This window comes from Ursus arctos, unplaced genomic scaffold (assembly GCF_023065955.2).
Source record: "Ursus arctos isolate Adak ecotype North America unplaced genomic scaffold, UrsArc2.0 scaffold_4, whole genome shotgun sequence".
NCBI classification, from domain to species: Eukaryota; Metazoa; Chordata; class Mammalia; order Carnivora; family Ursidae; genus Ursus; species Ursus arctos.
Window position 1 is genome coordinate 3,440,253 of NW_026623056.1, and position 72,089 is coordinate 3,512,341.

The 72,089-nt window shown below is 37.2% G+C and overlaps 1 long non-coding RNA gene across 1 annotated transcript; it reads right to left on the bottom strand.

The window, feature by feature from the left end:
* Positions 1-22,973: 22,973 nt before the first annotated feature.
* On the bottom strand, positions 22,974-57,742 carry LOC130542657 (uncharacterized). The gene is made up of 3 exons (XR_008957364.1): positions 57,503-57,742; positions 28,369-28,547; positions 22,974-28,264 (listed from the first exon to the last, which is right to left on the bottom strand). It is a non-coding gene; the product is annotated as an uncharacterized LOC130542657 (long non-coding RNA).
* Between the last annotated feature and the right edge of the window lie 14,347 nt (positions 57,743-72,089).

Consider the following 72,089-nt stretch of genomic DNA (forward strand, 5'->3'; position numbering starts at 1 on the left):
ATAACTACTTTGGGAAAATGTGTATACCAAAGTTGACCATATTTTATGGCCCTGTGATTTTACTCTTTAATATACTCAGGATAATGCAGAACATGCGTACCAGAAGACAGGTACAAAAATGTTCATAGCAGCATTATTCATCATAGTCAAAACTGGAAAAAATGTCTTTCAACAGTATGGCTAAATAACCTGTGGCATATCCATGAATGAATGGATGTAATGTTGAGTAAAAGAGGTTAGGAATAATAAATATATTAATAATATATTATATTAATATAATAGTATATTATATTAGTAGTACACATTGTTAATAATAATACATTTTAAATTATGTATTCTTTCACATATAATATACACATGTACATATTGCAAAAATGTGTGTATGTATATATTATATATAAGGAATACATAATTCATATATATATACAACACACACACTATATATGACTCAATTTAAATGAAGTTTAAAAATAGGACAAACTAGAATGCTTAACAATGCATATTTTGATGGTATCAAGAAAAGGAAGGAAATTATTATCAGAATTATAATATTCAGAAATTATTATCAGAATATTCAAAGTATTGGTAGTTTTGAGGGGAGGGGAGTAATTGAAAGAGGGTGCACAAAGGGGCCTCCCAGGCACTGACAATATTTTATTTCATGGTCATGATGACAGTTATACAAGTATTTGCTTTATGATAAACAATTGCACTCTCAAAAAAGAAAAAAGGAATTGAATTAGTGAACTGAAAAATCAATTATTAGTTTTTGTTATATTTACCTCATTAAAAGAGTCTGCCTAATGCAGTGTCATATGTTTCTTCTGATTTTATGCTTGGGTCAACTCTAGAAATTGGTAGAGCACTGTAACAGGAAATAAAAGAGGGACACAAAGTAGCATGATTATATCAGACCAAAAAGAGGAACCTGTGATCAGGGATAGCAGAAATTTTCATGTCACTTAACATTCTGATTGATAGACACTGTGATCGATCTTGGAACCATTCATGAACCAAAAAAACAAAAAAGAAAGTATTCTGTAATCAATTATTAATATCTATTGTCTTACTCCATCCAGCTTGCTATAACAAAATGCCACAGACTGAGTAACTTACAACAGTAACTTATAGCCCATGGTTCTTTACAGAGGCTGGGAAGACCAAGATCAAGACATCAGTCTGGTTGCCATCCGGCGAGAACCCTCTTTCTGGTTCATAGCTGGTGCCTTCACTTTGTGTCCTCATGTGCTGGAAGGGGCTGTGGAGCTTTGTGGGGCCTCTTTTGTATGATACTAATGCCACTCAGGAGGCCTCCATCCCATGACCTAATTACCTCCCAAAGGCCCTACCTTCTAATACCATCACTATGGACATTAGGATTTTAACATATAAATTTCTGGGGGACACAAATATTCTGACCACAGCATCTATAATTAGTAGAAATTTACCATACTTGTTCTACATGATACAATTCCGGGAAACAGGTTAGCTCCAAATCCTGCTGAAAGATGAGTTTGAGGACAGAATGGTTCAGATAAGGCTGGGCTTGCATAGAAGCCTCAAGGAGTGCCTGGGTGGCTCAGTCGTTTTAACGGTCCAACTCTTGGTTTTGGCTCAGGTCATGACCTCAGGGTCATGAGATCGAGCCCCGTGTGGCACTCAACGTGGAGTCTGATTGGGATTCTTTCTCTCCCTCTCTCCCTGCCCCTCCCTCCTACCATGCTCTCTCTAAAAATAAAATTAAAGTAAATTTAATTTAAATTTAAAAATAATAACAGTAGAAGCCTCAGATGTGCATATAAACTTAGCCTGCATTATACCTTCTGAATAAAAACAGTGTGTGTATTTTGAGTGTGAGTATGTGTGTGTGTGTGTGTGTGTGTGTGTGTGTGTGTGTGTGGAATGGAGTTGGGTGGAATGTGAGGTGAACATCATTTCTCAGTAACAGGAAATCATTAAGTGCTATCAGCAGAGAAGAGAGGTGTTGTAAAGTTGACTTGTAGACCAGAGATTTCTCTGAGCATAATCTTTTTATAATTGTATATGAAAAGTGCTATTGACTTAGGATAAATTTTGAAAAACACTTGGAAAAAATAGTGGAAATGGCACCAACTTGGAATCAGAGCCTCAGTTTCTAATTCCAGCCATGTCCCCAGTTAGGTGTGTGAACTTGGGCGAATCACTTTTCTTCTCTGGACCCCTGCTTCTTCAACTGTCGGGTGAGCAAGTAGGGCAGCATGGTTTCTCCATTCCCTTCCAGCTCTAAGAGTGGAATTCTATGACAGCAATCATCTGTTAGCAGAAACACCGTCAACATAAGTGTAAGGCTTTTGTCACATCAAATGTGTTAGCCTCCCGGAACCCCATTTCCTCACCTGTAAAATGAGGGTGATTATATCTACATCATTAAGATAAAATGGTCAATTGATTAGTCCACTGCCTGGACATTAATAAGCTTCCAAAAATGGTAAATTATAACTAGGGTTCAAATCACCTGCATGAAACTATCTCACCCACTTTAGACTCCAGGAATTCCCCCTTTCTTTTGATCTCAGCACAATTCCTGTCTGAGTCTATCATTTGGTCACCACCCCATCATATGACATCTCTTCTGTTTATGTATTAAATAGTACCGAACTATTATATTACATTACTAGTAATGGTATTAGTGACCATTTACCTATCACCAACTATGTGCCAGGCACCGTGCTAGGTAATTGTATATAATACTCAGAGCTGCAATGGGAGGTAGGTGTCTCCTTGCCTGAGGTTTAGGGCCAGGTTACATTTCATTAAATACCCTCACAATAGCAAGCACAGTACCGTGAACACAGTAGACACTCATTACATATATTTTTGATTGACTGAAATGCGGCAGCGGGTCCCCTGCATCTCCCTCTAATGTATGTAGTTATTTGATTTATAAGAAATTTCTGTCCCTGGCTCTGGTCAGCTATTGAATTTATGTTTGACAAGAAAACCATAGAGTTTGGCAACTCTGCAGTGATAGGTGATGTGTGATTCATTTGGGGGAAGAATAGACATTTTCTATTCAGACTTTGAATTCCTGGGTCTTATGGTTAGTTAATCATGTCTATAGGAATGCATGACTGAGCAGACAGATTCAAAGGTAGGGGACTTTAATCTAAATTACTCCATTGTGTGTTTCCAGATATCATCTTGTTACCCATTGGTAATATTTTCTATAGCCACTGCTCAAATGTATGAGAAGAATACAGTCTGGTGTTTATTCATCTTAAGAGAAATTCTGTAGTACAGGAAGCAGGGTCCAAGCTGGAAGCAGTGGGTACCTAAAACACAGAACATTATGACCCTTCAAAGCAGCCAGGATATTCCCCCCAATAAGTCACATCTGTCTGTGTTCCCAGGAAGCTGCTTGGGTTGGCACACAATGGGAAAGTCATGGGAACACGCCCCTCTCAAAAGAAGCTCCAAGGCAGGAGTTAAAAATGGTTCTGGAAGCTTCTCAGCCACAGAGGTAACAGGGTGAGAGCTGGCAGACATCACAGAGAGCCACCGTTCCAGCCGCCTCTCTCAACCCTTGCCCCCAGGAGACTGGCACAGCAGTTCCTCCTCAAGTAATTACTCTTGGCCTCCTTAAATTACCCCCAGGTTCCCAGTGGATGTTTTTCTTCACTTCCTCTTTGAAATCACTTGAGTCTAGTGGTTGAGCCAGGGGAGTAGTATGGTAGGTGCTAAACAATTCCAGTTTCACCCGTGGGAGACATGGCCCTGTAAATCCTCTCAAAGAGGGCCCACCAAGTCCTTCAGAAGGAAAAGGCAGTCAGTGACATGAATACAATTATTGTAGTGGAGCAAAATGTGGGACCCGTCGGGATTCTGTTAAATCCAGCAAAAGGGAATGCCACAGCTAACCCATATCCCTGGGGAGCACTAAACCTGAAGCAGACTTATTAATTAGGGCTTCTGAGGGGCACAGAAAATGTGGGGGGAGGAGGCTCTTTCCGTTACAGAGACAGAGCTCCTTTCTAGTCTATTCCTTTCCATGGGGGCAACTCCTGTATCTTTCTTTCTTTCTTTCTTTCTTTCTTTCTTTCTTTCTTTCTTTCTTTCTTTCTTTCTTTCTTTCTTTCTTTCTTCCTTTTTCTTCTTCTTCCTCTTCTTCTTCTTCTTCTTCTTCTTCTTCTTCTTCTTCTTTCTTTCTTTTTCTTTCTTTCTTTCTTCTTTCTTTCTTTTTCTTTCTTTCTTTCTTTCTTCTCTTTCTTTCCTTTTCTTTTCTTTTTTCTTTCACCAAACAGTGTGAGCTACATGCTCACAAAATCCCTGTTGTGCCAAGAGCATTTTCAATTCAACATGAGAGCAGAAAAAAGTTTTTAAAATGAATCAGTAGGTGGAGCTCTTTCTTTTTATTTATTTTTTGATCCCAGGTCCCATTTTTAGTGAGGGACACAGAGCTTTTGAATGAAAAAATAGGCATTTTAAAACTGAAAACACATATACGATGTGCTTTCCTAATTGAAAGGGTATATTGTGAAATCATTACTGTCACAGAACATTTGCGTTGCATGCGAATGCTAAAGCAAAGAAAATATATAAACCCAAATTGACTTTAGCAATTTGAAAGTGATAGTGGACATCTGTGTTCAATAACTTTTTGCTGGTAACTGGTGTTTAATATTTCATGTCAAATCAAGAAGAGTGAGAGAAGGTTCTTGAACACAGAGACGGCTGGCAGTTTTGCAGCACAGCCTGCCCTTTGTCATACTCACCATAAAGAAACTTGCTGCCATGAGGGTTGAAACTGCACCAGAGTGACTCCTTTCTCGGAACTTATATAAACTTACAGAATACACTGGTCTCTATTTTCCTTTAGAATGATGTCTATAAGAAAAAAAGGTTAAAGGCCTTCCAAAGCTCATTATTTATTTAAGGGAAAAAGGGGTGTGTGTGTGTGTGTGTGTGTGTGTGTGTGTGTGTGTGTGTGTTGAGGGTTGGGGGCTCTTAGAAGAAATTACAGAAGAATAAATCATCTAGAACAAATCTTACCTTTGTGTTTCCATCAATCCTGATTTTTTTCCTAATCGGTGTGCAGTGATGTTTAGGAAGTTGGTTGCCAATAGAAACATACCTTCTTAAGGCTCATGATGAAGTATGTCTAGATAGTATTTTAATGTTTATGTAGTTGGGCAGGATGGGGATGGGGAGTAGAGAGTAGGGAGCAAGAGCTTTTAACTTTATAATTTTATAATTTCTTTTTCTACATCATCCTAGAAATGTAATCTTGATTTTATTTTATTTTTTTTAAAGATTTTATTTATTTATTTGACAGAGAGATAGAGACAGCCAGCGAGAGAGGGAACACAAGCAGGGGGAGTGGGAGAGGAAGAAGCAGGCTCATAGCAGAGGAGCCCGATGTGGGGCTCGATCCCATAACGCCGGGATCAGGCCCTGAGCCGAAGGCAGACGCTTAACTGCTGTGCCACCCAGGTGCCCCACAATCTTGATTTTAAATGCATGTTTGCCTTACCAACAAATGTGATAAAAGGAAGGACAAAAGGGACAGCATCATTCTTCGAGTTGACCATGGGACTAGCACTTAGTCCTTAAAACGACCTGTTAGCCATGTAAAGTCTTGCTGATGTCAACATCTTCCATTTAATTCTCAGGAGGCTGGACACTGGGAGCTACCTTGAATGGTACATAATGAAAGTAAAATAAGAAGGCCCATAGAGTTCGAGATATAGACATCTGGGCATATTTTGTATTCATGTTGATATAAGAGGACTGTATATCTAAGCAAAGAAATATTTCCCTTCCCTTCTCTAATAATAATGTGGTCCTAGAAAGAATCTTATGTAAGCATATGCTCTTCTTTATTCTAAAGAAACAGACTCTAGTAGCAGAAAAGCAAGATGCAGAAAGAATCCAGAAAATTGGAATAACTTGCCTGTGTGCTTAAATTCATCTAACTTAGTTTCAAGAATGGAAGAAAATAGGATTGAACAAGTTATTTAATTTTCTAAAGAAAAATCTCCTTTACCCCCCCAAAACTGTTAGAACTAATTAATTAAGTTTACAGAATACAAAATCAATACACAAAAATTAGTTGTGATGTTATACATTAACAATGAACTATCAGAAACAAAAATTAAGAAAGCAATCTATTTACAATTATATCAAAAAGAATAAAATACCCAAGAATAAATTTCACTAAGGAGGTGTAAAGATCTATATACTGAAAACTATAAAACATTGAGGAAAGAAATTGAAAAAGACACAAATAAATGGAAAGATATTCCATGCTCATGGATTGGAACAATTAGTAATGTTATAATGTCCACACTATGCAAAGCAATCTACAAATTCAATGCAATCCCTATCAAAATTCCAATGACATTTTTCACAGAAATAGAACAAACAATCCTAAAATTGTGTGGAACTATAAAAGGCCTTTGAATACCCCAAGAAACCTTGAGGAAAAAAGGAGCAAACCTGGATGTGCCACCCTTCCTGATTTCAAACAACTTTCAAAGCTATAGTAATCAAAACAGTATGGTATTGGCTTAAAAAACTAACACATAAATCAATAGAATAGAATAGAATAGAATAGAATAGAATAGAATAGGGAGCCCAGAAACAAGCCTACACATATATGAGCAGTTAATTTATGACAAAGAAGCTAAGAATATACAATAGAGAAAGGACAGTCTCTCTAATAGACGATGCCAAGAAAACTGGAAAGTCACATGCAAAAGAATGAAACTTGACTCCCATCTTACCCCACAGACAAAAATCAACTCAAAATGGATTACGGATTTGAATGTAAGACCTGAAACCATAGAATTCCTAGAAGAAAACATAGGGGGGATCTTTTTTTGACATAGGTCTTGGCAATGATTTTTTAGATTTGACCCCAAAAGCAAAGGCAGCAAAAGCAAAAATAAAGAAGTCAAACTACATCAAACTAGAAAATCTTGCACAGTAAAGAAAACCATCAACAAAATGTAAAGGCAAGCTACAAAATGGGAGAAAACCTTTGCAAATCATATATCGATAAGGGGTTAATACCCAAAATATAAAAGGAACTCTTACAACCCTGTAGAAAACAAAAAAAGTCCAATTAGAAAATGGGCAGAGGAACTAAATAAACATTTTTCCAAAGAAGATATACGAATGGCCAAAAGGCAAATGAAAAGGCGCTCAATATCACTAACCATCAGCAAAACTCAGATCAAAACCACAAGATATGACCTCACACCTGTTAGAAAGGCTGTTGTCAAAAGCAGAAGAGATAATGAGGGTTGACAAGGATGTGGAGAAAAGGGAACCCTTGTGCATTGTTGATAGGAATGTAAATTGGTGCAGCCACTATGGAAAACAGCATAGAGGTTCCTCAAGTTATTAAAAATAACACTACCACATGATTTAGCAATTCCATTTCTGGGTATACAGCTGATGGAAATGAAATCACTATCTTGAAGAGATAGCTGCATTTTCATGTCATTACAGCATTGTTTATAATAGCTGAGACCTGAAAACATCCTAAGGGTCCATTGATGGATGTTGAATTAAATATATATATATATATGTATATATAGAGAGACTAGATATGTAGATATATACACACATATATTATGTGTATACATACAGACATACACATATATCACATGATATATATGATAGGATATTATTGAACCATAAAAAGGAATTTCTGGGGCACTTGGTGGCTCAGTCGGTTGAGCATCTGACTCTTGATTTCAGCTCAGGTCATGATCTCAGGGTCGTGAGATGGAGCCCCATGTGGGCGTGAAGACTGCTTAACATTCTCTCTCTCCCTCTCCCTCTGCCCCACCCCCTACTAGCGCATATGCTCTCTCTCTCTCTAAAAATAAAAAATGGAAATCCTTACATTTTTTACAACATGGATGGACTTTGAGGGCATTATACTAAATGAAATAAAGCACACAGAGAAAGACAAAGATTGTATGATATCACTTCTATGTATAATATTAAAAAAAAAAAACCCTCAGAGAAGCAAAAAACAGATTGGTGGTTGCTAGAGGTTGGGGGTGGCGGGTGGGGAAAAGGTGGTCCAAGTGTGAACTTCCAGCTATAAGATTAGTAACTCCTGGAGATGTACTGTACAGCATGGTGGCTATAGTTAACAATATTGTACTGTATATTTGAAAGTTGCTGAGAGAGTAGATTTAAAAGTACTCATCACAAAGAAATATAACTTTGTAGCTATGTGAGGTGATGGATATTAACTACACTTGTTTGGGTAATCACTCTGCAATGTATACCGTATATCATGTCGTTATGTCGTGCACCTAAAACTAATACAATATTGTATACAAATTATATCTCAATAAAAAAGAATGGGACAATTCTACATGTACTACTTTGGAAAAGTCTTGGAAAATCTCAGCAACGTAGAAGAAAGCAGAGTAGGCATGTGCTCAGTGATATGTTAGAGTCTAATGGCAAACCAGGCTAATTTTGTAACCAGAAATATATATCTGCATGCAAAAATGAGGTAACTGGACATAATAAATCACATGGAGAGGGTATAAAGAACTCCTTATTTTGTTTCAAAGTGGCATAAGCAATAATATGATATTTTGCATTTTGCTTTGTGTTTGGCAAAATCATAATCATCTTGTCATTTGATCGTCACAAATCTCCTGTGAGGATCAAGGAAATGCCAGCATCTTCCTTGTTGGGGACACGGGAAGGAAGGTGGCCGAACAACGAACTGTTGCCAGGATTACTGGGAACCTTTGTGAGTACATGTGTCCAAAAACCCAGACAGCCTGGATAGGGCTGGTGGCAAGGGCCTCCGGGCCACAGCCAAAGAGTCCGTCCCTGTTTCCCCGGACAGCAGGAAGCTGCAGTTGTCTGCCAGACTCGGGTATTCGATGTACACATGCACAGGACCAAGCTGACCTCCCTGTGGACGTGAAAATGATAGAAAAATGCAGATAACATGCATGGGAAAGGATAGCCTTCTCTTTCTACAGCTGCCAGGGTGATCTGCCTTGGGGCTTAGTCTGTTTCCCATATATGTCTTAAGTAAAATCCCAGCCATTGTGGCTAGTTAAAAGGGTGAAAGAAAAAAGATGTCATCACTGAAATGTTTCCCATGTAGGGTATGTTTATTAGTCATCAGTCTTATATATCACCATTCAATGGAAAGGTCCACATTTACAATAACCATGCACCCCTTCTTCTTCTACAAGCTGCAACGAAGCCTGGACAATTTAAATGCCTCTATAAGCATCCATTTGTGAGCCATTGTAGCTTCTTGCCAAGTTATTGTGGCATTGAAGTCAGGGGTATGAACAGAACTTTATAGTACAGCTAGAGAAAATGATCTTTCCAGCCACATATCAAAACGCCCCATTTGCCTCTTCACCATCAAAGAAGATCCGGTGCTCAGTCACAGAATACCATCGATTCAGAAAATCGAGTCTCATTTTATTAGGAGCCTGCTGTAGCCACGTAATTGCAAATCAGCATCATCGGCTGCATGTACAAGTGGGCTGCTTCTCAACTGTTGGTTCCTGTTGCCTGTTTCATTAATAATCACTTGCATTCTTTTCAATTTTAGGCATTAACTGTCTTTTAAATCAAAATGAAATGTGTACTTGGCAACTTCTGACTCAAGCATTTCGGTTCCCCATAAATCCTGGAAATGACACAGTGTGCACTTCACCTCTGGCGTACCTCTTCAAAACCCAGAGTTATGCAAGGAGGAGCACTTGAGAACCAGGGCGCCCTATCCCTCAGAGCCTTCCCAAGTTCTGGGAAGCAGTGGCATGTTGAAAATGACAGAAACAAAACTGCTTAATCACATGGAATTGAGAGACAGACAGAGAGGGAGAGAGAGACTCGTGTGTGTGTGTGTGTGTGTGTGTGTGTGTGTGTGTGCATTCTTCAAGTAATGCAAAAAAAGAACCAAGCTGAGTTTCACTTCCTAGCAGTCTTAAGCAATAATTTCCTGGAGTTCAATACTGTTTACACTTTAACGATAATCCATGATTTTTAATTCTGATTTTATTAGAATCCTGTTTCTCACCTTCTTTGTCCTAACCAACTTTTCCACCCAGTTATGCAATTACAAATTCTCTTCTCCAAAATGTTCTCTCATCCAATTAAAAAAAAAAAACAAGGTTCTTTAAAATTTTCACTCTTTTCTGACTCTCACTCTTCTTCCTAACACAAACACAAAATAATTGGGCACATTATGGGTCACCCACTGCAAAAGTTACAGTTCTTTTACATTTGACCTTTTTAATGATCCTGTCAGATAGGAAAGGTATTATTCCCCAATTTAGAGAGGAGAAAACTTAGGCACAAAGGTTAAGAATTGTCCATTGCTGGGGCACCTGGGTGGCTCAGGTGGTTAAGTGTCTGCCTTCGGCTCAGGTCATGATCTCAGGGTCCTGGGATCGAGCTCCACATTGGGTTCCCTGCTCAGCAGAGAGCCTGCTTCTCCCTCTCCCTCTACTGTTCCCCCTGTTCCCCCTGCTTGTACTCTCTCGTTCTCTCTGTCAAATAAATAAATAAAATCTTAACAACAACAACAAAAAAGAATTGTCCATTGCTGTAGATGTCCGTGGGCATTAGAGGTCAGGAGTCCTCATTCCTAATAAGATTATAATGCTAATCAAAGCTACTGTATATTGAATAGTGTACTGAGAACTACAGTCAGTGCTTCACATTTTGTATTTATTTGAATCCTCAGAAAATGCTATGAGGTAGATACTAGAACTCGAACCAGAAACATGGAGCAGGCTTCAAAAGATCACACAGCTAGTAAGATCAGAAGCCAGGGCACAAACCTAAGACTGCCTAATTCACAAACTCTTAGCATAATCTCCATGCTCTTGGGTGCTCCCATACTTCCGGTCTGCAGGCAAGTGCAAGGACTGTGCTAGTCATCAGAAGTAACATTGCTGACCTGCTCTTGATGAATATGTATTTTTTTTATTTCCCTGAATTCTTATAAATATGACTGTAGGAGAAATAAGAGCTGATAGTGCATATTACTCATCAAAACAAGGGTCTGGTGATGTCACCCACATCTGGAGAAGAGAAAAACAAGGCCCTAAGAACCGGTTTGGAGAATGAGATCGACTGGCATATGATTCCTTGGTGAGTGGAGATTTCTGTTCTGGATTCTGTTCCCCACTGAAAAGAACCCAGTGCAAGTACCTATCACCATAATGTAAGGAGAGAAGACTGTGTGATATGTTCTCAATACTACCTCTCATGTTGATGTCATCTGTCATCTTCCCCTCACATGTCAAAAGACTTGTGTGAGAGGGAAAACAGATCTCAAGCTGGGTAAAGACTAGTACTTTCTGTTACTATGATCTTGTCAAAACAACTGTACTGTAGTTGTAATTTCTTTTCTTTTCTTTTCTTTTCTTTTCTTTTCTTTTCTTTCTTTCTTTCTTTCTTTCTTTCTTTCTTTCTTTCTTTCTTTCTTTCTTTCTTTCTTTCTTTCTTTTCTTTTTTAGAGGGCGAGCCAGAGCGGGGCGGTGGGTGGGGGCAGAGGGAGAGAGAGTATCCTAAGCAGGCTCCACGTATTTAATGTATACAACTCGATAAGCTTAGGAATATAAACACAAACCAAACCTTCACCACCATCAAGGCTATGGACAGATCTATCCATCACGCCTGGTCTCCTCCAACCTCTATATTAGAAATATCACTTTGTGTGGTGTAGTAAAAAAACACTTAATGTAAGATTTGTCATCTTAGAAAATTTAAAGTATAGCTATGATCTGAATGTTCATGTTTGCGTCTTTGGGGTGTGATCAGGGCATGCGGGTGGGGCCCTCATGAATAGGATCACTGCTCTTAGGAAAGAGAGCCCACACTACTCCCTAGCCCCTTCTACATGTGAGGACACAGCAAGAAGGCCCCCATAATGAATTAGGAAGAGGGTCCTCCCCAGAATGCAGCCATGCTCACAACTTGTTTTGAACTTCCCAGCCTCCAGAACTGAGAGAAATATATTTCTATTGTTTATAAATTACTCAGTCTGTGGTATTTTGACACAGCAGCCTGAATAGACTAAGACAAACATACAATACAGTATCTACAGGCCCTGTGTTGTATAATAAACCTTCAGAATTTATTTGTCTTCTTTAACTAAAGCTCTGACCATCCCCTCTTCATTGCCCCTCCCCATAGTCCCTGGAAATCACCATTATATTGTTTGATTCAATGAGTTTGACTATTTAAAATTATATATGCAAATGAAATTATTCAGAATTTTTGTTTATTTGTCTGGCTTATTTCACTTAACAAAATGTCTTTCAGGTTCATCCATGTTGTCACAAATGGCAGGAATTGCTTCTTTTTTAAGGCTGAATAATATTCCACTGTCTATACCACAATTTCTTTATCCATTCATCCATCAATGGACACTTTGTTTCAATATCCTGACTACTGTGAATAATGCTGCAATGAACATGGGAGTACAGGTATCTCTACAAGATAATGATTTCGGTTCTTTTGCATAAATACCCAGATGTGGGATTGCTGGATCATATGTTAGTTCTATCTGTAATGTCTTGAAGAACCTCAAAGCTATTTCCATGATGGCTGTACCAATTTACATTCCCACCAACAGTGTACCAGGGTTCCCATTTCTCCACATTTCACCAGCACTTGTTACCTTTAGTTTTTGTTGTTGTTATTATTGTTTTTAATAGCCATTCTAGCAGGTGATATTTCATTGTGGATTTGATTTGCATTTGGCTGATAACTAGTGATGTGAGCTCTTTTCATATACCTGTTTACCATTTGTGTCTTTTTTAGAGAAATGTTAATTTGTTGGCACAAAATCTTACATAGTATTCTCTTATGATCCTTTGTTTCTGTGGTATCAATGGAATGTCTGCTCTTTCACTGATAATTTTATTTGTATATATCTCATCTTTTTTTATTTAGTTAGCTAAGGGTTTGTCGATTTGTTTATTTTATCAACTTGGTAATTTCTAGTGATCTGTCTTTGAGCTTACTTATTCTTTCTTCTGCTTGATTGAGTCTTCTGTTGAAACCCTTTCTTGATTTTTTTTAAATGCAATTATTGTATTTTTCAGCTCTAAAATTTGTTTCATTACTTTTATGATTTCTGTATCTTTGTTGAACTTCTCATTTTTTTTAATGTTATTTAGTTGTCTACCTGTGTTCTCTTGAGTTTCCTTAAGACAATTATATTGAATTATTTTCCAGGCAGTTCATAAATCTCCTTTTTTTTTAGAGTCTCCTTTTCTTTATTATTTGGTTCCTTGGATAATGCTATGTTTGTCTGATTATTGGTGATTTTTGTTACCTTGCATTGATGTCTGTGTATTTGAAGAAATAGTCACCTTTTCTAGTTGTTACAGACTGGGTTCAGTAAGGAAAGGTAGGCAAGTCTGCTTCCAGAGCCCGTGAACAAGTAGGCCTGCTACTTTAGTCTGTGGGTGGGAAAGCCTGGTTCCTGGGTCCAGGGGGACTAGCTTGTCATCAGTGTCCACTCAGGCAGGCTGGTGCTTAGGTCCACGAGTGTGGGTCTGGAGCTTCTGTCCAGGGACCAACCTGAAATCTGGGTCCACAAGGGTGGGGCTGGACCCCAGGTTCATGGGAGCCAACCTGGCACTGCAGTGGGCCTGGACCTTGAGTCTGCAGACAGGGGTAAGCCTGAAGCCTGGGTTCATGGGTCTAGTGTTTTTTTAAAATCTAAATTTTGAAGGGAATTTCAAAAAGAATAATTTTAAGACTAGAGAATCAAATGGCATAGCTGCTGAAATTTATAATGAGTAACCCCTTTATGATCTTAGGAGCATGCTTTGATATAAACATATCATCATTTAGTGTATTATTTATGCGTATACCTTTCTTATTAAACTGAGAGCTATTTCAAAACTCAGCTTCACTGAAGTCTAATTTACATACAACAAAAGACACCCATTTAAGGGTATGCATCTGTGTAATTATCCCTCAAAGTATATACACTTGTATAATCACCTCCATAATAAAGATTTGGAACATTTCTATTATCCCAAAATATTGTCTTGTGCTCTCTTAGTGAATCATGACACTACTTCCAGACCTAGGCAACCACTAACAAAATTTCTGCCATTATGAATTAAAATTTTATACAAAATGAATCATATAGTATGAACTCTTTGTTTCTGGTGTCATTTGCTTAGCAAAATGTTTTTCAGAGTAGCCGCATTGTCGCATATATCAGGAATGTATTCCTTATTGTTGCATGGTATTAATTTGTACAAATGTACTACAGTCATCATCTGTTGGACACTTGATTTCCAGTTATAGAATAATGTTGTTATGGCAGGTCTTTGTGTGGACATATATTTTTGTTTCTCTTAGGTAAATTACTAGGTATGCTTGTGCTAAGTGTATATTTAACTATTAGAAACTATATAAATGTTTTCTAATGAGTTGTACAATTTTACATCCTCATCAGCAACATATGAGGTCCTAGGTTCTCAATATCTGCACCCTCACCAATACCCGGCATTGTCTTCAGTTAACCATTTGAGTAGATGTGTAATAGTATGTCCTTGTGGATTTAGTTTTCATTTACATGAGAACTAATTAGCTTCAGCATTTTTTTTTCCATGAACGTATTGCCATTTATATATCTTTGGTAAAATGTCTTCTCAAGTCTTTTACCATTTAATTAAATGGTAATTTTTAATTTAATTGGATTTATTTTTGTATTATTATATTAAAATATAAGTCTCTCTCTGACATATGTATGGTGAAGATTTTCTGCAAGCTCATGGCTTGCTTATCCATTTTCTTAATAGTGACTTTTGAAGAGCAGTTTTTAATTTTGATGACATCAAATTTATCAACTTTTTATTGTTTATACTTTTTGTGTTCTATTTAAGAAAGTTTCGTCTTCTCCAAGGTCCCCCAAATTTTCTTCTAGAAATATTTATATTAGCTTTTATATTTAAATGTATTGTTATTTGGGGATAATTTTTACATGTGGCTTAGTTAAAGGTGAGGTTAATGCTTTTGTTTTTGTTTTTGTTTTCTATATAGATATCCAGTCTTCTGGAACTGTATGTTGAAAACACTGGCCTTTCTCCATTAAATTACTTTGGAATCTTTGTTCAAATTCAATTGGCCATATATGCATAGGTCTATTTCTAGAATCTCTGTTTTGTCCCATTGAACTTACTCTTTTTTACATCAATATACTCTGTCTTGGTGTTATAGTTTTATAATAACTAAGACTTGAAGTCAGATAGTGTAAGTTGTCTAACATTTCTTTTCTTTTACAACATTCTTTTGGCAATGCTATGCCCTTTGACTTTCCATATGGATTTTAGAACTAGCTGTCAATTTCTTTTTTTTAAAAAGCCCACTAGAATATTGATTTAGATTGTGTTGAATCTGTGTCAATTTGAATAATATTGAGTCTTCCAACCTAAACCATGGTGTAATTCCTCTATTTTTAAGATCTTTATTTTCTTTAAAAATGTTTTATATTTTCAAGAGTACAAAGTATTTTACCCACATTTTACTAATTTACCCCTAAGTACTTTGTATTTTTGATGGTATTGTAAACAGTATTTAATTTTAATTTCCATTTTGTTTTTGCATTTTTATAGAAATATAATTAAATTTTTATTATCCTAATATTCTGTATCTTTGCTAACCACTCTTATTAGCTCTAATAGCAATTTTGTGGATTCCTTTGAACTTCTAGGTTTATGAATATGCCAAAAAGTAAAAGTTTATAATTTTCTTTCTAATTTTTGTATCTTATCTTTTTTTTTCTTCCTTTAACTGGCTGGAACTTTTAGTACAATGTTGAATAGTGATAGTTTTCAATATTTGGTGGAAACATTTCAATCTTTCATCAGTAAGCATGATGATAAGTATAGATTTTTCTTAGATGCCCTTTATCAAATTAAGGAAGTTCCTATCAATTCTCAATTTTGGTGGTTTTAATAATGAATGGGTGTGGAATTTTGTCAAGTTTTTTTTTCCTGCATCTGTTTTTGTTTTGTTTGTTTTAGTAATTTCTACACCCAACATGGGGTTCAAACTCATGACCTTGAGACCAAAAGTTGCAAGCTTTTCTGACTAAGCCAGCCAGGTGCCCTTTTCTGCATCTGTTTTATTTTCTTTTCCAAGTTTTTATTTAAATTTCAGTTAGTCGACATGTAGTGTAATATTAGTTTCAAGAGTAGAATTTAGTGATTCATCACTTACATGGTATACCAAGGGCTCATCACCACTGCCCTCCTTAATACCCACCACCCATTTAGCCCATTCCCCCGCCCACCTCCCTCTGCATCTGTTTTGAAGATTGTATGGTGTTTCTCTCTTATTCTGTTGGTGCAATGGATTACATTTATTGCTTTTTAAATGGCAAACCCAATTTGTATTATAAGGATAAACCTTAACATGATGTATTAGCCATTTTAAAATTATTAAATTTGATTTGCTAAAATTTTGTCAAACATTTTGTGTTGATGTTTGTAAGGGTTACTGGTCTTCAGTTTTCTTTTCTGGAAAAGTCCTGTTTTGATCATAAATTTATTAGTGAAGCTATCTGGGTCCAGAGTTTACTTTTGGAAAGGTTTTTAATAACAAATTCAATTTCTTTAATAAATATAGAACTGTTAAGAGTGTCTATATTTTTCAGTCAGTTTTGGTAATAAATCTTAAAAGAATTTGTCCCTCTTTTTTGAAGTTGCCAAATTTATTACCATGCAGTTATTCAAAATATTTCTTTATTATCATTTTGGTATATATAATGATGTCATCTGTTGAATTCTTCATGTTACTAATTTGGGTATCCTTTTCTTTTTTTCTTTGATCATTCTAGCTAAAGATCTATCAAGTATTTAAAGTATTTATCAAGATTTTAAAAATCAAACTTTTGGTCCAGTTGCTATTATACATTTATCTGTTTTATATTTCATTGATATCTGCTATTATCTATATTTTTTCCTTTCTCCTGCTTAATTTGAATTTAATTTGCTCTTCTTTTACTTATATTTTCAAGGTAGATGCTCAGATAAGTGATTTTGAAACTATTTCCTCTCTTTTGAGACTATCACTTTTCCTCTAATGGCAGTTTTAGCTACACACCACAAATTTTGTTATATCATTTTTCGTGTTCATTTATTTCAAGGTAATCTGTTATGGCTTATTTCAAGGTAATCTGTTATGGCTGATGTATATATCATGGGATATATAGAAGTGGTTGTTTATTCTACAAATATTTGGAGTTTGTCTATATATTTTTCTGTTATTTATTTCTAATTAAACTTTCTTGTACATAGAGAATGATTAGCATAAATTCATAAGGGTTGTAGCTTTATTATTGTGGCTCACTGGTAATAATATTTCAGGGTGTAATTTTTCATATATATATATGAGAAATATACTGTTTTAAGGAATTAGCACACATGATAATGGAGGCTGGCAAGTCCCCACTATAGGGTGGGCCAGCAGTCTGGAGATGCAGGAAAACCAGTATTGCTGATCAAGTCCAAAGTCCATCAGGCTGGTGACCCAGAAAGGAGCCAATGTTGTAGTTCAGTTCCAAAGGCCATCTGTTGCAGAATTCCCTCTTACTCACAGGACGTCAGTTTTTTTGTTCTTGTTTGTCCTATGTAGGTTTTCAACTGAATGTGGCCCACCTACATAATGGAGGGCAATCTGTTTATTCGAAGTCTGCCAATTCAAATGTAAATCTCATCCAGTGTTTCCATCACTGGAAACATCAAGAATAGTGTTTGGCCATGTATCTGGGCACCATCTCCCACCCAACGTGACACAAAATTAACTCTCACAGTCTCAGTCACAAAGTATATATTATAGGTATGAGTGTCAGGCCACAAATCCAAGTTTACAAAAGTTCATTAAAATCTATTTGATCTTCCATTACACCATGTGGAATGCTAATTTATCCATAGGATTTTGAGCAATTTTTCTATCCCTAGGGATATGTTAAGATTGCTAAGATGTTGATTGGGCAGTGCAGTCATAGAGACAGTAATTCACAGGGTATAGCTAAGAAGTCCACAGCCCCCACCTGCATGGCTTCTTCAGAACTCAGGCTCAGTACCTCTGTGTTTAGATTTAGAATTTACTAAATAAGTTCACCTGCACAAATGTCTATTGAGTGAAGTAAGGTACAGCCTTGGTGTCTACTTGAATGAAGAGGAGAAAAAGGAGAATAATGCAGAGATAAAATATATAAATTAATATCTCAAAGATTGTAACTGGCCTTGGAAACTTCAGTTGAGTATTTTATGAACCAAATATTCAAAATGCTATGCATTCACTTATTTAGGTATATATACATTCATTCATTGATTCTTTCAACATCCTAAGCATCTATTATTTTTGCATTACTAGACTAGACACTAAAAAGTTAACACTAAAGGAAAAAGTATTCTTATCTTGAAGCTCATCAGGAAGAATAAGGAATATAAGAAATGCAGAAAAAATAACCACCAGTGGCTCAGGTCTGAATTCTAACAGTCAGCCTTCTCTACTCCTTCTCCCTTAATGTTCACATTCTATCAGTCCTATTGTTTTCACTCCCTAAATATATCATCTTGACTTTTCAGACTTTTCTCTGTCTCCCTTGCCATCATCCTGGTACAAACCACCATCAGTTCTTGCCTGGACTTCAGATACAACTCTCAAATAGATCTTCCTGATTCTACTCTTTCCCCTCAAACTCATTTTCCATGGTAGACAAGTGGTCTTTTAAAAGCCATGACAGTTCATGCAGTTCTCCTCCTTGAGGGTCTTCAGTGATTCCATTGCTGTTATAATAACTTCAAAATCCTTAAAGGCCCTACAATGCTTTGGGTGATCCAACTCCTTTCTGCCTTCATGTCTTGCCCCACTTCCTAAGTCACCCCATACTCTGTCCTTTTTTGTTTCCTGAGGATAGCATGTTCCTTCCCATCTCAGAGGTTTTTGCATATTTGTACATATATTGTTTCCTTTCTTTGGGTGTTGTCTGTCTCCTTTCTCCACTCACCTAAATTCACCTCTCTTTCTCTCCTGTTCTACTTGCCTAATCTACCATTTTTAAAAAAGATTTTATTTATTTTTTTGACAGAGAGACAGCCAACGAGAGAGGGAACACAAGCAGGGGGAGTGGGAGAGGAAGAAACAGGCTCCTGGTGGAGCAGGGAGCCCGATGAGGGGTTCAATCCCAGAACCCTGGATCACGCCTTGAGCCAAAGGCAGAAGCTTAATGACTGAGCCACCCAGGCACCCCAAACCTACTATTTTTTTAGACTGAAAATTTGCTTTATCATAGAGACCTTCTCTTTGCTACCCATGTGACTCAGCATCCTCCAATACAGCCCTCAGATCACCTATTATGTTCTTTTATGTTGTTATAATGACATTCCTACATTAATGTACTTAAATATCTATCTAATTTATATATGTCATGTCCCTTTCCATAAGCAGACTGCAAGCTCCATGAAGTTAGAGACTGTTTTTTCACTTTTATATCTTAAGGTCCCTGCATTAATACCTCACTGTAAAATGAATGCAAAATAAGTCAGAATGTGAAAATATCACAAGGGAGATACAGGAGATTTTCAGTAATCAAGTGGCATAATCCACTTTATTAGAAATGATGGCATCACCCAAAACCATCTTCCATTATTCATAGAGTCACAAACACTAGAAAGATCACATGTTTTGCATTACCTTTGACACCATGTCCCTAAACAGAATAAGCGAAGTTGTGTTTGTCATTCCCCTCTTTTCTTACCTTTTTCCTGCTTCATCAGTATTCTTCTTTTCTCAAACATCATCCTTTTCTCTGAAGTTACTCCCATTTCTCCTGTTATGTAGAAAATGGCCTCATGAAAGTACATTTCCTGTCCCTGAATATTTGAATTTTTAAAAAAGATACTGGAGGAATTCTCACTCTAGCGATGGCATTCAACATTGGCAAGGGCAGATACCTAGATAGCCCTCCATAACATGCATAAATGATACAGAGTCTAGGATGTTGATGGTAGCCTTTCTGCTCCTCGCTCCTGGGATCTTTTTGAATTAGTCATAATAAGCTAACTATCAACTCCAAATGGTACGGGCTTAATATGATAAAAGTTTATTCTCAGGCATACAATGGTCTAATGCAATGTTCTGGGTTGAGTTGTTCTTCTGGCTGGTTTTCTTTCAGACATAAATTTCTCTCTTGCGGCTTTGCTCTTGTGTGGCTCTGCCCTCCTTTGGGTGCTTATAGGTCTCAAAATTGAACCCTCAGATGAGGAGAAAAGGTGGAGACAGAATGAAGGTTTATTGGTGAGAAGACTACACAGGCCAATTCCAGAAATGGTTCACATTAGTTCTATCCACAGAAAATTTCAAGAGAGGCTGGGAAATGTAGTCTGTCTGCCCAGGAAGGAAAGATAAACAGTTTGGTGAATAAATAGCAAGTCTCAGCCACATCTTTCACTCTAAGATTATTCCAAATCCTTAGGGAATCATCTAGAAGCTCTCATATGTTCAGATCTCTGTTCTTCACATTTCTTGTACCTTATAGTCTCAGGAATCTGCAATATTTGCTATTAACATTTTAATTCAAAGTTATTTTATTGTTATTGGCCTTGTATGGGGAAGGGTGCCTGCCATTACAAAAAATCATTTGGGGCTCAATTTGAAATATATTTCACTATCCTCCATTATCTAGACTCTGACTATCCTGGAGTTTTCAAATAGGATTTGAAGGAAAAACAACAACAACAACAACAACAACACAGAAGAGCTGTTGAGTTTTTTCCTAATGTGCCTTACTTTAATAAAAAGTAAAAGTATTATATTTATATAACCACCAATTCTAGCCATGACAAATACTTCGTTTAGAAGAAAAATAAAACTGCTAAAAAAGGTTTAGCTCTCCGTGACTCCATAAAACTTCCCATTTTTATTGAAAATAGAATAAACCAGACAAAAGTGTAGACAGTTTCAATGAAAATAGAAATTAAAAGGTCAAAATATCTTATGGTCATTGCATTATCAATTTTATTTTTTCCCAGTTTAAAAACTTTTTGTAGCTATTATGTAATTGTCTCTGATTCCATAAAGAACCACAACATATATATGTATGGCTAGGCCTAAAGCAAACCCTATGAAGCAAAACTTCCACTACATACATGCAGAGCAGAAAAGTCAAGAAATAACTATAAGTTGAATGTCCATCCTTTTTGATTGCCTCTTCGGTCTTTCCAGTCATTATTTGTACTGTCAGGCTCATCGAACTATTAGTGGAGCAGCCAATCATTTTCATTTTAAGGGATGAATTGGATACATGCTGAATGTCAAATATCGTAGCGAATTTTAATTCCTGAAAAATAAAGCCACGCCTGAGCTGGGTTTGGCTCCTAATACTTTAAAGCTCTAATACCCAGTTGATATGCACAGAAATTTCTTTCCCTTGCCCTGAAAAATTGTTGATTTATTGCTTTCTTAAAAATGGGTGAACTGAAACCATAGATAAATTTGAGATTACACCAGTTGAATTGGATACAAAATTCTGAATGTACCAAGAAGTATCAGATTTTAAAATATTCTTTGTTTCTTTCTTCAGATCATAAGCATAAGGCATATTTCTCAAGTCCCTTGCAAACACAGACTTCTGTCACATGGTTTTAACACACCATTCTGGATTCACTGGTTTTTATAGGATACAAAAACAGTCAGAGTAAAGCAGAGTGCAATGTGATGAGATATACTTCTCCTGGTCTGGAAATTATTTTAGAATCCTTGTAATAAAGTATCCTAAGTATCTTACTGGGTTATATTCATCTTCTAAATCACACCGGATTATACCTATCAATAAGTCCTAATTAGCTGTTAACATCAGAGCAGGGAGTGTATCTTACTAATTTTTTGTATTTCCAGAATCTTGAACAATATTAACATACAGCAGACACTTGATAAATGTTTGGTGAATACATGAATTAATATATTTCTATTCTGTTTTTATAAAAACAAAACAAAGCAGCATGACTCATAATCTGATAAATTGCTTGAAATACCTCGTATTCCTTTTTTCTGGGCTACCCTCACCTCCTAATTGCTCAGTTCTAAAATTCCACCACAAATATCACACGATTCCTAGTATAGCCCATTATATGGTACATAAGAAATGTCTAATAATATGTATTTACTGTATGACTGAATGAACAAATGGCGATGCTCAGTGAAAAGCAATATAATAAGGGCGTCTACATGGTTCAGTCGATCAGATTCTTGGTTTTGGCTCAGGCTGTGATCTCAGAGTAGTGATCTCAGGGTCGTGAGATTGAGCCGTGAGTCAGGCTTCACACTCAGCAAGGAGTCTGCTTAAGATTCTCTCTCCCCCCTCCCTCCGCCCCTCCCCCTGCACTGTCTCTCTCTCTCAAATAAAGAAATCTTAAAAAAACACGAAAACCAATATAATGCATTCTGCAAACCTATGAGTAGAGTTTGGATGGAAATACTCCTTTAGAAAAGGCAGAAAATACAATTCTATGTCATTGATGGAAATCATAAAAATATATTAATGAAAGTGTATTCAACCAATTTTGTCATACACTGACTTCTACTTTTGAAAATAATATAGACTGCTATTCAAATCTCAAATTTTTTGACATCATTAAGAAAAATATAATGCCTTGGGGCACCTGGTTGGCTCAGTCAGTTAAGCTGTGGACTCTTGGTTTCGGCTCAAGTCATGATCTCAGGGTCCTGGAATTGAGCCCTGCATCAGGCTCTGTGCTCAGTGTGGAGTGTGCTTGTCCCTCTCTCTGCTCCGCCCACCCCACTTACGCACACACTCTCGCTCTCAAATAAATAAATAAAATCTTTTTTTTTAAAGAAAAATATAACCACCTATAACACATAGTTTAGTATTGTATTACATATTGTCACATTAATCGTAAATTAGTCACTTCAAAGGTATGGAAATATTGCTCATAAAAAAACTATCATTGTTTATTGAGTGCTTACTAAATTCCATACATTTTATACACGTAATCCTTAAACAGCCTTTAATAAAATCAATTTCTTCTGAGAATTTGTCTCAGTTATCTGTATGATCCTCTTCTAATTCTGTATTTCCAAGACTGTAAATTTTATGAGGGCATTCTGTTTATCACGACACACTCAGTATTTGGTACATAATCAGTCATATATTAGTTCAAACAAATATTTATCAATCAGTAAGTGAACAAATAAATGAACACCGCATAGCAGATATTATTGTCCCATCATACCTAACCAAAATAAATAGGCTTAGAGGCTGTAAGGATCTTGTTCAAAGTCAAATAACAAGTGCAGAGCCAGAATCTGAACCCACATTTTAAAATCTCCAAATCCATGCTATCATATGCCAAGATTTCTAGTTCAAGCAAACACAATGTTTCCACTTCTTGGCTTAGTCTGTCCAGGCTGCCATAACAAACCACCATTAACTGGGTGGCTGAAACAATAAACATTTATTTCTTGCAACTCTAGAGACTGGTAGGTCCAAGATCAGGATGCCCAGTACAGGCAAGAGCTTGCTTCACGGTTCATAGATGGCCATCTTCCCTCAGTGCCCTCACAGTGCAGACGAGGGCACGAGGGCTCTCTACGGTCCTTTTTAAAGACCATTAATCCCATTCATGAGGGCTGCACCTGCATGACCTAATCACCTCCCAAAGGCTCCACTTCCTAACACCATCGCATTGGGGATTAGGATTTCAATGCATGAATTTGGGGGGAGCGTAAGCATTCAGTCCATAATACTCCTCATTTATTCTTCAAAATGAATGATATAGCCATGTTATTGGTTCGTATTAGAGACCTAGATAAATGTCTCTAAAGAAATAATATGGACTACAGACTGACTAGACCATGGTTAAGACACATTATTTAAGACATTTCTGGTTGAAGAATGGGAATTAACACATTGTTTAGCTTTAGATTTTAAGTAAAATTTGTTTAAAAAAAAGAAAAGATTGCAAAGTCCAAAGCAGTGCAAGAAAAAAAGAAAAGAAAAATGATAATAGAAATTTCTACCTCAACCAATTAATTTTTTAAAAGACAAGAAAGGAGAAAAAAGGATAGAAAATCCGAATATAAAAATAAAGATTTATATCAACTAATATGTCAATAATTACAATTTGTTAAAGGCCAAATGTTTCAAATTGAATTAAGGAAATAAAGCTATATGTACTTTATAAGAGACAAACTTAATGCATAAAGATTTAAAAAAGTTGATAGCAAAATATTTTATTTTAATTATTTTTAAGAGACTTTCTGTATGTATGTATGTATTGGTCAAACAGACAAAATATTAATATATATAGGAAAGTTTTGATAAACTTGACATACTAGAGATATATAGAAATATACCTACATCCTAAATTATAACATATACATTCCTCTTAAGCACAATTATGGTATTTACAAAAAATGATTACATTTATATTAGGCTATAGGCAAGCCTCAACTATCTCAGATGACCCTCTAAGAAAATAAAAAAGAAATTAAAGACACCAAGAAAGAAGAAACAACACCAAAAAAATCTAACATGAGTTATTGAATATAATGAATATATATAGCAAGTTAACAGAATATTAAATTAATATACAGTAACCAGCAGTATTTTTATAGAGTAACAACAAAGATCAGAAAATAGTTTTTAAATGCTGTAAAAGCAATTAAAAAATAATCTCTTAGAGGAAATCAAACAAAAGATATGCAAGACCTAATGTAATAATATTTTAAAACTTTATTCAAATAATTTAACCAAGACCTAAATTAATGGAGAGATATGTTCTATGAAGATATAGTCAATGTTATAAAGATATCAAATTTCCCCAAATGGATCTGTAGCTTTAACACTATTCTGATTAAAATTATAACAGAGTTTTACATAGGATTTTTAAACCAGATATTAATATTTCCATATAAGAAAAAAAGAGCCAATATTAGCTGCGATATTCATGGGGAAGAATAAAGAGGGATGATTTGTCCTACTGGATATTAAGATAAAGCCTTGATAAATAAGAAAGTGTAGTATGGACACCATGGATACACAGACTGACCCACAGGACAGAATACGAGTTCAGGCAAAGAAGAAACCTTGATAAATACAGGGGCGGCATAGCAGATCGCTGAGGAAATGAAAGACTCTTTGATACATGTAGCTTTAAAAAGTCAATTTATATTAAAAAATTAAATTAGGATCATCCTCTCATCATATTTAACTATTTAAAGATTTCTATATGAAATACAAAACTGTAAACAATTTTCAAAAAAATATAGAAGAGGTCACTCTGAAATTAAGGTAAAGAAGACTTTCGTAAATAATGCATAAAAGCACTAACCACAAAGAAAAGATCGATGAATACGATTCCGTTAACAATTTCTGTGCCTCAAAAGAAAGTGAAAATACAAGTCACAAGCTCTGAGAAGATATTTGCAATACATATAACCAACAAAAGATTATTATCTCAGGTATTAAAAAGAAATCTCTTAAGTCAATAATACTATTACTCTATAGGAAACTGAGCAAAAGATATGAACAGAAGTTTCACAGAGAGGAAAGATTTTTGGTAAGCAAAATTATGAAAAGTAGTTCAATCTCAGTAGTAATAAGGGAAATGAAAATGAAGATGAAATGCGATAGCCATCATTTTACCCACTCAATTGGCAGAAACTAAGAATCTGACAGCACAAGACTGTTGACCTTTGAACAATGTGGGGATTAGGGGAGTTGACCCAGCTGAAAATCTGAGTATAACTTTTGACTCCCCCCAAAATTAACTACGACTAACCCACCATGGACCAGAAGTCTTCTTGATAGCATGAACAGTCGATTACCACACATTTTGTAGGTCGTGTGTACTTAGTACTGTATTCTAACAATAAAGTGGTCTAGAGAAAAGAATGCTATTAAGAAATCATAAGGGAGAGAAAGTACATTTACAGTACTGTACTGTAAAAAATTCACATAAAAGTGGACCCACACAGTTTAAACCCATGTTGTTCCAGGATCAACTGCAGATAGAAAAGATATGGAAAGTCTTAGTCATTGCTGGTGTAGTGTTAATTCTTTTCAGTTAAACCCTTGTAAGTATCTCCCCTATTTCTACCACGAGTCTATTTAATACACACATTTTTACTTCTGTCCTAGTTCTTAGGCTCATCACTATTGGGTACATTCTTGGGCTTAATAACATATTTCTTATTACATTTCATATCACTTTACAATGCATACATTATACACCTATTTAAAGGAAAACTGTAAATTTAAAAAATAATATGGCTATTATCAGTATAGCAAGTCAATGAATAAAATCTGTGAATTGTATTTGTGTTTATACTGCTAGGTCTAAAGACTTTAATTGGGTAGAGTCTTTTATTAATATTAACCACATTTATAAATGAAAGTTTCTGAAGCACTTGAATTCCTGCATTTGTAGGACATGGGCTCCTGAAATGTCCTTATTTCTGAAATTGTGTTGTAGTTCTCCTAAACGGTGACTATAATCGAGAACACATTTCACAAATTTCAAGATTACTTATTGTGCTTTGCAGTTCAAAACAGTGATTTTAAATACATTTGACTCTCACGGTGAGCTTGGGTGGTGGATAGAGAGGGCAGTTATTACAGGAAATTTTTAAATAAACAGAAACTAAGTCTTTAAGAGGGTAAATGACCTGCACAGCTCCACACGCTGGCTGGTCGCAAAGTTTGTACTTGACTTCCCACACTGTCTACTCTCTCCCCTGCGCCATCTTTCCTCTGAAGATAATAATAAGCTTGTAAGTCTGTGAAATGTTTCACCACTTTCGAAATGCTTTCCGTATCACGTCATCTGTTTTGATTCTCACATTCAGCCTTGAGTTTCTTTAGCATATTTCTTTCTTCTCATAACATATATAGAGCATAATTTAAACCAAACATGGTATTAACTATGAAAATATAAGTTCTTTCTGTTAGAAAATTACTGGATAGTCAAATCAAAGTAACAATAAAATAATCTTGTTTTGTTTCATAAACCCCATGGTTATATTCGCCGATTTGTCTAACAAATAAGTAAAAATAATTATTTTGGAATTTCTTGGTTTTGGGGTTTTTTTTTTTTAAAGCAAATGAAAGAATGAATGCATGGTTGTATCATCCAAACTATTCTGCTATTCTGGGCTTTGTGAAGAGGAAAAGAAATGTGTTCCTCTCTCTAGAAACCCACCTATTTAACGTTTACCAAGTAAAAAGGAAATCTTTCCAGAAATATTCCTTTAAATGTGCTATGACATATAATGAGTACTATTTAAATGAATAATACAGTATCATTAAACAGTATGATTTATTTTCATTCTTATTTGTAAACATCTGCTTAGACTTTCTCGCTCTCTGCCTAATATCCATGTGGTCTTGCCAGCGAATGGTAGTCTTGTTAGAGGCAAACTACATTTCACATCCCATCAAACCCACCTGCTCAAACTTGGCAGAGCTTGGCCAGAGTTGCTGCTCATTAGAGGCTCTGGCAGAGAGAAAGACTGAGTGGAAGAAGCAATGAAACCAGTGCCTGAAAAGTGAAACTGAGGTTTAGATTTTATATGGGATTTTATTTGGTGAGTGGTTACACTGCTTTTCATTATACCAGATAACAGGTTGCTGGCAGCATATTTAAAAGATATGGAACTTTTAAGGGGCTGAACATGAAATTAAAGCTTGATGAAATGAATTCTAATCTGTGCCCCATAGTCATGTGTGTGCCAGGAAACGCACACATTGGTGCCTTAATTGTAAGCGGGCTGTTCCCTTAAACGCAGCGGCGATATTCCTTTGCTGCACAAGGAGAACCTAGGAAACAATACCATTAGCAGTTTATATGCCGTCTTATGCTCCACTTTCTTCATGACATTACATCAGTTCTGCAGGCATTTTCTGCCCCATTTACCAAACTGGCTCCAGTCAATGAAGTTTTGCATTATATGCCCCCAGGGAAGAAAATAATGCAAGAGTTTTACTGTCCATGTTAATGCCATTTAATACATTACTCAAACACATACTTAAGACCAACAGTTCTGATTACGCAACTTTGGCTTAAAGTGGCTTCCAAACTGACTTCTTAACTGGCAACTTCTCAACAGCTCGTGTCTTCCCAGACCTCCTTTTGGAAGATTGGAGGGAGGGTCGAAGGAGTGCGGACTGCGATGCTGCGAACACTCTGGGTTGTTTTCAATGTTGTAACTTCGCAGTCTAAAAAGCAAGAGAAAAGGAGTATCCACCTTGTTTGTTTTGCTTTGTTATTTTAAAATTTGTGTGTTTAAATTTTGCTTAAACTGGAACTAATTGTCACCTACCTCTTGGGAGTCTAATGTCTTTGAAAAATGGTTTAACGTTCTAAAACTGATGTGAGTCCAAACGTTGAAGTTTGAAGTAGGAGTGAGCAGTGAGGTAGAACAGCATCCCGTCTCTCTTTTGGAGGACTTGGACTTCACTCCACTCCTTTCGAGTAGGAAAAAACAGATCTGTCTTTTCTCTGTTTGGATAAGGAAGGGAGAGGGCTTAAAGAAGAGAAACATTTTCAATACCAGCTGTTCCCTAACTCAAGTCCTGCATAAATTTATTCTTTCTTGAGCTGGAGATACTAGGACAAAACCCTAAAAAGACTGGAAAATAGAAAGTGAATCAATAAAGCCAATTTTATTATTCTAAGTGACAATTTTTTTTTAGAGGACAAAAGGGCTAAGGGACAAATTAACCATGGTTCAATCCAGAACCAGTGATAAGAACACAGGCACCTAGGGGCGCTGGGGGTGTGGGGCTCAGTCGGTTAAGCGGCTGACTCCTGATTTCGGCTCAGGTCATGATCTCACGGTTGTGAGATCGAGCTCCGCATGGAGCTCCATTCTCGGTATGGAGCCTGCTTAAGATTCTCTCTCTCCTTCTCCTTCTGCCCCTCCCCCACCCTCCTCTCTGAAAACAAAAAACCAAGAGCATAGGCATCTACAAAAAGCTCTGGGCTGTACTGCAGGGGGAGGCACCCCTGTGTGATAAACGGCATTTGCTAACTCTTTTTACAAAAGTCTCTAACATATTTAAGCAATCATTGCCAAATAAGTGAATCAAATAATGCCATCTCAAGACTAAGCAACGAGCTCTCTTATTTTTGGAAGCGTGGTTTTACTGTTAGCCTTAAAACTGTCTTAATATCAGGGTCTTCACTTCAAAACAATACCCAAACTTAATATTTAAAGATTCTCCACCAAATTTAAGGTCTCATTAGAAAGATTTAACTCATAAACATATCACAACATTGATGAAGTAAGTTTGGGATGTGTGCACGTAGGGTCAGCAAAACAACGATTTCAGTCTAAAAGTTTAACTCAGATGCAAATGAATCAGCCGGTTAAACAGGAATTGTAAAATAGTGCTTCATTATGTCTGCATATTTTATTCATTTTGGCCATTGACCATGTGTCTGCTTCAAGCTAATATATGGGACCCCCAGGCAAGCTGAAATTCTATCTTCCCATGTTCCACCCATTCTTTTATGATAAAATATTTACTAGACAAACTTTTTTTTTTCTGTCTTATCCAGACACTTTCCTCACTGAAATGTCCCACTTTTTCAACGGCATCAATTTTTTGGATTTACTCAAACAAAACTTTTACTTTTTTTTCCTACACTCTACGGTGGATTCTGCCTTTTTCATCCCACCAAACCATGCTCAACTGCTGTGTGAAAGGTCATGGGTTTTAGAGTTCAACAGAGCTGGGTACAAGCCCCGTTTCTATTGCTTGCTGGTCCATGCTCTTTTAAACTTAATATCATAAGCATCTGTTTCCTGGTCTAAACAGTGCAACAGTTTTGTAGGGGTCGTGTAAGAATTAGTGATACCGTATAAAGATAGTGGTCCCCTGACGGAAGCTCTTAAAATAAAGAGCCAAGGGAAGGCAGAATGAAGATGGAGTGACATGTCATTCTTGTCCCTTCCAAATAGAGTTTGTGCGTGCTAGACCTCAAGAATGTGAAAGCAGGCGATGGTTCACAAGAGAGCAGTGAGTCTTCTCTGAGAAAGGAGTCCTTGGCCATGGCTTCACTTCCCTAGTGACTAACTCATCTGGGCAAGGGAAGCGAGGCCTGAAATGTTCGGATTGCTGTGAGGGGAAGTCAGCCCGACAGGCTGAGCTGCCTTTCTTGTCCTTGGCATTGTAACAGTGCACGGTCTTCTGTTGTTCCTGGAACCACTCAAGCATATAATGAATGGAGTACCAGTGATTGGAAACGGTCGGCCCTAGATGATATTTCCGCAAGTTGTTTTCCTTCTACAACTTGGTAATGGATTTTTCTAACTTTAACAGGATGGTTGAAGTGTCTCATGATTTTATATGCTGTTGCCCTCTCTGGAGCCAGCTCTGTCCAGTTATCATGTCATTTTTTTTTAACACCAAAAATCAACTTCTCTCCAAAATCTGAATTGTTTTCTTTGGAAGGTTACATGACTCTAAGCAAACAAACAAACTGAAGAACCATTCTGGTTTTTCTGAAGAAATTTGAACTCTTTCTCTCTCTCTTTTGTTTAATGAGTTAAGTTTTGGGATCTGTAGATTAGGGTCACTGAATTCTGCAGAGGTCAGGGGAGAGTAAGGAATGCTTGACAGTCTCTGTGCAGGAGGGAAATGGAGCTCTGGGAGGCTGACCCATTTCTGTGTACCAACACCTGGTAGGCCAGTTGCAGGGTAAGGCAGAGGTCCAGGTTGTGAATGTGAAGTAATGAAGCACTGGGAAGACGGGCTAGCCAGACATGCCCGGGTTAAAGTCGCAGCCCGACTACTAGCTAGATGGATGAACTCCCACGAAATTCTTAAAATTAATAAACTTCAATTTTCACGTCTTTGTAGCATTGTGAGGATTAGCGTGTCGTGCTTACTGAGTGCTTATTATATGTTGGCCACTATTCCAAGCATTTTCCTTGTAACATTCCAATTAATTTTCACAACAATCCTTTGAGGTATGAAGCAAATACTATTATCTGGATTACAAAGATGAGGAGACTAAGAGAAAGGACACCTGGCTGAAGGTAACAAAGTTAGTGATGACAAAGTTAGAATTTTCACATAGGCCGTTTGACCTGAAAGTTCCTATTCTTAACTATTAGGATATAATTAGGTCACTTAACATATTGCCTGGCATATAATTAGCATTTAATAAATGGGAGAATGCAACCTATATGTATATATTATTTATATATTTCAGTATATGTCATTTATATTCAAAGTTTGGTTTTGGAAGTTTGAACAACAATCAGTAAACTTGGCTGAAAAACATTGACTCAGATTTGAAAATTTCTTGTTGGAGCTTTCGAGTTGGCATACTGGTCACTGGTCACTGATTTGGGAAGATCTACTCCCCCTTCAGTATAAATTCAGAGATGACACCAATGCTCTAGATTTGGTTCCAACATTGAATCAGGGTCTTTTCCCCTCTGTTCCTAAGGACATGGTTTTCTTTTATAGAGAGGGAAAATGAAATAAACTTATTTTTCATTTTCATTCTTATTCTGTCATCTTTAGCTTTGCTATAAATTGATAGGATCTTATGATTCTTTTTTCTTCATATATTTTGATTCATGTTTTTCCAGTCCATCAGTCGACTTTTCAGCAGTTGAGTTCCTGTGCCCTAGATGACACGAGGGCACAATTCTAATTCAATATGCTCCACAGTAGGAGACAGAGTCCTCTCCTCCATTACACTTGACATAAACCAATACATGCCTTAATCATTTCATGAAAAGTCCCTGCGCAGTCCACTTTGAATGTCAAACTGTAAAATTAACCGTAAGCTCATCTTCATGTCTTCTTTCTAGAAACCCCATGCTGCTTATTCCTCATGTCCAGCCAGTTGTGTAAAGAAAAATGTATTTGAGAGCTTCAATACGGAATTTAAAGGATTGAATCAACTGGCTTTATTTTCAGATTTCAATTCAAGACAATTACATTTTTTTTTTCTTTTGAACACCTTAAAATGTTCTTTGACTTTCAACATTATCTTCTAACACGCACATCTTCCTCTAACCTTCCGCTGTTCCTCTTTCTAGATCCTACGTTGTTTCCCCAGCCTCGCGATTGTCCTTCTACTGTCACACATCCGGGACATGTCCTCACCGCTGGTCTCTCATCAATCTATCTTCCAATTAACTGTCTCCAAAAATATTTCTGCTGATGAACTTCACCCTGTGATAATTCTTTGTATCATAAATATAGAATAAGTTTTCAAGGAGTTATTGATCATACACAGATAGATGGTTTGTGAATTCTTGGCCAAGCATATATGTAGATATTGATGACATGACATCACACAAGTGTGTGAGCATGGTGTACTGTCAAGTCCTGCCATTGCTACTCAGCTTGGATTCTGCTCTTACGTAGGCTGAAAAGTTGCTTTACAAACATCTGTACACGTTTCATATGTGTTTGTTTAATTTCTTATGTTACCTTGTTTTGAGGAAGGAAATTTGAGTTTTAATTTTTTTCCATTTAATTCTGTCATCTGGCCTCTTCTACAGTTCCTACTTAACTGTTTTCTGAAATAATAAAAACATGTCAACAGTTCTTTATTCTTAAGTAAAATTTCTTATCATCCCCTGTAATTTAAATTTTTAAAAATCTGATTTTTATTTTGCTTTTTCTACTATATATAATCCTTAATTAATACCTGCATTATAACCTATTTCAGGATCATATTTTTTTAATAACTGTGGGTTTTTTTTGTAAGTGCTTCATAAACCAACTAACTAATCAACCAACAAACAAATAAGTAAATAAAGATAAATAAATAGACCCACTAAAAAGGGCGAGGGTGAGGAAAAGCCAATACCATTTTGGTATTCTTGAATGAGTTCACATGAGAAATTTAGATCCATGCAGTACATAAACTGAGTTTAGCAACCAAAGCCTGACATTCTGGCAATTTCTCCAGACTTGTAAAAGCTGTTAGTTTTGACTAACGGAATGAAATTTGCATTGATTACCTAAACAGACCGACATTCATTTGCGTGAACATGATAAATCTACAGCAAGCACACGAGCCAAATAGCATGTTCATTGGAAAATAGTTTCTGTGTGAAATTAATAAGTTCTTCTCCTCTCTTGAACATGGGCAATAGGAACTTTTGGTTTTGCTTAAGTATTATCTATTCCAGCTATTCCATTGTTTACTTTTCTTAATGGAATAATAACACTATGGCACAAATGCATTCTTTCCATGTGAGATAATTACATAAATTAAGTTAGTCCAATACTTACACCTAGCTTGAGTTCAAAACAGTTTTTTAAATGTTTTGATTATAAGCAAGTAAATGAGCATATGTCCAATTACATTTTGGGTGCAATAGCTTTAGCCACCACATTTTGGCATTTTATTTTATTAGCTAAAAATTCACATATGGTTTCCATGTCTCCAAGCTGTCTTTAAGGGTACAAGAGTTGTATAACCTAACATTGTTTTCTTCCCTTCTTCCTCCCCAGCCCCCCGTTATTTCTCACATATGCTCCCTCACTGAGGTACCTCTTTTCGTTTTAAGGATTATATGTGCAAATTGTGAAAACCTAAAAGTTTGCTGGTGCTTTGAAAAAATGATGAAAGAAATGCTTCCAACCCTAAAATTTTTACCTACTAAAAGAATCTGAAATGAATGCCACAATGTTTACTATAGAAACAGCAGCCTTAGTATACAAATATATAAGGCTTACAATGAGCATTATTTAGCTGTTTCCTTCTTATGAGCTTACTACAGTCCCTTCCCTCTTCGGAACCCTCCCCAGGGGTGTTGGAATGAGGAAGGAGGAAGCTAAGTGAACATCTTAAAGACGGAAATGTGTAAGACACAGCCATGCTAGTGAAGGACACGGGATAAGGGAGCACAAAGAAATATATTCAGCCCCTTGTGGTTTCAACATTCCTCCCCATGTATCTGTGTTGCTGATACAGTTAATGGTTTGGAAAACTGCAAGACTTGCATATTTTGGCCAAGAGTTAAAGACAACCTTTCTAAACAACTGACTAAAATTTGGTTACTTTTTAAGGCTGTTACTCTAGCATTTCAAGAGCCTTGGGGTAAATCAAATTTCTTTCTTTCAGTTGCCTTGCTTATGTATTAGAAATGCTATTTCCAATTTCTGAAGAAAGTGGGAATTTTGAGTATATTGTTGATTTACAAAGATTTCTGAAACCTCATATGCTTGTAGAATTAAATCAATATTAGACACTCTTCAAGTTCAATATATATTTAATTAAAAAAGAAAAACAGTAAGATCCTGAAATAGTCAACTATGTTAAATATTGAACTAGGCACACTGTAACAGTAGATCAGACCCCTGGTCTTCAAAGGTTTAACTTTAAAAGTTTCCACTATTTGCAGGCAACCTTAAAGAAAAAAACATGGAATGTTTCATCTTCCCTCCCACCCTGAAAGGAACAGATTTGATGGGTGTAGTGTGCAGCTGAGATGACAAAAGGGTTTGAGCTTCACTGGTCACCCAGTACCTACTTGTCCAGCTGATTTTCTTCTCTCATATTTATGGGTAAAAGTGTCTTTTCAGGTGATAGAAAATCTTTGTTTCTTTTGTGGGAAATAGCAAAAGAAAGCCAACTGTTTAATAAATGGCTTTAATCTTTTATTTATTAGTTTTTTAAAGATTTTATTTATATTTGACAGAGAGTGAGAGAGCACAAGCAGCGGGAGAGGCAGAGGGAAAGGGAGAAGCAGGCTCGCCACTGAGCAGGGAGCCCGATGCAATGTGGGATTCGATCCCAGGGCCCTGAAACCATGACCTGAGCTAAAGGCAGATGCTTAACTGACTGAGCCACCCAGGCGCCCCTCTTTATAAAATTATTAACAATCTGAAGGATTTTTTTTTCAATCACAATCTATTGCATTTGACTTGTGGGACATATTCCAATAATGGTATTTAGAATTTGGGCCTAACAAATTCTATATTTTGAGGTATCCTTATATTTTGGAAAGTCAGTTTTCCAACAAATTTCCAATGAAAGTTAGGGTGTTACATATTAGTAGTTAAATCAGAAACTTCGATTCCCTTTTAATCTGGCAGAAATGTGTTTAAGACTGATTATTCAATTGCAGTGCCCAGAACCCAACATTAATAGTACTCAACATAGAAGATATATCCACTTTACAGAAGCCTAGTGAATTAACTGCTTTTATATCACGTGATATAAAACTCATAGAAACTAGAATGCTGTCAGATTGTGGTTAAGACATGAGGTAGACTATTGCTCCCTATGACAGCTCTCCCATTATTGTACTATTTCTAAGCTGGCCAATCTTTATATCATCATTCCTTTTCGTGCTCTTTAGAGAGAAAATACACAACCTCATAGGAATGTTCTCAGGAATGGTGATTATTATAATAATGATAGAAATAGAAATGGTAGACACCATTTATGAAACACCTGCCTGCTTGGTACTATGCTAAATGCACCACATACGTTATCTAGTTTCATGTTCCGACAATAACCTTATCCCCATGTTGTACATGAGAAAACAGAAGCTTAGAGAAACTGCCACTAATTTCCTCGGAGCCATACTACCCACAAAACTGAAGTTTTAGCCCCAATCCTTCTGTCCGTGAAGGGGTTAATAGATTTTTGTAATGGCGCAAATTATATGGTAGTACTACACTTGTAATATGAAAGCACCTGATTAAGAAATGATGTGAATTTGACATTTTGAAGAATTTTATTGAAAAGCACTTTAAAAAGAGGTACCATTTTTCATTAAAATATTTTTGTAATAAATAATATGTATCTGAAGTACAAAATTCAAAAGTTATAAAAGATTATACAGTAAAGAGGAAATCTTTACTCTTACCTATAATTTTCAATTTTCCTCCTAAGAGGAAGCTAAAACCCCCGTTTCTCATCTCTCCTTGTGCACATCCACTGCGTACATCAGTGTGCACAAATGCGTGTGCATGCCCGCCTGGACACGCGCACACACACATTTCCTTACCCAGTCCCCGACAGTCTCTTCTTCCTTATAATGGAAGCTCATTCTCTTCCGGGTAAATATGTGCTCAGCTAAAATACAATATTTCCAAGATGCCTTGTGATTTGAGCGGCTATTCAATAGAGTTCTGGCCAGTGAAGGGGAAGCAGACGCTGATAAGGCTTCGGGCAATGTTCTTTAGAAGGGTGCAGAATGTACAGTTCCACTTCTCTCTGCCTGAAATGTCACTAAGATGTAAGGAAGGGGACAGCCATCCACAATAAGTAAGTGGTAAGCCATTCACTGATAAGTAACGAAAGGAAGAAGCAGCCTGGATGTTTGCCGGCATAAATGGTTTCAGTGTGGTAGCGGCAGAGGGCTTTTGTGTGAGAAAATAGAAATCCTAATTTATACTGCATCCTTTTAACAGCAGCATAATATTCTACTTTGTGGATACAGTATAATTAATGTCTTGCCTCCCACTAAAGCCCAGTTAGATTGTTTTAAGCTCGCATGAAAGGCAGCTCCGCAGTAACTGGTGAAGTTGTGTCATTCTGCGCATGAACACACAGATCTGTGCGATAAATTCTCCGAAGCAGAATTGCTTGGTTAAAGGGCTGCACACGTCTAATAAGTTCGGGTATTGTCAAATTGCTTGCCATAGAAATTGTTCCAGTTTATTGACATTGATTCATGAAAAAGCAGGTTTCTCTACATTCTTATTAATGTGATAGATTAATATGAGATTTTGTTTTCCAAACTGAAAAGCTAAAGGAAGATCCCTATATAGTTTTAACTTAAATTTCTGTCATTGTAAATAAGGTTGGAAATCTTTTTACTTATTGAATAGCCATTTATTTCCCCTTACCCACAGTCTCTGACTTTCTTTGCCCCACTTTCATTGCATTCATTTTTACCTAATTATTCAAAGGAATACTCATATGTGAGAAAAATGATTCTTTTATTTATTTATTTTTAAAGATTTATTTATTTATTTGAGAGAGAGAGAGCACATGAACGTATGGAGGGGCAGAGGGAGAGGGAGAGAAGCAGACTCCCCCCTGAGCACAAACACCCCCCTCACCGCCCCCCGCCACGCCCCACCCTGCCCCACCACGAGGCTCTCCAGGGCTGGATCTCACCACTCTGACACTCTGAGACCGTGATCTGAGCCGAAATCAAGAGTCCCATGTTCAACCGCTGAGCCACCCAGGTGCCCTACATTTCCTTTATTTTTACATAATTTATAGATTCCTGCTTTTTAATCTGTATTTTACCTCTTAATTTTTTATTTGATCTATGCAGATTCTTTTCCATTTATGCAGTTGAATTTGTCTTTTTTTTAAATGGCTTCTAGATTCACATCTGACTTGAAAAGGCCTTCTCCACTCAGATTATAAAAACATTTTCCTATGGATTTAAGTGTTTGATCCATTCTGGAATCCATTTTGATGTAGCATGTGAGGTAGGGATTCAGCTTCATTTTCTGCTAGGTGTTTAATCAATTGTTCCAACATAGTTATTGAATAAACACTTTCTCCTTACTAATTTATAATGCCACCTTTATATACCAAATGCATATCCATATCTGAGTCTATTTTTGGCCTTTTAGGTCTGTTCCATTAATCAATCTGTCTAGTCATGCGCCAGCATCACACTGTTTTAATTATTACAGCATTATAATGTGGTCTAACATTGGGCGTGGTCTCTCATTATTTTCATTTTTCAGAATGGTTCCTCCCCCTCTTGCTTGTTTATTTTTCCACATGAACTTTAGAAACAGCCTGTCTGCTTCCAAAAAATATTCTTTTCTTATGAATTTAACATGAAAGATAGATGAATTAAAGACCAATCTTCGAGAGGCTGTATCTCACTATTCGAAAAGCATTATGCACATTTCCACTTATTTAAATCTTACTTTGTTTCCTCAGTAGCATCTTATGATCTTTTTCTTACAGATTTTAGGCATTTCCTGTTAATTTATTCTTCCATATGTCACTTCGGGTTTGCTATTATTATTATTGTAAAAGGAGTGTCCATTTTCTCTTTTAACATGCCACTGTAGCAGTCTAGCATGATTTCAGAATATTAACATTTCCTCAACAAGCTTAACAAATGCATTTATTGCTTGTGAAGTTGTTTTACTCGTTTTCCTAAATTTTTTTAAAGATTTTTTTTTAAAGATTTTATTTATTTATTTGACAGACAGCCAGTGAGAGAGGGAACAAAAGCAGGGGGAGTGGGAGAAGAAGAAGCAGGCTCCCAGTGGAGGAGCCCGATGTGGGGCTCGATCCCAGAACGTCGGGATCACGCCCTGAGCAGAAGGCAGACGCTTAACGACTGCGCCACCTAGGCGCCCCTCCCCCCCAAAGATTTATTTATTTATTTATTTATTTATTTATTTATTTGGCAGAGAGCACAAGCGAGGGGAGAGGCAGGCAGAGGGAGAAGGAGAAGCAGGCTCCCCACTGAGCAGAGAGACGGATGCGGGGTTAATCCCAGGATCCCAGGATCGTGACCTGAGTTGAAGGCGATGCTTAATGGAATGGGCCACCCAGGTGCCCCCATTTTCTTAAATTTTTTAAATAAACATATGATTAACAAATAATGATAATATTTTTCTTTTCCAATCTTTAAGCTTATTATTGCTTCTTTTTTTCCGATTGCAATGGCTTGAGTAGAAGTTCAAATTCAAATTAGGACTCTAATATAACTACAAAAATATTAATATACTCTTCCATTTTTTCCTTCCCCCCATCCCCAATGCTACTAAATTTACCCTGGCATAGCCTTCTTTTGCAAGATCTTAACAATCCCTAGCAGATGTATGTTTACTACTACTTTTTGGTGGAAAGCAAGGCAGTAGAGAAAGGTAAAAATGGTGATGAGTTGAAAAAATTTTGAAAAACAATGAAATTTGTAAATAAAGAAAATATTTACAAGCCTTAGCTAACAAATCCACCTTTTTAAATATACTCATAACAATAAAATTCAATGCAAAGAATAGCATTGCCCTGGAGTTTGGGGGGGGGGGATCCATTTGGAAAATTCCTCACCCTAATCAAAATAAATGTTTGCATTTAGATAGTGCCTTATAAATATGTTCAATATTTTTTTTTACTGGAATCAAATTTCAATTATTTAATATGGGATGTTTTACATCTAAGGAACTGGAAAGGTTAAGATGACTAGATAACTTTCTTAAATTAGTGGACTTTTGATAGAATGGTCAACTGTTTAAGCCTCTCCATTACTTGTTGTATTCCGTGTTTGATTTTCATGAGAAACAGACAAACAAACGGATAAAAGAAACATCACATCAGAAAAATAGATCATGTAAAATAATAAACTAGATGAGATCAAAGATGATAAAGTCAGTTTACTGAGATGAACAGTTTACCTATTTCAAATGTTGATCTCAAAACTAATTTCACAGCAAATTCTTTCCTTAAAAAAAAAAAAGAAAGAAACATGTCATGGCCAATAACTGCTGAAAAACTGTGGAGACTGGCACTTCCAAATGCTTGGCAGATTATTAAGCCAATTTTTATTGAGTCCACTCTAGTTGTTGGAGGGTCTGTGATTCCCAACTGTTTCACATCAGAGAATGAAAACAAGTAGGGCCTAGCCAAGACCACATTGGTGACTGCCAGCCCCTTTATATGCCAAACATGAAAGCAACAAGTCCAGATGCTTTGATCCTTGCATTTTTGGACTTAGCCCAAAGTTATAGAAAAAAGCACAACTCATGTTAGGACAACATACATTATAAGTAGAAATCAATCAATAGCACTGTGACCTTCAAACTCAGTAAATGTTTGGAGTTAGTTTCAGAGCATGTAATCTAAATTGGGGATTGGAAGTTGGAACTGGTCCTAAACTAACAAAAAAAATGTATATTTTTTAAAAAATAGAGATTAAAGGAAGCAACAGATGAAGTTTTAATTTATATGCGTGTGTGTGTGTGTGTGCGTGTGTGTGTGTGTGTGCGTGTGCGTGTGTGTGTACGTGTGTGTGTAGATGTATTATATACATATATGCTCATTGAGGAATGTATTCTATTTTAAAAGGCCCTAAATGGTAAGGAAAAGAAAGCCACCACCACAATGGAAACCTCTTTTCCTGCATATAATTAAAAGAGAAACTACACTGTGGCAGGAAAATATATTGGAAGGAAATTATGAGCTTTCTCCCAATTTAGGGTAAAAGAATAATGAGATAATTTAAGAGGTGAGTCACTTGGTTGCTAGGACACTGTCCTGACTTGCAGCAGAGCTCCAGCCTGCCAACTTATGAAACAATTGGCCCTGGTCTTGGCAGGGTTGTGGGTCTAAATTCCCCAACGCAGGTATATTGAACAACTGGCAATGGCAGGGCTGAGCTGAAGAGTTGATGGCCAATCTGAATTTGGGCACAAGTAAAAACTGTAGCCTCAACCCTAGTATTTTAAATCACTGCCTGTGGCCAGGGTAGTTACTTGAAAAAAATCTTCTGGGACAGAAGAAATAACAGTAAAAAATAGCTTCATTTAGAGGGGTGGGATCTGGCACCAAGAAATAATTAAAAGTAATTTTGCATCTTTTATTTTTTTAACTTTACAGTAATGATTTGATTGTATCGTCACACAAGTTCTGTCTAGACGACATTGTGTTAAAACCTCACCGTTTTGTATTGTAAAGCTTTAGAATTGTTCCTGGCACCAAACAGGCTGTTCTAGCACAAAAGCTAATTTACAGTAATGCTGATAACGTTCAAGAACCTATCATTAGGATTTCTTTCTCTTTTTCCACGTTTTTAAGTACACCCTTCCTTTGTCAGCAAAGTAAATTAGTGGTGGTGATAATACTTTGCAATCTCTACCAACATGTCAGAAAAGCAATGTACAGATGGTCTAACATTCTCAAAACCTTCCAGGAACTGGAGAAGCCAGTTCCTGGAAGATCTGGTCGCAGGCTGCAAAAACAACTTTTTTTTCTTTTCATGCAGTATGAACTTATTCAAAATACCTCAAAGCATCTCTAAGAGCTCTGGGTCAGGGAAGATGACCATGCCATTGGTTTGACTGTGTTATCCGGATGTGTTCTGGATGCCGACAAGTGCGGCCACGCTCAAGGCAGGCCTATTACAGTATCCAAATAAGGTAAGAGTAAGTTAAAACACAAGATCAGAAGGTGGTCTTTTTGTAAATGAGCCCATTTACCCAAGTCTGTGAACAGTCTGATACAAAACTTAGAAATATTGACAACACCATGGAATCCATCTTTTGTACTAAGAATTTCAGTGTTGCTGGTTATTTCTTACAATGATTAATTCTCATATGTTTATATATATGCATTCAACAATTACTGCTCGTGTCTTTATATATGTAATCCATCCTCTCAGAGGAATTTTTCTTTTACTGTGAAGCAAATATCAACTAGGTGTATTTCTAAATAGGTGTAGGAATGGTGAGTTGAAAAAAGCATACACCTATTCATTTATCCACTCATTCTTTGTTGAGCCCTTATAACTCATGAGTGACTTCATTGGAGGCTGAAGGGGGGTTAAAAAGTGGAAAGAGCATGCTACAGTAGAAGGGTCACTGGCTTTGAAGTAAGAATACTTAGTTATATCCTGGCTTCTTCATTTATCAAGGCTATGACCTTGAAGAAATCATTTATTCTCCCTGTACTTCAATTCCATCATTTTGAAAATTGAAATAAAGCCACTATTCTGCCCTACTCTGGTTTTGAGGATATGAAAGACAATATTAAATAGATGATAATCCTTTGTAAATTATAGGCATGAGGTCAACAAGGATATTATAGGGGGAGAATGTTTTTCCTACTCCAAAGGAGCTTCCCATCTATTTCTGGAAACAAGGTATCTTTACATGAAATGGTTTGGCACTAACTAAAGGAAGTTTTTTGATTAACCATGGGGGATGATTAACAAAAAGGTTACTCCTTTAAATAGTTGATTTTCAACAGACTGGGCTAGGAAGCAGAGGCTTTGAGATTTGAGATTTGAGACGACCCCGAAGGATGGGTACAATTGCACTGAGCCAAGAAAAAGAGAAAATACATGTAGTTAGGGAGTTCTGTGACCCATGATATCAAAGTACAAACATGCAGAAAATACTCATTCAGCTGATCATTTATTCACTCAAAAACATTTGTTTAGTGTGAAGGGAACAGTTTGGCTGAAATTCGTTGGAGAAGGTCAGAGACAAAATGTAGAGCTTCTGCTCCTTTTTGATACGTTATAAATAATTGTAAAAGCTGAGGCAACTGTGTCCTATTAGAGATGGGACAAGTAAAAGATGTATATCTGAGAGGAGGGAATATAAGACAGGCTAACAGGAAATTTCTGTTCCAATTTCTCTAGTCCTAGCTTGCCAAGTGGGGAAGTGACACTCAGGCCAAAATATAGTGATATATTTTTGGAACAACTCCTGGCTTAGTCCTGGGTTGGAATAACCACGGAGGGGTATTTTGGATAGTGTATCTGGTCTACTTTGTGTTGGCACCTCTGATGTTGTTCTGAAACTAGGTGAGCCGCTCTGTCTTGTCAGAATGCAAGCAACTCTGGATGTCAGGCAGATGGCCAGGAACACCAAGAAGCCCTGATGGAGGGTCAGAGGTGGAGGAGGGAAAAAGGAGAGCATTCACGGCCATTTCCAGCTGAAGCATGAACAAGAAGTGCTGCTAATATAGGCCCTAGGTCTACAGTCCAACAAAGAGTCTAAATGAAGGACAGTGGGTTGCACCCAGTGACTGGGTTGTCCATGAACTTCCTGAATGGGTTGATTGAAGTGACAAGAAGTGACAGGGACAAAGAAGACATGTAATGTAAATAAAACAAAACAAAACAAAAAAACAAATGCAGCCTTGGAATGAAACTTATCTGGTGACCTGGAAGGATTTGTTTCCTCAACTCTGCCATGGTATCTCCTCTTTTTCTTCTTCCTTTCTCTGCCTTCACTTTCTCTCTCAAAATTCTTTTCTTCTTTTCTCCCTTACCTTCTTTTTTGATTTCTGTTCTTAGCAACCAATTCTATGATAGAGTTTCAAGGTCGGCATTGGATGTCACAACCTCTTGCAAATTACTGTAACAATTTTTTTTAATTGAACAAACTGAATATCTAGGAATTTCTATCGGGCATTTTAATAATCTGGTAATGGCGAGCTACTGTAGGTGAACCCTTAAAAAAAACAAGAAAGAAAGAGAAAGAATGAAGAAAGAGAAAGAAAAGAAAGAAAGAAAGAAAGAAAGAAAGAAAGAAAGAAAGAAAGAAAGAAAGAAAGAAAGAAAGGAAGAAAGAAAAATTGGGCAACACACAAACACGCATATACACACAAATATATCTTGCTATCTCTCTTTCTCTACTTATTTATAGATAGATAGATAGATAGATAGATAGATAGATAGGGTAGATAAATTTTTGTGTTTAGGAATTAGATAGCTATTTGTTAATAAGGATAACAAAATTCACAATTATTTCCAAGATGATAGAAGTACAAAAAAAAAAAAGTGCAGAGAAGTAAAAGGATGAGTCCAATGTCCTGGATGATTTTTTCTCACTGTATACTGATCACAAGAAGCTAAGAGATGGAAAGGTTGAATAGACTAGAAAGACTGGGTAGCAAAAATTAGAGTTTTGGCCTTACCAACAATGAGTCCTAGAAAAGACCTCTGGCTGTTAGTTGGGGCACCCCAGAGGACCACACTTTAGGTACAGTGGTAAATTGGAATTAGATTGGCTTTGGCATGACTACTCATCTAATAGTATTAAAATGACCTGTCCCTACCTTAGCCGCCTGCAAGATCCTATGACCAAAGATAAGGGGGGAAAAAAAGACAAGAGGAATAAACTTCAATAAAGTCCAGATATAGTAGTTATCAAGCACAAACTTTAAAATAACTATAATTAACATATTCAAAAAATTATGCAATAAGAGATTTCAGCATAGAATTGAAAACCAAAAATAATAAATTATAAATTCTAGAAGTGAAAAATAAAAAAATTGCAATTAAAAACACATTAGAGGAGGTTAGTATCTAATTTGAAACAGCTGAGATGAGGACTACTGAACTGGAAGACTGATCAGAAAAAGAAAATTATATCCAGACTAAAGCATGAAGAGAAAAAAGTATTAAAAACAAAAAAAGAGGGGTGCCTGGGTGGCTCAATCAGTTAAGCCTCTGACTCTTGATTTCAGCTTAGGTCATAATCTCAGGGTCCTGGGATCAAGCCCCATGTCAGGCTCTATGCTCAGCACAGAGTATGCTTGTCCTCTCGCCCCACCCTCTCTCTCTCAAATAAATAAATAAATAAATAAATAAAATCTTTACAAAACAACAACAACAACAAAACCCAGAAACAGAAAATGAAATAAAAGACATTCAAGACATGGTAGAAGGAGGAAATTACCATACTTGTAATTGGAGTCCTAGAAAGGAAGAAAAGAGAATTTTCTAAATCCTAACAAAAATGTCACTAAGTGGAGCACCTGGGTGGCTCAGTTGTTAAGTGTCTGCCTTCGCCTCAGGGCGTGATTCCAGGGTCCTGGGATCAAGCCACACATTGGGCTCCCTGCTCCGCTGGAGCTTTCTTCTTCCTCTCTCACTCCCCCTGTTCGTGCTCCCTCTCTCGCTGGCTGTCTCTCTCTGTCAAATAAATAAATAAAACCTCTAAAAAAAAATGTCACTAAGCAGAGTCAAAAGTACTATGAACTCTGAACACATTAAATATGGAAAAAACAACATGTAGGACCGTCACAGTGAAACTTCAAAACAAAACGAAGAGAATATCTTAAAGCAATCCAAAGAAAATAGACATACTCCCTACAAATTAGCAACAATAGCACTGATGGCCAATGATGAAGGCTGGAAGCCAAAGCAATAGTATTTTCTTTTCTTTTCTTTCTTTCTTTTTTTTTTTTAGATTTTATTTATTTATTTGACAGAGAGAGGCAGCAAGAGAGGGAACACAAGCAGGCGGAGGTGGGAGAGGGCTGAGCAGGGAGCCCAATGTGGGGCTCGATCCCAGAATGCTGGGATCACAACCTGAGCCAAAGGCAGACGCTTAACAACAGAGCCACCCAGGTGCCCCGCAATAGTATTTTCAAAGTGTAGTAACACTGTAACTATCAAAACTTGTGAAATGCAACAGCTAAAGCCACATTTCGAAGGAAATACATACCCTCGATTACATGTATTAGAAAAGAAGAAAGGTTGAAAAATTAATGTCTAGATGTCATCTCAAAAAGATTAATTTTAAAAAAAGAAAGAAAAGCCAAAGAAAAAAGAAATCATGATATAATAGCAGGAATTAATGAAATAGACACAAACATGCAACAGAGTTCAACAGAAGCAAAAATTATTTTTAAAAATAGTAATGAGTTAGTAATAATAAAGCAACACTGATCAGTCAGAGAGGGGGAGCATTAACTACCAATGTTGGGAATGAAAATGGTAAATCATACAATAATTAGTAATAAGAAGAATAAAAGAATATGTCAGTGGGCAAATGTCTAGAAAAGACTTCACACGAGAGGGTTCTAAATTACTACCTTGGCATTAAAGTACCCTCAAGAATAGATTTTAGATCAATACATTTTGTGGATCTAAAAGAAATTTCTTTCAGGACTATTCAGAACGCAATTCTAGTTATTTCTTGCCCTCCATATGGACAAGGACAGGCCATTCAGACATTCTTAACAGTTGTTGTACAGAATTATCCCTTCTAGTTTGTTCTGAAATGATGTATGGGGAGTTTGTAGAGAGTGACATCATAGATTGACAGAATAAATGAATTTTGGGTTGGATGATGACACGGTGAAGGAGAGGACAAAAAAGAGGGGAGTAGAGGGTCCTATATCACCCCAACATTTCAAAGAATTGCTTAGCATATATGCCAGGTCTTTGCTGAAGTCCAGCAGGCCAAAGTGTTCCAGATTCCCTGGCGATGTGTCTGAATATATTTTCAAAGAATGAAAATTTGGTGTGCAATATATTCCTTCCTGTTTCTTCACAGTCTTCTCAATGTTCTTCCTTTTCTCTACTTCTTCCTCTCTTTGTATGAAAGGCTTTCCCACCCTCTATCTTCAGCCATGTCTCCTCACATTAAGCACAATTATTTTGCTATATCCTTCCTACAGTGACAATCAATCAGTCATCATGGATGACCCCCAAATCTCTGGAAGTTTGTCTTTATTGAACTCAAGACACAGATCAAATCATAACACTCTCTCCTCATCCCAGTGACAAAGGTCCTCAATCCATGACTCAAACAATTCTGCCACTCTACTTCAAGCTACCATTCCGATTTTCACTGACATTGCCCCCTCCATCCCCACCTTGCAACCCAAAAGCCCCACTTTCTTGTCACAATGGCATCTGTGCCGGTCTATGACCATTCTCTGTATGCTTCCGTTCACTCCCCCATCCTCCTCTCCCAGGAATGCCTTGGAATTTCCCCTGGCTTGACGTCTCACATTCTCACTCATCTTTCAAGGGCTAGGTCAGATTCCATCTTATCTGGGAACCTTTCTTACATTACTACCCTGTTCTTTCCTTTCTCTATAGTCCCACAATATTTTCACCCTTGTTAGATGACTGCTCACTCATACCATTTTTAATTTCTATAACTGAGTTATTTAAATCACTTTTTCTGCTAGATTATAAGGGTGGGGACCACTTTTTATTCACCACTGTTTTTCCTCAATTCTTGGACCATAGTTTATACAATGTGATTAATGGAATCTTTTTGACTTTTAAGTTTTTTCACTGAACATTTGCTCATTTTGCACATGCACATCCCTGTGCTTAATCTGCCCCCTCTTCTGGAAAAAAATCCTGCTTATTCCTTAATATCCAACTCTTGTATCATTTCCGTAATGAGTTGTCTCCATCACCACCACACAGAGTTAAGGTCATAATTCTATATATAAAACATACTCTTTTGTTAGAACATCTAAGAAGTATTTCTCACAAAGATGTGCTTTATTTGGCACTAAGTTTGTGATGAAAAATTGAATTGTATGTACATATGTTTAGTATCATCTTAAAGCATATTTTAAGGCACCTTTGACTACCTGCGATTTTTTGTGTATTAAATTAATTTTGACTAAATTTGGCCAGCAGACTGTGCAAGAAAAATACATATTCCTACTAGTATGAGGATCCTAGAATAGAGTTAGAGGGTGGAGGCAGTTTCCATAAAACTACAAGGTCAAAGGGAAGGTATAAGAGAACAGTGCCAGGAACCTCAATCAAAGGTTCAGCAAGATTGCTTTAGCTCAAGGTTAACTGTGTTTTGGGGGGAGCTCTGAGGGGGTATCACACTTCTAATCTGATCCATGTGGTTACGCCATGGGAACAGCACTCTACCAAAAAATTTAGAGAATATATGTAGAGTTCTCAAGAGATAAAACCCGACTTATTTAACCAAAGGCAGTATTCTTCAACCACAACGAATAATTCCCAACTCATTGAGCATTTTTGATCCAGGCACACATCCAACAGCTAGACGTGTGTTTTCAGCAACTGAACAGTGTGTGTTCTGTAGCAGGCAATTTTAGTATGATCTAGAATTTGTGCCGCTGTACTATCCTTTGATCTTGTCCTGGGCCACATTTCCAGATGGACAATGGTTTGAGATATTTGACTTAGTTGGCAGTTAAAAAAAAAAGAAAGAAAGAAAAAAAAAACAATTGTCACTTTTATTAGAAATACATTTTAAAAGATAAGTTAAATTGTTATATTTCATCCTCTACTGTTTTGTACAAAAACTAATAAACCTTGTTCAAAACACTGACAGAGCAAATAGGCATACAAAGAAAAATGCCGGCTTTTGCCATAAGAGAAGTCACAGTTGAATTGGGAGGACAGAAAATATGCATGAAACTATAAATAACAGTAGGAAAAACTGAAAACTAAATATGTAGTTTGTAAAACTTTTTCTCACAAGAGAAAAGATTTAGCAGATTGCTAGGCTGGGGAGCAGAGGTAATTATTCTCTGGACGAGTCGCACACATTCTGAGGGGGCAGCAACAATCAATATCAGACCAAGTATAAATCAGAGAAAGAATGCAATGTTCTTCCTTTAATTTTCTCAGATAACAGGACTCATGAAACTTTTCGGTTGCTGGGTCAGCTCAGACCCCGTATATACGTTCATGCTGCACGTATATAATTTGGGTTCTCATCTCTTCTGACAGTTCTCACATAAGTTATTCTTTTAACTGGTTGAGTTTAATTCTGCCAAGGTGATCCTATAGGCAGATTTCAATAAAAGAATTGGGCAAAGTACCAGCAGTTTTAGATTCTAAATTTTAATCTGGTGATAATTCTGCGTTAATAAATGAAGTTGAATTTCAATGGAGAAAGGTGAAATAGACTTCTTTATATTTATGGAAATAATTCTAGTTAGAAAGCATATTACTCAGTCTAAGTAGGTAATGACGTATGAATCATTTCAACATAAAATCGAAAATGTTGCTTTAAAACTGAAATGACTGAGTTTTTTTCCCCTATTATCTTAAGTTAGATCTTCAAAGCTAGATACATACCATAATACGTGTTCAACATGAGTGTTTTTGATTGGAGAAATATCTCTAACAGAAATAGTGTGTACCAAGAATTTTTTAAGAAAGGTCATCTCCTTTCTTAAATTGATGTTTAGTTTTTTCCATAGCTAGCAATTTGGGATAAATGTGAAACATTCATTTAATACTTTTTAACCACATTATCTGTGGACAGTTTCATTTATTCATAACTAAAAACCCAATAAATCATCCAGTGTTTACTGTGTGCACAGCTCTAGGCTCTGTTTTATGTGAGATTAGAAAAGTGCATTTCCACCTGGAAGAGACTATAATGCGATTGGGAAGACAATTGGCACACGGAAATGATAGCAACGTTGATGAGACCAAATAGAATCAAACTCTTCAGAGTACGGAAAAGACCTTACGTATGATTTTAAAAGGAGAGAGAGAGAATTTTTGAGGGAACCCCAGAAACTGAACAGAGTTTGGTAGATGAAGAATGTTACAAAGCGAAAGAGCAGCACTGGCTTCCACCCAGCGTGACTCTGGTCCGAGCAGAAGGTGCTCTGTGCCCCAGCAACTCCACGCACATGGCTTGCATGGCATCCCCAACAGCCCACACAGCTCCAATGGCTATGTCTCTACAACGTGTCTTTACAATGTGCCTTCTTCTATTATTTCCACAAGCCAGAAATGTATTCCTTTCAGGTTTACTTCAGACCTCTTCCTTCATGATTTCTGACTGATCCAGAATGAACTCTCGATCTCCACCTTCCTTAGCGCAGGATTATGTTTTATTCTACATTGAACCTTGGTGTCTGGGACTAAGGCCCTCTCTTTTCTCCAAGAGAGCATCTTTACCAAAAATGATTCTACTTTATATCTTTGACAGAGTCTAATAAGGGCTACATACTCAAGGATGTTACCAAATGAATGGATATGATATAAAGTAATCAATAATACATGTAATAAATTACATAGTTGCCATTATACCCCTAAGTGTTAGTTGCCCCTAAGTGATTGCTGACAAACCAGGTGAAATAGCGCTCCAGGTTTTTGAGCAGAAAAAAAATCTGCATGCAGATCACATATAAGAAAAAATACAACACAGTTTAGGGTGTTAGTGAAGAGACAGCCATGAGGTGATAAAGGCAGGACCAGGCTCTTGGCTCTGGTCATAGGGAACAAGATGGACATATATGATTCGGTAGATATAGGACAGGAAACAAGTAGGTAATGAACTAGATAATTTTCTAATTTTTAAGTTCCATAGAAGTTTGGATAATGTCTTGTGTGCTATTGTAGATGTCACAACATTAAGCAGCGATTTATAAGTGAAAGAGGACCACAGGAAAGAGGGTTGCTAAACTCCAATCCCAATCTGGGTATTCCCTCACTGTGTGATATTGAATAAATTACTTGACATCTCTGATTCTCAATTTCCTCAACCATACAATAGGGATAGTAATGTTGAATTCTTTGGACTGCTGTGAAGAACCAAAAGAAAGTATAAAAACATGCCTACTGCAGTGTCTGGTACTTTAACTGGTTAAAAGTAACTATCACTGAATGTCTGCTGAATTTATGAACAGAAGCATTAGAGTGAAGGTGGAAGGAAAAGAAAAAGAACACAGAGAAGGAATGAACAGGCCACTGGAAGAGAATGAGAATCGTTCAGGGTCGGTAGACTCAATGGAACACCTCGAGGTCCTTTGATTGCTTTAAATTGTGGCAGGAGATCATGCCGAAGAGACGAGCCTCTATGAAAAAGGGGCTGGAAGCAGCAGAGCTCATTGTTGTGATCACACAAAGCGTACCACAGAATGAACGGGACACATCTTTAGTATGAACAGTTCTTATTATGCTGTGTGATCAGTAGGTATAAATAGTGTGCAGTTAGGATAAATGACTGTAATTACCATTTGTGGTTGCATGGCTTAACCGAGCATTAGGTCGAGTTAGCTATGGAAAAAATGATGAACTCGGCAGAGGCCTTAGGCGGCTGTAGTCACCTGAATGACAAGAGCGTGGTCAAGAACAGCCATTGACGTGGCTTACCATTCACGAGAAGAGCATGTCTCTCACTCTTGTGCTTCTCCTTTGTTTTGAACTCCCAAACCTTAAGGAATGAGGGGCAAGGAGCTTATGGCATGAAACGCTTTCGATTCCCTCTAGATATAGGAGCCAACTCAAAAATCCCTAATATGTCAAGGACAATTTTGATAAAAGAAGATGCAGGCTAAGTATTTCTGTACTATGTAATTATGCCCCAGAACACTTACCGTCTGTACTGTACACCACCCTCCTCGTACCTGCACGGTTTGCACTGTGAAGGACAAACGCATGCCAGTCAAGCCAGCCTTCTCCCTGTATGTGTCTGGACTCTTATTCCCGGACCTGAGCAATTTAGACCCTACGTTATCAATCAGACTCACTACTCTTTCTGTTGGAACTAAACTCAGCCTCAAAATTCACCTCAATGTTTTGCTCCAGCCAGTCAACCACAAATGGATTGGAATTAGTTTCTAAGTTAAAACCCATTTGTCATCCTTGGTTCAGATATTTATCTGCCTCGAGGCAGGCGCCTGGAATACATGGTCTCTAAAATTCATGTCTAGTGCTATGAGCCTATAAAACTCTCAGTTCCAATAATCTAATTAGCAGAACAAGGTCATGATTATATAAGATGGAAACTCTTGAGTATTGAAGTCTTAAGGTAAATCAAGATTAAGGAAAGAGTTTCTTGAGTATTAAAGTCTTAAGGTAAATTAAGATTAAGGAAATTTATGTCTATGGTTGCGTGGATAAGTATATTTTGTTTTGGTGTCCTTTAGATCCTTCTAGTTGTACATACACATGTGCGTGTGTGTTTATAGAATTACTTCATATTTGAGTTTACCTATGTTCATAATTTTATCCTATATTTACTCCCCTAATCACTTTTTTATAGCCTTTATTCTAATTGTTGGGTGTTGCTGAACCAACTCATAATTTAGTCTGAAGTCTTCTAATCATTCCTTTTGGCATAACCTACCAGTCTGAAATATGATGATGCTAGGACACTTTTTAAACCCCTGGCACTTTGAATAATGACGGGCAGATTGCCTCGAAAGAGAGATACCTGGCTGTTTTCACCACACTGGATTTACTGCCAACGATTTGAGAAGAATAAATGTTTAAACATCAAGTATTCCAGAATGAAAAACTAGTTTATGATTTTTCTACACTTTTGTATGTTTTGCATTTTTTTAATTTCCTTCCTTTCCTCCAATGTCATCTCTCAAAGATTTCTGACCTTTATTCCACACAAAATTTTCAAAGCTGTAGGTGTGACTCTGTACTTAAATTCTTCTTGGATACTCTTCCTCCCTCCCACCCAAAACATCATGGATTAGTATCTTCATATTTCTTTCCCATTGTGTGCAATAGTTCCCGCCAAAATGAAGTTTAAACAAATAAACTACATTATGTGGCTATTTCCCATTTCTTCCATGGCACCAAAATAAACAGAGTAGAAGCTCTAATGAAATAACTAGAGTAGAAGGTAATCTTTGGATTCCATAGAAGACATATGCATAATTTCAAGATGTTAGCACTCTGTATTGAAGGTCCTTTAGTAATTAATTAAATCCACCTAAATCATAGTATACAACTAAATGGTATTTCATATAATTTTACCTTTTGCCATTTTTTTTATTGCACACATGTATTAAATGGCATCAAAGAGTAGTATGAACAAATATTCTAGGGTGAGTGTGAACACGACATTTCAGGGGTTAATGGGCAGGTTAGCCTGGCTGGAGCAAGGTGCTTTAAAGAATTTTAAGGAGGAGTAATGGTAGGCATAAAGTCTAAAATCAACCAATCACCACAGAGTATCACAACTTCAAAAAGGTGGGCACCCCTAACAACAATCTGGGTGTCTTTACAACATTTTAATTTTCGCTAGGAAGGGGGGGGGGTCTTGCTAAGGTTTCTCCAATTCATCTTAAAATTAAACACTCTGGAGACCATTCTTTAACAACTCTTTTGGGTCATTCCAAAACACCTCTGGTATGGAGATTAATACTCTTTGATTCAGAGCCAAAAGCATGGTTTTCAGATGTTACAATTACCTGTTCAACTTCTCAGGGGCAATTATTTGAAAGGAGTAAATGCTCTGACTACAGTCGCCTCTGTGGGAGCCCAGTAATTGCCATTCATCAGGGCAGCAACCTGCTGAGGGCATCAATTCATAAACTCCGAGCCATCAATAAACCGCAACCTGGGCCCCGGGTGCCAACATTCTTTACACAATGAAATATTATTACTGGCAATTAGGGAAACAATGAGCCAACCCGGAAATGGAAGGGAGGTTGCCAATGACTACCTTAGTGCGTCATACACAGATGTCTTGATTCTTTTCCTGCAAGAGAAACACCTTGGGATGACTCCTTTTACACCACCGGGAGCCCAACTATCACAATCACCTCCACGGATGAAAGGAGGAAGAACGAGGGAAATGTTAACAGATTGGTTTTTGTTTTAATTGGGAAATGTGTTGTGGGGTGGGAGGTCACAGCCTTCTTACCATGCATACCCCCAGACATCGTATGCTGCCTTTGCAGGCGGCTGCGGTGGGGCAGGGTGGGGGGAGGAAGGGAGCCGCGTGACTGAACCACCTCCACAGCCCAGGTCCCGGGGCAAACCATTTACCGGGGTTCGGGGCATCTATGTTAATGAGAGCTGATGATTTGTGACGTGCTTAAGAGTGTAAAAAGATCTTGCCATACACGATGAAATTCGATCACCCTACTATGTCAGCGAGGTAAACAGGGTGGGGATTATGGCTGGTGAGTGATCGTTGTTGCTTTTAAGAAGGGGAAAGGACTGAGAGTCAGAGACGTTAAGTGATTGCTCAGGACACTGAGGTCACTCCCAGACCCCAGACCAGTGCTTTTCCCATTCTGTCCAGTTGCCTGTCTTGTTTGGATTTCCCCTTGGAAGGTGTTCACACCAGTCTGGAAGTACTTGTCCAGTGTATCCAAAACCCACCCCTAGGCCCCAGGGCCCCCACCCCTTTCCCCCTGAGCAGTCCTCTCCCGGGGCTCTGACCCAAGGAACAGAGAAATGGGCAGCCAGAGACGGGGAACTTGCCGGAAACTTGTGGAGAAGCCCCGCTTCTCCATCGTGAGCCAGAAGACCAGCAATGAAAGCGAAGGCACCATCAGCAACTTCAGACAAACAGAGACAGGGCCCTGCGAGTTCTTTGAACTGACAAATACAGTGGTCACGTTGAAATGCACTCGGAAAGTTGATATATGATGAATGTTCGGGATGTTTTATGAAGTGAAAAAGAAAGTAACTCCACAGCCAGATAATTTCAGTCATTTTTTCTGTCTAAGTTGGAATTGATGAGTCCCTCCTCTCCGCTCCTGTTATTTTTACCCAAATAAATAACGCCACTGAAAGCTGTTTGATGGGATGAGAGGACTGCTAAAACAGGAAAAATCTGTGAGAGCAGAAGTGGTGGGAGGTCAGGAATTTTTAAAAGGCACCATTAGAGAAAGGCTGTGGTTTGGGGTATGTTCCTAAGGTAATGCAGTGAGCCCTGGGTCAGGAAATTCTTCTGACTGATAAATCATATTTTATTTTTATATGGGTTCTTAAGTTTATTAAATTCTTTTAGATATCAAACAAGTGCAGGATCGATAAACTGTATATCTGAAAACGAAGCAGGAAATGGCAGCACCGTGGTTAGAGCACAGGATGGAGCCCTAGCAGTCCTCACTGTCACCGCCACCACCGCGAGCTCCAGCCCGTCGTGGGGTCTGGGCGGGAGAGCCAATGACCTTTCATCTCCTTCCCTCATCTTAAATACAAAATAGAACAAAAACAGACCTTTCCACCTTTCAAAGCACTTGCCTGATTCATGCTTGTTTACTTCCCTTATTTCTCCTTTTCTCCTTTCCTTTGCTTCATAAGCCAACTCAAAGTTACAGGGGGACTGTAGCAGCTCTGGGATAGATATTCTTTGTAGGCCTTTCAAGACCTCTTCAGAACAACATTTGAAATGTCAAAGAGAGGGGTCCCTGGGTGCTATAGCTGGCTAAGTGCCTGACTCTTGGTTTCAGCTCAGGTCCTGATTTCAGGGTTGTGAGATCGAGCCCCAGGTGGGGCTCTGCGCTCAACGAGGAGCTTGCTTGGACTCTCTCTGCGCCTCCCTCTGGCTCACGCACTCTCTCTCTCTAACAAATAAATCTTTTTTAAAAAATAAATAAAATGTCAAAGATGAAGCAAACCCTAATGAAAAGCTTACAATAGTTGTATTTGACCTTTGCTCATGGTAGGAGCAAAGATTGAGCAAAGAGGATCCTGAGAGAAGTGCATATAAAATAAGGAATTTCCTCTGAAGTTTCGATAGAAAGCCTTCTAAAGTTTCCCTAACTCCTAGGTGGGGGATTAATTTTTAGACTCAGGAGAGGAAATAAATATTAGAAAATAACTATTTAAAACAAATACATCCCAGGCTCAAGATATCCTGGTGTAGCCAGTCTATAATTAGGCAAGTAAAACAAATCATGGCAGAATTACTTCAGATTTAAAAAAAAAAAGTTGGAATTAGTAAAATTTTTCACGTAAAGATGTGATTTGCTTTCTTACTGCTTTCCTGTGAATTCAAATGCCCCATAGTTTTCTCCTTCATTAGATTATAAACTTCTGAGAGCAAGGACTATGTGTTCTATTTTTTATTGATTATAAGAGCAGCTGACACCATTGATTGGCAGTTTGTATATGACTCTTAGCTAATGGATTTTTCCCCCCTAGAAGTATGAATTTTTTTTCCTAAAAAAAAATGACGTCACATGCAATAACTGATAAAGAACCAAATCATAAAGAATTTGGAATACCGGGGCGTCTGGGTGGCTCAGTCGGTTAAGTGTCTGCCTTCAGCTCAGGTCATGATCCCAGGGTCCAGCCCCTCCCTGCTCAGTGAGGAGCCTGCTTCTCCCTCTCCCTCTGCTTGTGCTCTCTCTCTCTCAAATAACTAAATAAAATCTTAAAAAAAAAAGAATTTGGAATATCAAGTATTTTTATTTCACATTTAGATTTTATATATTTTATATTTATTTTATAAAACCCACAGTTCTCACTGATGCACAGTATCTTTAGACCGAGTTGACAGACTGTCTCCCTCCACTGTCTAGATTTTAGTCTAGTCATCACTATTTTATATTAACTCTGGTTAAACATACGACATACAATTTTAAAAGTCCCTTTGTTTATTTGTGAATCCGGGTGCTAATGCCACATACACGTGATTAGTTATTTCCATTCCGGGCCTTTATTGAAACTTCTGGACTAGAGAGAGTTTCAGAGACAATGAGACACTAGATTGCACAGAGCTCCACTCCTTTACTAGAGCGTTGCCTGTGGCACTCGAAATCTCCTGCACAGAATATGGGATTAATTATTCACAGTTTTACAATCTTATCAGTTGCTCTTCTATTTCTGAAATAGACAGTAGGGTCCTTGAATGTTGTAACCATCAGTCCTTATATGATCTCTAACATTTAATACAACTGAGACGTAAAAACAAGCTCGTTTAGTCCAAGATTTTGGAAACCAAAGAGACATCAGATAGGTAAAACAATTTTTTATCTCATACTAACAAAATTGTGTGGTGTGGTGCGCACGTGTGCATATAGCTAATGACACACGAGAAGAGAGGTGCTGAAGATTTCTAGGTATGGAAAAATAAGATTTTGCATTGTGTTTTTAAACAAATGTTAGAGTCACTCACTTTAATTGTTAGTTGTGCATTCCATTACATGAGGAGAAGTGCTTTCAAAATGTGTTCCCGGCTCAATAAGAAAATGTTCAACCCTGACCTGCTGATTTGTCGTTGGGAGCAGTGTGGTCATCGTTATGCGTCACAAGGCTGGTGAGCAAAATTAACCTCAAATAACAAAGTGTTTACAACGTTAAGGGAACAAACACAATTCTCTGCAACAAATTGAACAACAATCTAATTAATGTCTCAATGACTCAAATCACTATTCAGAAGATTACTTTAAAATGAACCTTGAATATCACAGGAAAACTCTACTCACTCACTCAAAATAGTAACTTTTTTATAACTTTGTTTTATAACTAAACACAGATTAACTATAGGTATAGTTAAATTTTATGGCAACAGGTAGGTAAATTTTTCCTAATATTATCTCTTCCCACCCCCGTGTCCCCAGGAAAAGACTAATGCCTGATGCAATGCTTTGTATTTTCTAAAACCTTGTGTCAGAAGCTTCTTCACTAAAGTTTTTAGTTGGGTAGCTTTGCAATTTATAGTTCATGAATTTAACTATAATTGTGTTCATTACTGAATCAAGGACTTTGTGGCCTATAGTCATTTATTTCCACAGAATATGTTCTTTTTATTTCTCAGGATGTTGTCACAAGTAGCCAGACTCTTTAACCCATTCTGCATCAATAAGGATGGCGATTGCTCCTGGCAGCCATTCTGTGACCAAGAGGGAATCCACCTGAGACGCTGACTAACATCTGGCTATCTGAGCAAAGAGATAAAAACAAACTAGCTCTCTAATAACATTGTGAGCTAACTGACAGCTCAGAACATTGCCCTACCTCTAAACTTCCTCTAACATGAGTAAGATTATTTTATTATTGTTTAAACTGGTTTAAGTCTGGGTTTCAGTGACTTAGAGACAAGAGTATACTAAGACAATCCTCAAAGAAAAAGAAACTAAAGAAGTAGCAGAGAAACTATTCAAATTACAATTTTTCCTGGAGTCATCCATGATTACTGACTAGATTTGACCCAAGTTATTGAGACATAGAAGTTAAGATCAAGGCAATAATCACAGATCAAAGAGATAAACAATAAAAAATAACTCCAAATACAGTTGCAAGCGCAAGTCCTGGGCTATTCCAATGGTGGTCCCTCGCTTACCTGAAGCTGCTGCTGGTGGTCTTGTTGCTATTACTGTTAAAGCCTTGAGTTTCCTCCAAGATAACGGGGCTTATTAAACTTTATTGTAGGAGTCAAGTAATTCATTGTCTACTGACTCAGAATGTGGTTTCTTTGCATCACCAAGAGTTGAAACAAACGATCATTTGATTTTATTTCTACATGCCTACCTAAGAACAAAAGGGAATCACTTCTCAGCCCTTGTGCAACACTAACAACCACTCAGATGGCCGCTCTAGCTCAGCATTGCAAGGTTTTCCTTGCATCATCCGTTGACTCATCCAGTTAATGGATAACACCCTCGTGCTTTGACAATTTCTAAGCTAAGTGTAATCTTCCTGTTTCCTTCACAGGTGACCAATTGCCTTTGCTGTTCAAATGCACAAGTTCATTTTTTTCTTCTTTGTCTCCTATTATTTAATAAGGTATTTCAGTAAGTTTATTTTTAAAAAATAAGACTGCAGTAGAGCAGTCTGAAACCAGGTTGCCTGGGTTTGAAATCCAGTTCTTACCTACAAGTTCTTAAGTAAGTAACAGCCTCTCTGGGTATTAATTTCCTCATTTGTAAAATGAGGAATAAGTAAAATCTATCTTATAAGATTGCTGTGGGGCGCCTGGGTGGCACAGCTGTTAAGCGTCTGCCTTCGGCTCAGGGCGTGATCCCGGCGATCTGGGATCGAGCCCCACATCAGGTTCTTCTGCTAATGAGCTTGCTTCTTCCTCTCCTACTCCCCCTGCTTGTGTTCCCTCTCTCGCTGGCTGTCTCTATCTCTGTCGAATAAATAAATAAAATCTTTAAAAAGAAAAAAAAGATTGCTGGGAGAATGCCATGAGTAAACACATGTAAAGCACTTCGAACGATACCTCACATACCTTATATAATAAGCTATCCACTTATTCATTCATTCAACAAATAATTCATTGAGCTCTTAATCTGTATGAGGCATTATGTCAAGACCTATGAGAATGCAGAGATAAAAAGGCACAGTCTTTTTCTGCTTTCAAGTAGTTAACTGGCCAGTATGGGAGAAACAGCACAGACAAAAATAACACCAGAAGAGTATTCAAAAAGGATCAGTGAAGTATGTTATACATGAAGAGAGAAGACAGAGATGGGCCAATGCTACTTTTGCTTTTCCCTTATATTCATATAATTTATGGAGTGTAGTGATGTTGTGTTTTTCTGTTGCTATAAAGATTCTTTTGTCAAAGCTTCCTTGCTTACCTGTTGCCTGTTTTCTTATCAATCTACATGGCAAAGGAGAACAGCATTAGTAAAAATACCAAAGAAAGTACCAAAATAGAAAACACTGTGGTCTTCTCTCTGATTCTTGAGTAGAACTAACCATAACTCACTTTGTGACTCATCGTGCCCTGTAAATACTCTATTAACTGAAAGATCAAAGATCATATCCTATTGAGCTTTGAATCCCCAGTATCTAATAAAATATCCCTGATTTCAGAGATCTGGCCAATTTGAATATCACTTTTTTCTGGTCACAATGATTGGTTCAAAAACAGGAAAATCACCCAAATAAGACTCAGAAATTTTCTGCCAGAGCAATTGTTGAAAGACTCATTCTGTCTACTCATTTTGCCAAGATGTTGGAATATGAGGTGGAATTGTCAACAAGCATCTTGCTGCCACCTGGAGAAAGCCTGAGAAGGAAGCAGAGCAGCAGAGGCAAGAGAGCCAGAGACATAGAGAGAAAGGAGAACACTGACAGCACTGGAACTCTGCAGTTCGCTGGGCTTGGCCCACCACTTGGCCTTCACAGTTAATGAGCAAATACATTCTCTCGTTGCTTAAAACCAGCTTGGATAGGGATGTTTGCTTACATAGAAGACCCAGAGTACATGTTATTATTATTATCCACAGGATTTTTTTGAAGTTAAATCTTTCTAAAACAGTTTTATTGCTTGAATAGTTACAGAATTGAAGCAATCAACAACATTCCCATCACCCCATCCCTACCACAACCCTCAGCATTGTCATTTGCATAGAGCTTTCCAGATTACAAAGAACTTCCTCTGTCACACTGGATCCTAATTACAATCAACTCATCAAGTAGGGGAACACTATTACTGATTCTTGATGTGCAAGGAAACTAAGGTTTCCACCGTTAAGCAGCTTGCCCGGGCTAAGTCATTTTGTGGATGAATACCTGTTTTTAAAATTTCATTTTCCATCATAAAAAAATTGTCTATTGAGTTTTACTTGTAGTCAAAGCAGAATAACAAGCCCAGATTTACCCTCCCATTTTAAACAATGGAAAAATCAGGGAGAAAAAAAATTTTTTTCAGACATTGGAAAACCACAGGACTATCATCTGTGCGAAAAGGGAAATTAAGTGAACCCTGCAGTCATACCAGCTTAATGCCTAGAGGCAGTTTCCAGGCTGCATATCAGGAAGGAAAAATCTGAAAAGTACCTTATAGTCTCTCTGAGTTGAGGAAACAGAGAAAACAGTTCCAGAAGGCCAAGGCATCTAGAATTAAGGGGTGGAATGCCAGAAAGGAGGGAGCTTCAGGGAGCTCCACAAAGACAGCTCCAAGGATCTGCAGAGGCAACCTTCAGTTTTTGGCTGAGTACTAATCAGTCCAAGTTGGGAAAGAATGACCTAAATTCAGAGAAAGAGCCACCAGAAAGGAGTAAGGAGAACAACTCCTGATGCTTATATGAATCTGAGAACAGTTTGAGTTCCCACCAGCCGGAATGGAAAGACATTATATTACAATAATAGGGATGAATCCCCAGAAAGGCCACATATTAGTAGTGGGTCTGACTTAGCCCTAGATCAAAGTCTCTTCTGCTTCCGTTCTAGCAAAATCCAAAAGCAAGTCTCAGAATGATCCAACCGATTCCAAGTATCTTAACTGTACACCAAAACAAAATCCAACATTATTTATAGTAATAAAATATAATCTAGCTAGCAACAATAGAAAATTCACAATGTCTGGCATCCATTAAAAAAATTACTAGACATGCAAATAAGCCTGAAAATATCCCCTCTAACCAGGAGAAAATCAATCAATAGAAACAGTCCTAGAAATGGCAGAGATAAGGGAATTACCAGAAAAGCATTTGAAATAGTTATAAATATGCTCCCTATGTTCATGGAGGTAGAAAAACACATGAGTATGATGAAAAGAAAAGTTAAAGATATGAAAAAGACCACTTCTAAAGTTGAAAAATGAACATTAAATGAAAAGTGATTTGGGTTAAATTGGCACCATATTAGTCACTGCAGAAAAAAAATAGAACAATAGACTATTGAAAAAATTATTGAAGTAGTAGAAACTGTTAAGACATATCAGTTGAAAGTATCCAAAATGCAATATGGAAAAAGAAGATAGAAAAATATGAAGAAAACATCCATGACTTATGAGACAATACCACCCAGTCTAGTAAATATGTAATTAGATCCTGAGACAGGGGAAAGAGAGGAGCAGACACAATATTTGAAGAAATAATGCTAATTTTTTTGAAATTTGATCCAAATAATCTGCCCATCAATACAAGAAGTATAAAGAATATAAAAAAATAAACATTAATAAAAGCATGCCAAGTCACATCATAATGAAATCACTAAAAAACAGTGGTAAAATCTTAAAAGGGGTTTAAAAAGATGTAGTACTGCATATATTAAGGAACAAATACAGATATATTTTCAGACTTTTTGTCAGAAACTATGCAAACCAGATGATAATGAAGCAAATTTTTTAAGAGAAGGAAGGAAGGAAGGAAGGAAGGAAGGAAGAAAGGAAGGAAATTGTCAACTTTCTTACTAGCTAAAATATATTTTCAGACAAAAAAAACAGAAAATTCATTGCCAAAAAAAATAAAAAAAAAGAAAAAGAAAAAAAAGGCAGAGGTTTAAATTGCATTAAAAAGCAAAACATAGGGGCGCCTGGGTGGCCCAGTCAGTTAAGTGTCTGCCTTCAATTCAGGTTATGATCCCAGTGTCCTGGGAACCAGCCTCACAATTGGCATCCCGCTCAGTGGGGAGTCTGCTTCCCCCCTCCCTATGACCCTCCCCCTACCCCGCTCGTGCTCTCTCTCTCTCAAATAAATAAATAAAATCTCAAAAAAAAAAAAAAAAAGCAGGGGCGCCTGGGTGGCACAGCGGTTGAGCGTCTGCCTTCGGCTCAGGGCGTGATCCCAGCGTTATGGGATCGAGCCCCACATCAGGCTCCTCCGCTGTGAGCCTGCTTCTTCCTCTCCCACTCCCCCTGCTTGTGTTCCCTCTCTCGCTGGCTGTCTCTATCTCTGTCAAATAAATAAATAAAAATCTTAAAAAAAAAAAAAAAAAAAAAGCAAAACCTAACAATATGCTATCTACAAGAAATTTATTTTATTATGCTAATCAGGATTCAACAGAGAAACAGACCAATGGGACATACACAGACATATACAAATAAATATTATATATATACATATGTATATAAAATAGATCTCTTTACATACATATGTATATACATATTGAATTGGCTTACATGATTATGAAGTCTAGGAAGTCTCAGTCTGCCATCAACAAGCTGGAGACCCGGGAGAGATGGGAGTCGAGTTTCAATCCAAGTCTAAAGGCCTGAGAATCAGAACTGACGGTACAGCATCCAGTTCAAGTGCAGGAGAAAACCAATGTCCCAGCCCAAAAACAGGCAGAGAAGAGTGAATTCTTCCTTACTTCTCCTTTTTACTGTATGTACATTTCCAGTTGATGGGATGAGGCCCACCCCTATGGAGGAGGACAATCTGCTTTACTCAGTGTACCAATTCAAACGTTAGTCTCATCCAGAAACACCCTCACAGACATACTCAGAGTAATGTTCCACCAAATATCTGAGCACCCTGTGGTTCCATCAAGTTGCCACATAAAATTAACCATCAAAAAAATAAATACAGCAATGTTAAAAGTAAAAAGCCAAGAAAAGATAGATCATGAAAACACAAATTAAAAAAAAAAAATTGAAGTGACCATACTAACATCAAACAAAATAGACCTCAGAATAAAGGAAGATTACTACTAAAGGGACCAATTCATCATGAGGAAAAAACAAAAAAACAAAAACAAAACAACCTTCTATATGCACCTAATAACAAAGCTTCAAAATGCATGAAGCAGTACCTGAGGAAAACAGCTCGACAGGAGAAATGGTAAATCTATTGCTATGGCTGGGAGTTCAGCACGCTTTCTGAGTCATTCACAGAAGCAGTGAACAAAAAATTAGTAACATCATAGACTTGAATACCACTGCCAAGGGGCTCATTTTGCATGCAGCATTGCTTAGAGGAAAATTTACCATTCAAAATGCTTCCAATAGAAATAAAGAGCCATAAACAATGATCTGTGCTTGCACCTTAGGAAACTAAATACAGAAGAGTAAATTCAGCACAAGGTAAGCAGGAAGAAAGGGATGTAAAGATAAGAGAAGAAATCAGCAAAGGAGCAGGAAAAAGGATAGAGAAATGAATAAAACCAAAATTTATGTCTTTGAAAAGAAAAATAAAATTGGCAAACCTCTTGCCGTACTGATCAGAAAAAGAGATTACACAAATTATCAGTATCAGGAATGACAGGGCGGGCATCATGATAGATTCTACTGACATTCTAAAAATAATGAAAAAGTATTAACAACTTTGTGCCAATAAATTTTAGAACTTTGATGAAATAAAGAAATTCCCTTGGGGGCTCCTGGGTGGCTCAGTCAGTTGAGCATCGGACCCTTGATATCAGCTCAGGTCATGATCTTGCATCAGGATCTGCGCTCAGTGCGGAGTCGGCTTCAGATTCTCTCTCCCTCTCCCTCCCTTTCCCACTCTCTCTCTCTCTCTCTCTCAAATAAATAAATAAACTCTTAAAAAAAAAGAAATTTCCTTTAAAACGCAAGTTACAAAAGGTCATTGAAGAAGAAGCAGAAACCTGAATAGTTCTGCATTTGTTAAATTGAAAACATAGTTAAAAACCTCAAAAAAGGAAACAAAACTCCAACATCAGATAATGTTACTGGTTAATTCTACCAAAAATATAAAGAAGAAAGACTATCAAGTTTATAAAACCTCTTCCAGAAAATTGAAGAGGAGGAAATACTTCTCACCTCATTTTATATGGCCAATATCAATCCTGGCATCAAAACAGACAAAGATGATATAAGAAAATTAGAAACTAATAAACCTCATGAACATCCTAACAAAATTTTAGCAAATTAAATCCAGGAATATATACAGAAGATAATAGATTGTGACCATGTGGGTTTTAACTAAACAGTGCAGGTTATTTTACTATTTTAAAATCAGTCTAAGTGATTCATTGTATTTATAGAATACAAAAGACAACCCATGTGATCGACTGAATTAATGGAGAAAAATGTTTGGTAAGATGCTTTTATGTTTGATAAAATTCAAGAGTTATTTATGATAAAAACTCTCAGGAAACTGAGAATAGAAGACAACTTCCTCAACCTGATAAAAGGAATCAACCTATTGCTCTCATCATGCAAATACTGAAAACAAGGCAAATATTTCCTCTCTGTTCCTTTCATTCAATGTTTCATTGCAGACTCTAGCCAACACAGTAAGGCAATTGAAGAAAAAAAAGTATACAGTTTAAAATAGTCTACACAACCTTCAAGAATCTGCAAAAATGCTATTAAAACTAGTAAGTGAGGGGCGCCTGGGTGGCTCAGTCTGTTAAGCGTCTGCCTTTGGCTCAGGTCATGATCCCAGAATCCTGGGATCAAGCCCCAGGTCAGGCTCCCCGCTGATTCTCTCTCTCTCTGCTGCTCCCCCTGCTTGTGTGCTTGCTCTCTCTCTCTCTCAAATAAATAAATAAAATCTTAAAAAAAAGAACCCTAATAAGTGAGTTTAGCAAGCTTCCAGGAATCAAGATCAATATATGAAAGCATATCCCATTTTATAAACAATAAAACATTTAGAAATGAAAACTTAAAAGATCATGTCATTTACAATCTTATCAAATAATCAGAAAGTTTAGCGATATATTAATCAAAATAATGAAAATATGTACACTGAAATCTATAAAATATTCCTGAGACAAATTAAGGAGGAGCTAAAAAAACATGGAGGTATGTACCATGCCTATGGATCAGAAAACTGAACACTGTTAACATAGCAATTACCACAAATTGAACTACAGGTACAATAGAATCCCAAGTAAAATCCCAGCAGCACATTTTTCCTTGTTAGAAATTTATAAGCTGACTTTAAAATATGTATGGAACATCAAAGGCTGTAGAGCAACCAAAAGAACAGTCAAGTTTGAGGACTTGTATTACCTGATATCAAGGTTTATTAAGCCTGGGAGGCTCAGGCGGTTAAGCGTCTGCCTTCAGCTCAGGTCATGATCCCAGCGTCCTGGGATCCAGCCCCATATCAGGCTCCCTACTCAGTGGGGAGTCTGCTTTTCCTTCTCCCTCTGTCACCCCTGCCCCCCGCTGCTTGTGCTCTCTCTCTGTCAAATAAATAGATAAAATCTTAAAAGAAAAAAAAAAACTACAGTAATCAAGTATTTGTACAATAATAAAGAGTCCAAAAATGGATACATGTATACATTATCCAATGATTTTTGACAAAGGCATTAAGTTAACTTACTTGGAAAAAGGGTAGTGTTTTAAACAAATTGTGCTGTAAAAATTAGATATCCACATGGGAAAAAAATAATAAACCCACACCTTTATTTCACACTATACAGAAACATTTGCTTAAAATGGCTAATAGCCTTACCTGTTAAGAAGCAAAACTATAAAAATTAACAAGAAAACAAGACAGAAAATATTTGTGACCTTGGGCTAGGCAAATATTTCTTGGATGGAACACAAGTATAAGCCATTAAAGAAAAATGAATAAAATGAATTTATTTTGATTTGATCAAAATAAAATATGTCTGCACTTCAAAAGACACTGTTCAGAAAATGAAAAGGCAAGCCACAGAATAGATGAAAATATTTGCAGAATTTTTAAAATAAAGGTTCTATATAGGGGCACTTGGGTGGCTCAGTGAGTTAAGCATCTGCCTTCAGCTCAGGTCATAATCCCGGGGTCCTGGGATCGAGCCCCACATCAGGCTCCCTGCTCAGCGGGGAGTCTGCTTCTCCCTCTGCCTCTCCCTGCCACTCCCCCTGCTTGTGCTCTACCTCCCTCTCTCCCTGTCGAATAAATAATCTTTAAAAAAAAATTTAAAAAGGTTCTATATTGAAAATATGTAAAAATTCTTACAACTCAGCAAGAAGACAAAGAAAGATGAATAAAATTGGCAAAAGCTTTGAATAGAAACTTTGCCAAGAGAAGTTTACAAATGGCTAAAAGTACACAAAATGTTGCTTAGGATTATTAGTCATTAGGGAAATTCAAATGAAAATCAAAGTGAAATATCACACAGTAGAATGCCTAAAATGTAAAGCTTCTGTCAGGAAGTACGTGGACCAACTAGAAGATTCATACATTGCTGATAGGAATGCAGAATGCACATTCGAAACGGAAAACAGTTCGGCAGTTTCGTGCGAAGTTAAAATACATTTACCATACAACCCAACAATCCTGGTCCTACATATTTAGCCAAAAGCAATGAAAACATGTTCACAGAAAGGCTTGTTCTCAAAATTATGTGTCATAGTAAAAGACTGGAAACGATCCAAATGGTCATTGTCTGGCATACCCTTACAGTGGAGTGCTATCCAGGAATAAAAAGGAGTAAACTTCCAATACACACGACAACATGCACAAATCTCAAAAGCAAATCAAAATAAACCAAATACGTATTGTATGATATTACTTATATGAATTCTATAAAAGAGAAAACTGAGTGACAGAGAGCAGATCGGTGGTAGTCGGGCGGGGGTGGGGTCGATGTGAGAACAAAGGGCTGTGCGGGGACGTCCGGGAGTGATGGAAATGCTCTGTAACACGACTGTGGTGATGGTTACACAACTGTACACATTTGTCAAAATCATCAAATTGTACACTCAGATTTGGTGAATTTTATTGTATGTAAATTATGCCTCAACAAAGCCAATTAAGAATGTATTTATTTAGTTTCTCTTGTTTATAACACATATACTAAGGATTGGAGAAGAAAAAGTTGTTTTTTAAAAAAATTATATGACCTACAATTTTCTCATTTTTTCTTACCTCTGCCTATTTCTTCAGTTCTTCTAGAACGCCCTGGATTCCCATCTCTCTAGATACAATCGCCTTCTGTAGATTTCTCATTGGGTATATTAGAAGATCTTCAAATTCGATTCATCCAATTTCAAATCACCATAGCTGAGCCCAAGTATTACGGGTTTTGTTTCGTTTTGTTTTCTGGCTCACTCCTACACGTCAAAGCCAGAACCTGGATTTTTCCTTTGAGTCCGGCATTATTTCTTCAGTAAGCCACAGTTAACTCTCTTCGTGTTTTTAAACCTTTGAAATCTTTCTGCTTCTCTCCCTCTGCTCTGCCTCCACTGCCTGTAGACCACGTGGTCTCCCTCCTCGAGGACCGCAACAGCCTCCCAGCGGCCCCTCTGCCATCGCAGTGACCTCTGGAATTCCAAATCTGATCTGTCACTTGCCCTTCCACTGCCCACAGGATTAAGTTCTAATTGCTTTACATGAGTTTATAAGGCCACCAGTCATCTGCCCTGCTTACGTCTACAGTCATAACTCTGGCCTCTGCTGCCACAGGGATCTGTCTTCAGTTCTCACACTGCGCATGTTTCTGTCCCCCCCCCCCTTCCCCTGGGAATGGTGGACATTTCCTGTCTGTGGAGCATCCTCTCCTCAACCAACACGCCCCTCCGTCCCAGCCTCACCAGTCTACCTGCTTCTTACTCATCCAGCAGTTCTTTACCTTAGACATCACTTCCTCTGGGCACCATTGGACTTTTCTTGTGTTTCCGTGGCACTCAGAACCCCTGTCAAAGCATTTAGTGCAGCAAAATTTTTTGGAAATCTTTAAACCTATAACCCCTTCTAAACTACAAGTTCCACAAGGGCAAAGAACTTTCCATCTTCCTCACCAGACCTCCAGAACCTAACATGCATTTTACATAGAAAACACTCAACTAAAAAGGGTTAAACAAGTAAGTGATTCTGCTTTCTCCTCTCGCTATCAAAAACATTCAAGTTAATCACATTATTTTTTAAAATTAAATGCTGAGTCATGTGCTTCGCTTTTGAGGGCATAGTTCAAATACTCCGTGTGGCGAGGCAGCCATTTTTAAGGGTCAATTTAAAAGCCTCGTTGGTTGCCCTTTCATTATAGTAATCCCCTCATTTCTCACTCATTCTTTAACTTACAAAGAAACCTTGTGAACATGTCGTGTTAGTAAGTGCCTGTTGTGCAGTTGCGTCTGACAGCGCTCAAGATAATCCATCATTGATCTGCACAGACACATTGGTCTGTCCATTGCCTGTTCCTTCTTGCAAGGTGAGAGTGAGGTCTCAGTTTGCACGTAATATGGTTCTTCTGTTTAAAAATGAGTGGTAATTTATGTAAAAAGTTGCTTGTGTTCAAGGCGAAAGCCCGCGGAGAGAGAATACATCTTCTGCCTGATAAAGTGTGTGGTCATTGTTGAAAATGTTAGGTTCTCTGCCTCTGCTAGAGCATTTTAGTAGGTTCTGAGAATGTTCAGTGACATTCAAGGTCTATTTTCAGGAGTGGCAAGATAGGGATAATCAAAGCTAGTGATTTATCTGAGTATAATACAAAATATCTTTCCCTATATCACTATACAGTTTGTCATCGTTGTTCCTTTAATATTTAGACCTATGAGTAAAGGAGAAAGATTATTTTCTCCTGTCTGGATCAACACTCACTACAACAGCCTTTACCTCTGATTGCAATAATAACACATATTTCTTATAAAAAGTCTATAGAGATACACACACACATAAATGCATAGTTACTTCTAGAGAAACAAGTAGGATTAAGTAAGGATATAGTGTAATTTCACTTCATTGGTTTTTGGGGGTGTTTTCCCACATCAGAACATATTTATTTATGTACTATTTGTTACAGTTAAAAATAAATGATAGAAAAAAATGGAAACACTTGAAATATATGCTGATGTAGAAAAAAATTCTACATATTACTGTTAATATTTTATATATTTTCTGCTAGTAACACAATTGACCTTTGAACAACACAGGTGTGAACTGTGTGGATCTACTTATATGCAGATTTTTTCAATAAACATAGTACAGGGGCGCCTGGGTGGCTCAGTCGTTAAGCGTCTGCCTTCGGCTCAGGGTGTGATCCTGGTGTTCTGGGGTCCAGCCCCACATTAGGCTCCTCTGCTGGGAGCCTGCTTCTTCCTCTCCCACTCCCCCTGCTTGTGTTCCCTCTCTCGCTGTCTGTCTGTCTCTCTCTCTCTGTCAAATAAATAAATAAAATCTTTAAAGAATAATAATAAACATAGTACAGTACTGTAATGTATTTTCTCTTCTTTATGCTTTTCTGAATAACACTTGTTTATTTCTAGCTTACTTTATTGTAAGAATATAGTGTATAATGCATGTAATATGCAAAATACGTGTTAATCAACTGTTTATGTTATTGGTAAGGTTTCCAGTTATCAGTAGGCTATTAGAGGTTAAGTTTTGGGAGAGTGAAATTTTACACGTGGATTTTGGACTGTGTAACACCTTAACCCCTAACCCCTAACCCCTGTGCTGTTCAAGGGTCAACTAGATGTATTTATTTATAAAACTTTGGTTATACTCTACTTGTTCAACTCACTTTCTCATGGTTATATTGAATTTGTTCACTGACCATAATTTATTTAACCACACGTCTACTGCTGAATATTTTTATGACAGCATAAACAATGTTGCAAAGAACAAAATGAGCATAAATCTTTTTTAATATCTCAAATTGTTTTCTTAGAATACATTCTTACAACTGAATTTGCTGGCTCAAATATGTGAATATTTCTAAGGCTTTTGTTACATCATATCCATATTACCCTCTAAAAAGCAGTGTTATCTTACATTTCTAAAAAACAATTTATGGCCCTCCTCATTTCCCACCACCCTTGCCAATACTGAATATTATCATTTTTTCATCTTTGCCAGTGTTGCATGTGAAAAGTCTTTTTAAATTAGTATTTTAATATGCATTTCTTTGATATTTTGTGATATGGACATTTTCTTATGGTTTTCGTAACTTGTATAGTGAATTGCTTGTTATTTTCTTTTTACAATTTTCCTCTTACACTGCGCCACATTAATTTATACAATTCTTCATAAATAAGAACAGTTGGTCTTCATTTTTACTCTAGTATTCAAATTATTTTTACTAGTTCACCATTGTTATTTATTTTATGAGAATAACTTTCCATGTTTATGCTTTTGAATTTATTAACATTTCATTTTTAATTGTTTACTTTTTGTTTCTACCAAGAAATCACATAGATTTTCATCTATACTTTTTTTTTACTGATTTTATGAGTTTAAAACTGTATTCTTTTTAAATAAATATTGTGAGGTGGACATAAACGTTTATATTTTCTTTTTTTTTAAAGATTTTATTTATTCATTCGACAAAGATAAAGACAGCCAGCAAGAGAGGGAACACAAGCAGGGGGAGTGGGAGAGGAAGAAGCAGGCTCATAGCAGAGGAGCCTGATGTGGGGCTCGATCCCAGAACGCCGGGATCACGCCCTGAGTCGAAGGCAGACGCTTAACCGCTGTGCCACCCAGGCGCCCCAGGTTTATATTTTCTAGTTAATCAACGAATTATGCCATTCCTCCTTCCCGTTGATTAAGCCATGCCTCCCCACTGACTAAAATGGGTTCTTTATCATGTTAGTAAGCATGTGTTCTCTCTGGCCGTCTTGGGCTACTTATTCATCCCTCTTATTTGACTTATATGCAAAACACTATGTTTATGTTCGTTCAAATATGGCATGAATTTCAACTTTTCATCAACTGATATTCACTGACCAGAAACAGTTGGGCTAAGTGTTGAATGTGTGTTGGGTCTCTTTCTCAGTTTTCTACTCCCTTCCATTAATTTATAGTCCTTATATTTGTAGTCTTTACACTAGTACCATGCCAGGGTCATTATTATAGCTTTAATAATGGGATATCTAATTTTGACAGCTCCATTTGTTATTTATTCTTTCATAACTTTTATGTTGCTTCTTTTTGCTTATTTATTCTTCCATAAGAGCTTTAGGATCCATTTTATTGGAATTGTTTTAAATTTGTACATTTAGTGGGGGAGACTCACATCTTTATAATATCTGCATTCAGGAGCATGACATAAATCTATATAAAATCAAGCTAACCCAGTTTCTTAATAAAATTTTACATTTATGTTGATACTCTCAATATATTATTGAGTTTATTCTTAAGCACAATTTTATGTCTTTTTAAAAATGCGTTTCCCTTTCCCATTTTGTTATTCTAAATGGATTATGATTGGTTATTACTCCAGTGAGGTTATCTCTGAAACCTGAAAAGAGGTCAGAATCTCTTGTCATAGGAAGGAGTCACTAACCCATTCTTATCAGGAAGAAATGACCACCACAAAGTGAACATGTGATGAACTTGGAGGTGTTGTCCTGCCTGAAAGGGATGGTGACTCATCAGCTTCAGCAATTGTTGCCAGTCAGGGCTCTGTCTGGGATTCTGATTTCACAGGAGAAGATCGAAATCCGGTCTCATGTGAAATGAACTCAGAGTTTCTAAGTAATGATAAAGGCACATAAGGAAAGCTCAACATAAAAAAAAAAAGTAGTAAGATCCCAGTAAAAACAGAAAGTTTTCTGTGTACATTAATTTATCTACTCCAAAAATATTGAGTACCTGTTATGTATCATATTCTATAGAGAAAAATGATAAATATATTAGTCAGCTTGGCTACTATAACAGAATGCCATATACTGGATAGCCTAAACAACACACATTTATTCCTCACATCTCTGGTGTCTGGAACGTCCAAGATCATGACCCTGGCATTTCTTCTGTCTAGTGAGCTTCCCTGACATGGAAATGTGTCATCAATCCATGTATATTGTCAAACATTAATGCCAGGAAAGTAATGCATCTATGAGTCCACAGGAAGAAGACAATGGAAGTTCCACGTTTGGCACCTTTCTTGGACTCCACCCTATGCCCTCCTTCCCTTGGTTGATTTTATTTATTTATTTATTTATTTATTTATTTATTTATTTATTTTTTAGACAGAGAATCTTTTTTTTTTTTAAGATTTTATTTATTTATTTGACAGAGATAGAGACAGCCAGCAAGAGAGGGAACACAAGCAGGGGGAGTGGGAGAGGAAGAAGCAGGCTCCTAGGGGAGGAGCCTGATGTGGGGCTCAATCCCATAACGCCGGGATCACGCCCTGAGCCGAAGGCAGGCGCTTAGCCGCTGTGCCACCCAGGCGCCCCCCCTTGGTTGATTTTAAATCTATATTGTCTCCTTGTAATAAATCATTACCATGAGTATAATCACTTTCAGTGAGTTCTGAGACCCTTCTAGCAAATGATCGAACCTGAGGGTGGACTCTTGTGGGGACTCTTTCCTCTAAACTTTTACAGTTAGCTGAAAACCTCACAC